Source organism: Sapajus apella, unplaced genomic scaffold (assembly GCF_009761245.1).
Source record: "Sapajus apella isolate SASKATOON/1434 unplaced genomic scaffold, GSC_monkey_1.0 scaffold59, whole genome shotgun sequence".
Classification (NCBI taxonomy): Eukaryota; Metazoa; Chordata; class Mammalia; order Primates; family Cebidae; genus Sapajus; species Sapajus apella.
The window spans coordinates 13,949,564-14,020,114 of NW_022436999.1; the positions used below are offsets into that span (position 1 = coordinate 13,949,564).

General features: G+C 42.1%; 4 protein-coding genes, 1 long non-coding RNA gene and 1 pseudogene across 10 annotated transcripts; 4 read left to right on the forward strand and 2 right to left on the reverse strand.

Moving 5' to 3' along the window:
- Window positions 1–4,893: 4,893 nt before the first annotated feature.
- On the forward strand, window positions 4,894–7,848 carry EDDM3A (epididymal protein 3A). Of its 2 annotated transcripts, XM_032245956.1 has the most exons (2): window positions 4,894–5,369; window positions 7,035–7,848. In XM_032245956.1, the coding sequence occupies exon 2, from the start codon at window positions 7,061–7,063 to the stop codon at window positions 7,490–7,492; it is 432 nt and encodes a 143-aa protein (XP_032101847.1). In that variant the 5' UTR covers window positions 4,894–5,369; window positions 7,035–7,060; the 3' UTR covers window positions 7,493–7,848. The 2 variants fall into 2 exon arrangements, with proteins under 2 accessions (XP_032101847.1, XP_032101846.1); XM_032245955.1 differs by lacking the exon at window positions 4,894–5,369 and having other exon boundaries at window positions 6,809–7,848.
- A 1,407-nt stretch (window positions 7,849–9,255) lies between these two features.
- LOC116528623 lies at window positions 9,256–12,443 on the reverse strand (annotated as a pseudogene).
- Window positions 12,444–15,381: 2,938 nt separating this feature from the next.
- Window positions 15,382–16,590, forward strand: EDDM3B (epididymal protein 3B). The gene is made up of 2 exons (XM_032245957.1): window positions 15,382–15,463; window positions 15,774–16,590. Exon 2 carries the CDS (start codon window positions 15,792–15,794, stop codon window positions 16,233–16,235), a length of 444 nt encoding a protein of 147 aa, XP_032101848.1. The 5' UTR covers window positions 15,382–15,463; window positions 15,774–15,791; the 3' UTR covers window positions 16,236–16,590.
- Window positions 16,591–22,925: 6,335 nt separating this feature from the next.
- RNASE6 (ribonuclease A family member k6) lies at window positions 22,926–24,338 on the forward strand. The gene is made up of 2 exons (XM_032245958.1): window positions 22,926–23,207; window positions 23,570–24,338. The coding sequence occupies exon 2, from the start codon at window positions 23,575–23,577 to the stop codon at window positions 24,025–24,027; it is 453 nt and encodes a 150-aa protein (XP_032101849.1). The 5' UTR covers window positions 22,926–23,207; window positions 23,570–23,574; the 3' UTR covers window positions 24,028–24,338.
- Window positions 24,339–30,903: 6,565 nt separating this feature from the next.
- On the reverse strand, window positions 30,904–32,455 carry RNASE1 (ribonuclease A family member 1, pancreatic). Of its 5 annotated transcripts, none has more exons than XM_032245961.1 (2): window positions 32,352–32,455; window positions 30,904–31,649 (listed from the first exon to the last, which is right to left on the reverse strand). In XM_032245961.1, exon 2 carries the CDS (start codon window positions 31,614–31,616, stop codon window positions 31,146–31,148), a length of 471 nt encoding a protein of 156 aa, XP_032101852.1. In that variant the 5' UTR covers window positions 31,617–31,649; window positions 32,352–32,455; the 3' UTR covers window positions 30,904–31,145. The 5 variants fall into 5 exon arrangements, with proteins under 5 accessions (XP_032101852.1, XP_032101856.1, XP_032101855.1 ...); XM_032245965.1 differs by having other exon boundaries at window positions 30,904–31,641; window positions 32,348–32,455; XM_032245964.1 differs by lacking the exon at window positions 32,352–32,455 and adding an exon at window positions 31,795–32,235 and having other exon boundaries at window positions 30,904–31,641.
- Window positions 32,456–34,262: 1,807 nt separating this feature from the next.
- LOC116528628 lies at window positions 34,263–35,103 on the forward strand. Its single transcript, XR_004259119.1, has 2 exons — window positions 34,263–34,536; window positions 34,876–35,103. It is a non-coding gene; the product is annotated as an uncharacterized LOC116528628 (long non-coding RNA).
- Window positions 35,104–70,551: the final 35,448 nt, after the last annotated feature.

Below are 70,551 nucleotides of genomic sequence, written 5' to 3' on the forward strand. Positions count from 1 at the left end.
ATAGCCACATAGCATGCTGACCACCTGCTCCCCCATCGTTCCTATAGGTAGAAACTCGCAAACAAGAATCGTGGCTCCTTTTTGCTCAAGAATTGTTTCAGGTGTTTCAGATTCTGAATTCTAGTGGAAAGGCTGATGCCAAGCATTCTGAAGAGCCCCACCATGCAACTGGCTCAGAAGAATGCACCTTCAGCATCTCCCTGTCCCAATTTCACTCCTCACTTCTGGATGAATCAAAAATCCCCACACTTCAGTTGCTGTCCAGACCCCTCACAAACCCTACCCTAAACCTTTTGGGGAGGTGGATTTGACTTTTCATCCCATCTCTTTGTTTGACTGCCTTGAAAATATTACACCATTTATCTACTGCTATCACTGTTATCTCAGGATGTTGACTTGCTGGGCATGAGGCAATGAATCTACTATGGTTAAAGTTTAGTGGAGAGCTAGCCTGGAGGCTCCTCATGGACATTTGTCCCTGGTTCAATGCTCTCTCACTGCTGCGGCAAACTTGGAGATCCACTGAAGTCTCTGGAGTCTTTCTTGCCAGCATTGCATTGCCAACCTTCAGCTCAGGCTCACTTGCAGGGGAGAAATGGTTTCTAGAATGGGAAAACATCTCTGGTGAGGGTTCCCAAACACAACCAACATCCTCTTTTCCTTCTCCTGATCTGCTGGCCCTCTTAGAGGTCCTGTCACCTCTTTGGAGGTCCTGTTGTCCCTCCTTCACAAAAGGCCCTGCTCAAGGACATTTTTATCAAGTGGAAGGAGCATACAGGGCACTGTATAGGGGAACGACTACTGGGCTCTTTGGATGTCAGTTCTAAAATCTGTTTTTTGTTTGTTTGTTTGGTTGGTTGGTTTTTTTTGAAACAGAGTCTCGCTCTGTCACTCAGGCTGGAATGCAGTGGTGCAATCTCAGCTCACTGCGACCTTTGACTCCCAGGTTCAAGCAATTATCCTGCATGAGCCTCCCAAGTAGCTGGGACTACAGGCTTGTACCACTATGCCCCACTAATTTTTATATTTTTCCTAGAGACGGTTTCACCATGTTGGTTAGGCTGGTCTCAAACTCCTGACCTCAGGTGATCCACCTGCCTCACCCTCTCAAAAGGCTGGGATTACAGGTGTGAGCCACTGCGCCCAGCCTGAAATCTGGTTTCTGACTTGTGAGGCTCAATTACTGTTCTTGTTTTTTGTTTTTTTGTTTTGTTTTGTTTTTTTGAGACAGTGTCTCTCTCTGTTGTCCAGGCTGGAGTGTAATGGCACGATCTCAGCTCCCTGCAACTTCCACCTCTTTAGTTCTAACAATTCTCCTGCCTCAGCCTCCTGAGTAGCTGGGATTACAGGCATGCACCACCATGCCTGGCTATTCTTTGTCTTTTTAGTAGAGACAGGGTTTCATCATGTTGGCCAGGCTGGTCTCAAACTCCTGACCTCAGGTGATCCACCATTTCAGCCTCTCAAAGTGCTGGGATTAAAGGTGTGAGCCACCGCGCCTGTCCTGTCCCATGTATATGCGTGTTTGGGGGGCATCCTAAAGGAAGCACTAGCTGAAGCTCAGTAGACTTGATTCTGGGAAACTATTCTCTCTGCCTCGCAGTTGCTTTTGGTGAGCACCAACAGAACAACCAGCAGCAGCTTAGAAGCCTCCCTCAGGGTGGCCGTCTGCCCTCTATCACAACGAGTGACCATTCACTAGATTGCCGGCTGGAAGTCATCCCTTCCCATATGGAGTGGATCTAAGGCACTCAGACACTGAGTGGTGCAACCAGTGTTTTTGTCTTTGCTATATGTATATTGTAAATTTGTCTCAGCAGATATGGGAAATGCTAATCCTATCCCTTCAAACAGTCTGTTGAGCTGCATCGTACAAAGTTGGGTATCCATCACCTGGAAACCTACGGGGAAAAAATGAGCCAGGCATACTAGCTCACGCCTGTAACTGCAACGCTTTGGGAGCTCGAGGCAGGCAGACTACTTGAGCTCAGGAGTTCGAGACCAGCCTGGGCAACATGGTGAAACTGCATCTCTACAAAAAATATGAAGGTCAGCCAGCAATGGTCATATGCACCTGTAGTCGTAGCTACTCAGGAGGCTGAGGTTGGAGGATTGCTTGAGCCCATGAAGTTGAGGCTGCTATTAGCTGTGATCACACCACTGCACTCTAGCCTAAGCAACCAGAGGGAGATCCTATATTTTTAAAAAGTATTTATTTTTGCAATATAGCCATCCCCCTTTACCCATTAGAATACGGGGAAAGTATCCAAAAAATAGATTTTGGTTGTTTTTCTTTTGAGATGGAGCCTTGCTCTGTCACCCAGACTGCAGCGCAGTGGTGCAATCTTGGCTCGCTGCATACTCTGCCTCCTGGGTTCAAGCGACTCTCCTGCCTCAGCCTCCTGAGTAGCTGGGGCTACAGGCGCACACCACCATGCCTGGCAAATTTTTGTATTTTTAGTAGAGATGGGGTTTCACCATATTGTTCAGGCTGGTCTCAAACTCCTGACCTTGTGATCCACCCACCTTAGCCTCCCAAAGTGCTGGGATTGCAGGGGTGAGCCACTGCACCTGGCCAAAAATGTGCAGCTAGACCTCTTCTGTAACAGGGAAAAAAAGTGGAAAGAAATCCCTTATGGACAGTGTTTTGTGTTGCTTTGGCAATTAAAGCTGATATAGAAAAATGTAATTTTCTGCACTGCACTACTGCATTGAACCTATGAATTCCATCCTTGGAGCCCTTGGAAGCCCGTGGATTACAGTTTAAGACACCTGTAGACATTGTCATTCCCTAAATGAGGAAACCTAAGTCATTATGTTTTGTAAAACAGTAGTTCACAAACATTTAAGAATTGAATAGTGGCTAAGAAAAGAACCACCAGCTGGGTGCAGTGGCTCACGCCTTTCATCTCGGCACTTTGAGAGGCCAAGGCAGGTGGATCACCTGAGGTCAGGTGTTTGAGACCAGCCTGGCCAACATGGGGAAACCCTGTCTCTACTAAAAATACAACAATTACCCTGATGTGTTTGCTGGCACCTGTAACCTCTGCTACTCAGGAGGCTGAGGCAAGAGAATTGCTTGAACCCAGGAGACAGAGGTTGCAGTGAGCTGAGATTATGCCTGGGTGACAAGAGTGAAACTCCATTCCAAAACAGAAAAATGAAAGGACATATCAAAGAATTAACAGAAAATAGTTAAAGGAATGTTTAAAGAATGAATATAATTTTCAAGTGATTTAAAATTTATATTTAAAAGGGAATACCTCCTTAAGAACTAAAACCAAAAGTCACTGTCCAAGAAGCTTCTGTTACAGAAACTGGTAGACAACTCTAGGAAGTAGACCCATTAAGTGGTTTCCAGAAATACTGGTTGGCTTACCTTCCTGGGCTGCGTTGGTAGTGGCTAATTTCTATAAATATAACAATACTCTTTTCCCCAGTTTAGTTTAGATTGCTTTCTAATTGGCTTTATATCCGAAAAGCTTCAGGACTTTCGGCTTAGCTCATAGAAAAGTTCATGGATGTATGCTTAGAGTCCATGTTAAATATTTTTCCATATTAAAAGTGGAATATCAATTATTTGAGAAACACTGGCTCATACGTTGGCTCAGGTGGCTTCTCTCTCCCACCTCTCTCTACATTCATTAAGTCGCTGCTTGAATTTAAGTCTTCAATAGAGAATGCTCTGGATGTGTGGGCCCATGACCTTCCCTCAGAATCGCCTCTCAAGTCATCCAAATCCAGATGCATGGAAGTGTTCCCTTTATGCTCTCCCTTGTTCCCCAAAAACTCAGAGAGTAGGAAGATGTACAGAGCCTGCTCTGAGACTATCTCTCTTCCATCCAGTCCATCAGCACATGGTTTCCTATTACTCAAGGACTGCTTGGCGGGAGCTGGGGTTTGAAGATAAGTTCTGGATATGAACTGAACCTTCTGACATTCCAACAAGGTGGCCCAGTGAGAAAATCAACCAAGGTGGTTTGGCTAAGAGCAGCCCTTGGAGGTATTGATAGAAAAGGTTTGCAAGTATCTTACTTTATTCATAAATCATAACTTTGCCTAGTGTTGATGAACCAGTATTGGCCACATTTGCCAATTCGCAAGGAGTTGGCATGAAAAATGTGGTGGAAAATTAAGGCTGTGATATCAAAAGTAACCCGTTGAACACTTGGACAAACTCAGTTGAAGAGTTTGTGGTCTTGTCCATTTGAGCTGAGTTCAGGATTGAATCTTGAGTTCCTGAAAAACAATTTAGCTAGCACTTTGTGACCTATACTTCATGGTCAGATGTTATATATAGCAGCATTGTGGAAACTATGGCTGGGCTATGTGACATTTCAATAGTAAGCAGTAGAATGTCAGCAAACAGCTAAAGGGTATAATTTAAAAAGTGAGTAGAGAAATTTCAGATACTGGCTACCTAATCATTCATAGCTATTTGGCCACTGTTTTCACTAGATATGTTCCAGTGTAACATAGCATAATCACGGAGTCTGAGTAGGGTAAGACGGGGTCTGCTGAGGATGCTCGGGGGATGACCAGGAGCACTGGAAGGAGACTGACTGAACTTTTTCACCTCTCAATGAAGATCCCACAGTTCACATTAAATGTGGTTTTCCGGCTCAACCAGTAAAAGTGGCTCATGCCTATAATCCCAGCACTTTTGGAGGCTGATGTTGGTTGAACTCAGGAGTTCAAGACCAGCCTGGGCAACATGGTAAAACCCTGTCTCTACAAAAATTAATACAAAAAACTAGCCAGGCATGGTGTTGCATGCCTGTAGTCCCAGCTACTCAAGAGGCTGAGGTGGGAGGATTGCTTGAGCCTGGCAGGTTGAGACTGCAGGAAGTAGTGTTTGTGTGACTGCACTCCAGCCTGGGTGACAAAGCAAGACATTTTTCAAAAAAAAAAGTGGTTTTCCTCAGTGAAGTTCCAATGTAACATAGCATAACCCTCCTGAGACTTCCTCAGAAGTTTTTCAGAATTGAAAAGCTGGCAGAAGCCAGGTCTCTGGTTGTTGCCTGATAGCACCAGATAACGCCTTTCTGGGGTCACCCAGGGTCTTGCCCTTATTTTGTGCCCTGGACTCAGCCTTTGATGTTTGTAGCCTTTGCTCGAGGCTACCGTCTAAGTGAACCCAAATGTTCCAGATGAGATGATTCAGGAACAGGTTCACCTAATAAAGCTGTTCCCCATCACCACCTCTGCTGCCAATCAGCTGGAGCGCTGCGTCTCCCCCTGCTATTCCTTTCTCCACTGCTGCAGACTTCCTGGGCTCTGAAAAAAGGAGGAGGACACAGACTCTGCTCTTCAGATCCACACACTGATCCCCACTACAACCACTGACCTGAACTCGGAGTCTGCTTAGGGTAAGAAGGGGTCTGCTGAGGATGCTCGGGGGATGGCCAGGAGCACTGGAAGGAGACTGATTGAACTTTTAAATAGCAAAGAATGGAGAAGAATCCAAATCATGGAAAACAAAGGCCTGAATTCCAGTCAGCCTCAGTCCCACTGATACAGGCTTTTCCCTGCCCCTCCCTCCCTTTAGCACCACTCTTCCTAAGCACAATGCATTAACACTGCTTGCATCCTGCTCTTCTAGCCTGTGTAGGTCTTTATCACCAGGACAGTGTTCCACAGATGAGGAACCCTGTGTCTGATGTGCGCATTTGACATTGTAAGAAGCGCTCTCACATATATGCATCTCATTAGACTCTCCCAGGTCTGTGGGGAGCTGTTGTTAGGCCCATCTGAGGACACCGATACTCAGAGTTGTCAATCAGGCTAAAGGTTCGGTAGGGCCAAGAGCACTCCTCCTGGCAAATGAGAACAGAGAGCTGGTAAAGGGTAACTTTTTCAAACAACCATACAGTCTATGCTGTGACCACAGTAGCTCCGGCGGGGGGTGGAACTGTTTTAGTCTTGGTGCCTGATTGATTACAGCAACAGTTCTACGCTGATATCCTTTTATGATGGCATTGCCAATAAGCTCTAACAAATGAAGATCATTTGTAATAGCAATAATTAGGGAAATGGCCCCTGAGAAGGGATGTGGATAGTTAGTAATAATCACCTTTCACCCAGGCTTTAGGGGAAGTGGTATAAGGAAGTCAAGGTTGGGAAAGCATCATCTTTCAGAGTAGTGCAATTGCAGCCTGGGCTGTGGTTTCCAGAATCAATGCCTTCTGCCTAGGAACCACCTCCCAAGTAGCTACTCATCTTCTACATTTCCTTAAAATGCAACAACCCTTTCCACTTTGCAGACAAGAAGCTTAAAATGTTATTTTCTATTGGACACATGATCTCCTGAGAATGTATTTGGTAAAAGGGAGCTGGATAGTGATTGGCTCCTCAAATTAGGTAGAAGACAGGGTAGACAGGAGATATTTGACATTCTCAAAAGGTACTTCATCTATATTTTCCAAATTTGTGTTTGGCTCCCACAGGCTAAAGCATATTTTTAGTTCTTAAAAACTGTGTGTGTGTGTATATATATATATATATATATATATATATATATATATATGTATATATATATGTGTGTATATATATATATATACATATACATATATATATATATGGTTTTTTTTTTTTGACGGAATTTTGCTCTTGTCGCCGGAGCTGGAGTGCAATGGCATGAACTCAGCTCACTGCAACCTCTGCCTCCCAGGTTCAAGTGATTCTCCTGCCTCAGCCTCCCCAGTAGCTGAGATTACAGGCATGCACCACCACATCCAACTAATTTTTGTATTTTTAGTAGAGATGGGGTTTCACCATGTTGGTCAGTGTTGTCTCAAACTCCTGACCTCAGGTGATCCACCCACCTTGGCCTCTGAAAGTGCTGGGATTACAGGCATGAGCCACTGCACCTGGCCCAGAAACTATATTCTTTAATGAGACTCATCATCTTCTAATCAGGGAACCAAATAGCAATATAGTGCCCAAGTGCCTGCTTGGCATGGAAAGGAATTTTAAGGTGGAGCTCAGCTCTCTGAGCATTGTCTGGATAATGTTTTTCTTTCTCTTCCCTGTAGACACGCAGGTGGCCCTTGTGACTGAGATGACATCCTCTCTAAAGATCTGGGGCCTGCTTTGCATCCTTTGCAGGCTGTGTGTACATTGCAACGACATTTATTGGAGAGAATTCATAAAGCTTCATTACTTAAGTCCAAGTCGAGAATTCAAAGATTACAAATGTGATGTCCTCATGAGAGAAAAAGAAGCTCTGAAAGGCAAGAGCTCTCACTTGTTCATCTACAGCTTATGGTTCAAGATTCAACGTATATGCATTAATGAGAAGGGGAGTGACCGATACAGAAATGCATATGTATGGGCCCCAGGTGTCCTCAAATTACTCGAGTGTCACTGGGAGATGTACAACAATAGGTACACAGAGAGCAGAAGCTTCAGCTACATTGAATTCCATTGTGGCATAGATGGGTATGTTGATAGCATAGAAGACTTGAGGATTATAGAGCCTATCAGCAACTAGAAAGTCTATGCACATCCTCAGGTATTGATAGAGTATTCAGTGCTTCCCAAGTAGTGGGCCCTGCTTCCATCAATATCCCCTGCCACTCCCCACTTGCATTTATGTGTCAGTGTTTTCCAGCTACTGAGAGTTATGTATCTTGTGATTTCTTGATACCAGATCTTTGTGTGGTTTCTGTATCTGTAATACAATTTTGTCCTCATTTGCCTAATTTACATCCACATTTTTTCCCGGATTCAATTCATATGGCATCTGTCCTTGACTACCCTAAGACTTTTCCTGATATTGACTCTCTTTATACCTACCCAAGCTGAACGACCTTCCTTCTCTTAAATAAATTATATTGTTCTAATGTATGTGACACTTATATATGTTATGTATGCAGAGTATGTATTGTGTGACTGGTATGGGGATGGGTGATCTAGGCTATTTTTCCTATGGCTATGCAAGGGGTTTAGGGTGCATTTTATGTATCTGTGTCTAATGTATGTGATATGTTTATGTATATCATGCGGATATAAATGATTGTGTGCTGAACTGGAGGCAAGTAATGATGTAGGCATTCATTGTGGTATCAATTTGAAACCATCAAAATGGTCAAAATCCAGTTTTAAAGAGTGGGCTGGGCACTGGTGCCTGTAATCCCAGCACTTTGGGAGGCTGATACAAGTGGATCACTTGAGGTCAGGAGTTTGGGTCCAGCCTGGCCAACATGGTGAGACCCTGTCTCTACTAAAAATACAAAAATTAGCCAGGCTTGGTGGTACCTGCCTGTAGTCACAGCTACTTGGGAGGCTCAGGCAGGAGAATCGCAGAGGTTGCAGTGAGCTGAGATTGTGCTACAACACTCCAGCCTGGGAGACAGAGCAGGACTCTGTCTCAAAAAAAAAAAAAGTTTATTAAAGTGAAAGGCTGGGAACGGACATTCTGTGGTACACAGACTCCAGAGAAATGGGGTCAGTACTCCAAAGTTGAAAATTAAATTCTTTTTTATGTAGGAAAAAGAGAAAGAAGTGAGAGAGGATTACATTTTCTATACCAGACTGGTTCAAGAGTTACAACAAATTAATTGGTTCCAGTTTTGTCCCCCCACTACATGACTTGTTCTATTTATAGTTATTTTCAATTATTCCCAACTCAAAAGAATGTATTTAACATTCCTTCTTAGGACAATGTGAAAGCTGGGAGGCCAAGGTGGTTGGATGAGTTGATCTCAGGAGTTTGAGACTAGCCTGGGCAACTTGGTGAAGCCCTGTCTCTACAAAAGAAAAGCAAAAATTAGTCAGGCATGGTGGCATGTGCCTATAGTCCCAGCTGTTAAGGAGTCTAAGGTTGAAGGATGGCTTGAGCCCAGGAGACAGGTTGCGATGAGCCAAGATTGTGTGCCACTGCACTCTAGCCTGTATGACAAAGCCAGACCCTGTCTCAAAAACAAACAAACAAAAACAAAACAACAACAGCAAAACAAAAAAGACAAAGTGAAAGTGATGAAGTCTTTGCATGAGAAAGGGAAGAGGGGAGTTAATTCATAATGAACATCAGCAGTTGAGAGAGGATGAGTCTTCCCTGGCCCCCTTCAGTCATTTATAACATTTCACAAATGCAGGTAAGAAAGAGACTTAATCTCTAATCAGAGAAACCAAGGTACACTTGCCTTGGTTATAGCTGCCTGGTACGTGACTCAAGCACCATAATCACATTCTTTTAAGGTTCCAAATAATTTAGAGTTCCAATAACTTAGATTTGAAATTATAGATTTTTTAAGGAAAATTTGTATTATTTTAATTATTTTTATGCACAGAAAACTCAACAGTGTACTTTTAATCCAGTTTAGTGGCAAGTTCTTTAGCCTTTGTCATTGTGAGCTTGGCGATGTGAGCCACAGACTTGGGACGCAGGACATTGCCTCCCCAGTGACGGCAGATCTCATCGCATCTGTCATTGTAATTGGTCCTGATAGCTTCCATCAGCTTAGCCAAAGTTCCTTTGTCTTCTGAATTAATCTGTGTGAAGGCGACAGTGGTTCACGTTTTCCTGTGGACTAGACGTCCCAATCTTGCCTTCCCCTTGACAATGCAGTAAGGAACCCCCATTCTACGACACAGGGCAGGCAAGAAGACAACCAGCTCAATGGGGTCCACGTTGTGTGCCATCACCACCAGCCAAACTTCCTTGTTCTCCACCAAGGTGGTGACGGTATTAACTCATGCTCAAAGGACAGGTGGTCTCTTAGTGAGGACGTCCCCTTTGCCAGCAGCTTTCTTCTCCACCTGGGCCAACAGCCTCTGCTTCTTCTCTTGCTTTGTCTCTGATCTGTACTTGTGGGCCAGCTTAAACAGTTGAGTAGTTGTTTGGCAGTTCAGGGCCTGGGTGAACTGGTTAATCACAGGAGGTACTTTCAGCGGCTTATAGAGGATGGCTTGCTGCCACTGAAACCTGATAGAGTGGGGCCATTTCACAAAGAGGGTGAGGTCTCTTTTGGGGTGGATGTCCCGTCCAATGCCAAAATTCTTAGACTCTTTCTCAAACAGGGGATTCACCACTTGCTTGGCCTCTTGCTTCTTCATGATGGCAGGGGCCGGAGCCACCTTCTTCCCCTTGGCCTTCTTTCCTTTCAGCATCTTGGGGGAGGGAAGAGAGACGAAATTGTAGATTTTAACAGTGTGACACTTAGTTTCACTCAGATTTCTGGGTATAGTCAGAGCTGACGGTATAAGACGCATGGCATGGTTTCTGGCTTATAATAGGTACTCAGTGAAAATCATTTTCTTTCCCATCTCACCCACTGGTTTTGTACTTCAATTCTGATTTTGACAAACAATCGTTGTAAGTACCCGTCAATCATCTGCTGTCCCTGACCCTAGAGACAGGAATTTCTAAAACAAAAATACAGTAGGCTGTCATCTGTATAAAAGCCATACATACTCAGGATGAAAAAGAACAGTTACAGATGTCTCTACTAGATTCAATTCCTTAAGAATGTTTCTAAGAAGGTCAATGCATGTTAGACTGGCTAAGGCATCACATTTGTTAAGGATGACACACCAAGTAGAAAATACTAGCACAAATGATTTTATCTGATAATAAACACGTTCACTTCATAGAGACATAAGGAAAGTGTTGGAGGATGTTAAAATGCAATAGTCCTCAACAAGGGTGCCTAACACCTACATTGTGTTCACGGAATGAGGAAGGAAATAGGAGAAAGAAATTTGGGGTTCACAGGCTGGTAGGAAGCATTAGAAATTCTGTTTGCTAATTGTAGGGGAGAGATACAAAGTAAGAAATACTTGCTTTATATAATATTATCTAGGTTAAGTATGGGGAGGAAAAATGCTAAACATTAAGGTACCTTGTGTTCTTAACCCTCCTACAGTGTTGAAGGTTCTGGCCTTGAGACAATCAGGAAAAAGACCAAAGTATCAACATTATTCATGAGGTGACTGCACACCTGCCTACAACTCTGGCCTCAATGAGTAGCCAGTGTATCTAGATTGGTCATCATGTTTCAAAAGCAGTTCCTCAGCTTTGCAGTTTTTGAGTGCACCTGGGGAGGAGCAGACACCTGGGGATGACGATCTCTACCAACCAAGCTCAGAAGAGACTAGTATTAAATGAGCAGCTCTGCATCAATGATCAATTTACATTTGGGGGAAAAAAAAATACCGTTTTTCTCATTTGATAAATGCTCTTCAAATTACAATGTAGAAGAGGAAAAAATACTTTCCTTCTACCCTTTTAGGATCTTAACTGGGGACCCTATAAGAATAGTCAGATTAACAAGAGAAAAATAAACAGAAATGTAGTAACATGTGTATCTCATGTATATGTGGGAGAAACTCAGAGTAACTCAAAGAAGCGGCTAGAACTTGGGTTTAAATGCCATCTTCAGCTAAAGCAAAGGAAAAAGCAAGTGGGGAGCAAATTATAGGGAGATGACCAGGAAAAGTATAGTAAATGAGGGAAGGGTTTATCATGCAGACTTGAGTCAAATACCTTCTCCACTGATACGGGTCTCTTGTAATTTAGAGTCACCTCTCTCCTTCTGGCACAGGGAAGGAGATATCTGTAAGAATGGAGTGTTCCCTTGTGAATGCACATTTTCCTTACAAAAGGGTAATGTGTACTCTATTTTCAGAGCTTTCCTGTGTATCCTGTTTCTCAAAACAAGCAGTTCAAAGTAATTTTTGTGCTACAGAGCATACATACTTTGTGGTGGCATATTATTTTGTCAGAGATCTGGGAAATGGGAAGAAATACCTCATTCCAAGCTCTCATATTATTGCAAAATCAGGATTCAGGATGGGGCAGGGGGCTTCTGATGGCTGTACAAAGAGATGAGAAGGTCTTTCATAAGCCAGATATCCAGATGCAAGAACAAAGGGATGAAGATTTCTTTCAAATGGTTTAAACGCAGCTGCCCCAGCAGCTCCTGCTGCCATGGCTGCTGCACCACCTTCTCCACAACTACTCAGCTGCCTCAGCATCACCACATGAAGCTCTAAATTTGGAGGAAGGGGCTACGGCCCCACCTCAATATGATGAGGGAGTTGGAATGCTCTGTCCCTCTAAGACCCAACATGGCACTCAATTTGAACAGGGCAATACTGTGACTGGAGCAGGGCAATTCCCACTTAGGCAGATGCCTATGGGTGGCTCAGACATAGAAGTGCAATCTGTCACAATTTATAGGGTTAAATAAAACCCATCATCCTATAAATTGTGTTTTACTTTCCAACCTGACTTTGGCATAACATTACAAGACGAAGAAGAAAAAATATTTTCCTAAAACATGTTTTTTTGCCACATTTTGAAATTTCCCGGCAAAGCTATTCTTTGTAGGGGAAAATCTGCAACTGTGAAGAATCTCAGGCTGGGTGCAGTGGCTCACACCTGTAATCCCAGCACTTTGGGAGGCCAAGGTGGGCGGATTACCTGAGGTCAGGAGTTTGAGACCAGCCTGACCAACATGGAGAAATCTGGTCTCTACTAAAAATACAAAGTTAGCCAGATGTGGTGGCACATGCCTATAATTTCAGCTACTCGGGAGGCTGAGGCAGGAGAATTGCTTGAACCCGGGAGGCAGAGGTTGCAGTGAGCCGAGATCAAACCACTGCACTCCAGCCTGGGCAACAAGAGGGAAACTCTGTCTCACACACACACACACACACACACACACACATACACACACACACACAAAACTGTAATAGCATAGCTAGATCTTTTTCTTCCAGACCTTTCCAATCCTAAAGAGATTAAGATCAGAGAGGGAAAAAATTGTCATCTATTGTGTCAAAAGGAAGACTTCAAAACAGTTGGTCTCCACGATCTTTATTTTAACCTGAACATTCCCTTTCTACCAATCCCAGGTCTTTAGACAAAACCAGTTGTCGACCAGAAAGTGTTTAAATTTACCTATAGCCTGGAGGCCCCCTTGCTTCCCACCAGCTCTGCGTTGTCCTGCCTTTCTGGACCAAAGCAATATATTTCTTAAATGTATTTGATTGATGTTTCACGCCTCTCTAAAATGTATAAAACCAGCTGTTCTCTGACCACCTTGGGCACGCTTTTCTCAAGACCTCCTGAGGGCTGTGTCGTAGGCCATGGTCACTCATATTTGGCTCAGAATAAATCCCTTCAAATATTTTACAGAGTTTGACTTTTCTCATCGAAAATAATAAACTGCCTAGTGAAACTTCAGATACTGGCTACCTAATCATAACTATCTGGCCAACAGATTCACCAGATACTCTTTCACCTCTCAATGAAAGTCCCACAGTACACAGTGTTATAAGTCACTTTCCTCAGAGAAGTTTCCGTGTAACACAGCATAACAATCAGAGACTTCCCAGAACTTTGTCAGAAATTGAGTGGAGAAGCCAGGTCTCTTGTTGTCTACTGATAGCACCAGATAACCCCTTTCTGGGGTCACCTCACTTTAGGGTCTTGCACTTCTTTTGTGCCCCGGAGTCAGTCTTTGATGTTTGTAGCCTTTGCTTGAGGCCACTGTCTGAATAAACTCAAGTGTTCCAGATGAGAAGATCCAAGTACAGGTTCACATAATCAGGCTGTTCCCCATCACCACTGCTGCTGCCAATCAGCTGGAGCGCTGCATCTCCCCCTGCTATTCCTTTCTCCACTGCTGCAGACTTCCTGGGCTCTGAAAAAAGGAGGACACAGACTCTGCTCTTCAGATCCACACACTGATCCCCACTACAACCACTGACCTGAACTCGGAGTCTGCGTAGGGTAAGAAGGGGTCTGCTGAGGATGCTCGGGGGATGGCCAGGAGCACTGGAAGGAGACTGATTGAACTTTTAAATAGCAAAGAATGGAGAAGAATCCAAATCATGGAAAACAAAGGCCTGAATTCCGGTCAGCCTCAATCCCACTGATACAGGCTTTTCCCTGCCTCTCCCTTCCTTCACCCCCAGTCTCTTCAAGCACAATGCATTAAAGCTGCTTGCATCCTGCTCTTCTCTCCTCTGTAGGTCTTTATGACCAGGACAGGGTTCCACAGACAGGAAGTACTGACCCTTTGTTCTGTGTCTGATGTGGGCATTTGACATCGTGAGAAGTGCCCTCACATACATGCATCTCATTAGACTCTCTCAGGCCTGTAGGGAGCTATTGTTAGTTTCATCTGAGGACATCAGTGCTCAGAGTTGTAAATCAGGTTAGAGATTCAGTAAGGACAGGAACATTTCTCATGGTGGGGACAGAGCACTGGTTTAAAGGGCAGGCTCTTTCAAAAAAACCCACACTCCATGCTTTCAACAGAGAAGCCACTGTGGGGGCTCTTTTAGCCTTGGTACTTGATTGATTACAGGAATGTTTCAAATCTAGAATCCTGCCTGGGTGTGGTGGCTCACACCTGTAATCCCAGCACTTTGGGAAGCCAAGGTGGGTAGATCACTTGAGGCCAGGAGTTTGAGACTAGCCTGGCCAAACTTGGCCAGGTGAAACCTTGTCTCTACTACAAAAAAAAAAAAAAAAAAAAAACTTTTATAGATTTGTGGCATATATACATCATGGAATGCTATGCAGCCATAAAAAAGGATGAGTTTATGTCCTTTGTAGGGATATGGATGAATCTGGAAACCATCATTCTCAGCAAACTGACACAAGAACAGAAAACCAAATACTGCATGTTCTCACTCAAAGGCGGGTGTTGAACAATGAGAACACATGGGCACAGAGAGGGGAACATCACACACTGGAGTTTGTTGGGGGGTGAGGGGCTAGAGGAGGGACAGCAGGAGTTGGGGAGAGATAACACTGGGAGAAATGCCTGATGTAGTTGATGGGGGGATGGAGGCAGCAAACCACCATAGCATGTCTGTACCTATGCAAGAATCCTGCAAGATCTGCACATGTACCCCAGAACTTAAAGTACAATTTTTAAAAAATGAAAACAAAAACAAAAACAAAAATTAGCTGGGAGTGGTGACACACACCTGTAATCTTAGCTATGTGGGAGGCTGAGACTGAGAATCTGTTGAACCCTGGAGGCAGAGGTTGCAGTGAGCTGAGATTGTGCCACTGCACTCCGGCCTGGATGACACAGTGAGACTCTATCTCAAAAACAAATAAACAAACAAACAAAAACCTCAAAACTGGAGTTCTTTTATGATATTTTCAATAAGCACCTCTGACAAACCAAGCGATAATTAGGGGACTGGCCCCTGAGAAAGAATATGGGTAGTTAGTAATGAACATATGTTCCACGCAGGCTTTGGGGGAAGTGTTATAAGGAAGTCAAGATTGGAGAAGTGTCATTTTGCAAGTCAGTGTAATTGCAGGCTGGGCTGTCATCTTAGAGAATCGAAGCCTTCCTGCCTAGGAACCACCTCCCAAGTAGTTATTCATCTTCTACATTTCCTTAAAGTGTGACCACCATTTCCACTTCAAGGACATAAACCTTAAAATACCATTCTCCTTTGGACACATGATCTCCTGAGAATTGATCTGGTAAAAAGGAGCCAGCTGGGGGGTGACTGGCTGGCTCCTCAGGTTGGGTGAAAGAGAGGGAAGACAGGAGATGGTTAGAATTCTCAAAATGAAATTCATTTACTTTTTCTAACTTTGTGTTTGGCTCACACAGGCTGAAGCATGTATTTAATTCTTAGAAACTCTATCCTCTAATGAGAATTATTATCTTCTCATTGGGGAACTAAATAGTAAAACTGCATCCAAGTGAGGAAGGAATTTTAAGGTGGAGCTCAGCTCTCTGGGCATTGTCTGGATAATGCTTTTCTTTCTCTTCTCTGTGGACACACAGGTGGCCCTGGGGACTGAGATGGCATCGTCTCTAAAGATCTGGGGCACACTCTTGGCCCTGCTTTGCATCCTATGCACACTGCTGGTATACAGCAAGAATGTTTCTTGGAGAGAATTCATGAAACTGCACTACTTAAGTCCAAGTCGAGAATTCAAAGAGTACAAATGTGATGTCCTCATGAGAGAAAATGAAGCTCTGAAAGGCAAGAACTCTCACTTATTCATCTATGTCTCATGGTATAAAATCGAGCATATATGCATTAGTGACATCTGGATGGATCGCTTCCGAAATGCATATGTCTGGGTCCAGAATCCCCTCAAAGTACTCAAGTGTCACCAGGAGAATTCCAAAAATAACTACACAGAGAGCAGGAGCTTCAACTACATTGAATTCCATTGTGGCATGGATGGGCATGTTGATAGCATAGAAGACTTAAAGATGGTGGAGCCTGTCAGCAACTAGAATGTCTATGTACAACCTTAGGTATTGGTAGAGTATCCAGTGCTTCCTAAGTGGTGGCCCCTGCCTCCATCAATAGCCCCTACCACTCCCCACTTGCATTTATTTGTTAATGTTTTCCAAATACGTAAGAGTTATGAATCACATGATTTCTTGATACGGTAAATTTGCCTGTGTTGTTTCTCTGCCTGGAATACACTTTTGTCTTCATTTACTTAATTTACTCCTACACTTTTGTCAACATTCAGCTCATATGGCATCTGTTCTTGACTAACCCAAGACTTTCCTGATACTGGCTCTCTTGAAAGTTACCCAAGCAGAACAATGTTCCCTTTGCTAAATAAAATTACGATTCCAATGTGTGTGGCATTTATATATGTTATGTCCACAGAGCAAGCACTGTGTGACTGGTATGGATGTGTGTGATCTAGACTATGCATGTGATTGATGCTGTGAAAGGGATTTAAGGTGTATTTCATGGGTGTATGTCTAATGTATGTAATATGTTTGTGTATATGACGATGGTGTAAATGACTGTGTGCTTAGTTCGAGACAAGTTGTGAGGTGGGCATTGATTGCAGCATCAATTTGAAATAATTGAAAGAGTCAGAATCCAGTTTTAAAGAGTTGATTTAAGCAAAAGGCTGGTAATGGGCATTCTGTGACACACAGACTCCAGAGAAATGGGGTCAGTGCTCTAAAGATGAAAGTTAAGTTCTTATTTATATAGTAAAAAGACACAAGAATTTAATAGGATTACAGGGGAATTGCTTGAACCCAGAAGCAGAGGTTGCAGTGAGCTGAAATTGCACCACTGCACTCTAGTCTGGTGACAGAGCGAGACTCCGTTTCAAAACGCCAAAAAAAAAAAAAAAAAATGTGTTGAGTTTGTGGAGTTCACAAGCAGGTTGAGTTCATGAGACATTTTGTTTGCTAATTGCAGAAGTAAGACGCAAAGTAAGAAATGTTTACATCATGCAATTTTGCCTAGAGCAGTATGGGCAGGGAAAATGCTAAACATTGAAGTACCTTGTGTTCTTCAGACTCCTGCAATGTGAAATGACTCTGGCCTTGAAATAATTAAAGAAAAGACCAAAGTGTCAACATTATTTATTAAGTGACTGCACACTTTCCTAGAACTCTGGCCTCAATGAGTAGCTAGTATATCTAGATTGGTCATCATGTTCCAAAGGCAGTTCCTCAGCTTTGCAATTTTTGAGTGCACCTAGGAACGAGCAGACACTTGGGGGTGATGATCTCTACCAACCAAACTCAGAAGACACTAGTATTAAACCAGCAGCTCTGCATGTAGGATCGATATGCATATGAGAAGAAACAATACTGATTGTTTCTCTCAGTTAACAAATGCTCTTCAAAATGTATGTAGGGGAGGAAAAATATTTTCCTTCTACCCTTTTGGTTCTTGGGGCCACTGTAACAAAAGTCAGATTAACAAGAGAAAATCGGAAGTTTAGTAACGTGCATCTCATGTATACATGGGAGAAACTCAGAAAGCAACTCAAAGAGGAGGCCAGCACTTGGGCTTAAATGCCTTCAGCTAAAGCAACGGAAGAAGCATGTGGGTGAGTGACTTACAGGAAGATGACCAGGAAAAGTATAGTAAACAAGGGAAAGATTCCTCATGCAGATTTAAGTCAGTACCTTCTCCACTGATGAGGGTTTCCTGTGATTTAGAGTCAGCTTTCTCTTTCTGGTACAGAGAGAGAGAGAGAGACATCCTTAAAAATGAAGGTTTCCCTTATAAACACAAATTTATCTTACAAAAGGGTAAAGTGCACTCTTTTTTCAGGGCTTGTCTTGTGTATACTGTTTCTCAAAATAAGCAGTTCAAAATAATGTTTATACTACAGAAGCATATTTTGGGGTGGCATATTCTGGTCTCCTATACTAGGTTCTCACAAATACCTCATTTAAGTAACTCTTTAAAGCTTGCTTTTATTAAAGAGTTAGCAGATGGTTAATCAAAACAGTATAGGAGGAAAGTAGATTTAAGTGCAATTAGTATAATAACTTTGTGTTGTTTCTCTGGTTTTCCTGGTATCCACTCCTTATTTGAATAGCTGCATATTGACTCCTCTTAGGTATCTACCCTTCCTCTTTTGTGTGCAGTATTGGTGAGGCTGTTCACTAAGGTCTGCAGTCCTGTCTACTGAGCCAAGCGAAGGTTATAAGATCTAAGCTAACCTAGCTGAACTCTCATAGGAAACAAAAATATGTTACCCAAAATATGCCTCCAGATTCAAAGTCCTGTCAATTAGCATTTTTGCTGCTCTGCATCCTTACCAGCTTTGATGATGTCAGTTTTCACTGCATTTTAGTCATTCAAGTAGATGTGTACTATTATCTCATTGTTTTAATTTTTAATTTTCTAATGGCCGATTGAAGGGATTTACAGCCCACCAATATGACAAAACTGCCCTTGCAGGATTATGAAGTGTTGCAAGCCAGGCTCTAGGCAGAATTACACATTAATCATAGTATGCTGGAACACTTTAACCCACTTCCATGTAGCTGCTAACTTCCCAAGTAGCATGCTGATCACCTGCTCCCCAATTGTTCCTATAGGTAGAATCTCTGATACTAGAATCATGAAACCTTTTTGCTTTAAGAATTGCTTAAGGTGGCCAGGCACAGTGGCTCATGTCTATAATCCCAGCACTTTGGGAGGCAGAGGCGGGAAGACCACGAGGTCAAGAGGAGACCAGCCTGGACAACACAGTGGTGAAACACCATCTCTCCTAAAAATACAAAAATTAGCCAGGCATGGTGGTCTGTACCTGTAGTCCCAGCTACTCGGGAGGCTGAGGCAGGAGAATCGCTTGAGCCCGGGAGGCGGAGGTTGTGGTGAGCCAAGATCGTGCCATTGCATTCCAGCCTGGGTGACAGAGGGAGACTTGGTCTCAAAAAAAAAAAATTGCTGAAGGTGTTTCTCTGATTCTGAATTCCAGTGCAACAGCTAATGTGAACTGGTCTGAAGACCCCTACCAAGGAACTGGCTTGGCACAAGAATGCTGAGTTTCTTCATTTCCCTGTCCCACTTCACCCCCTCACTTATTGATGAATCAGAAATCTTCACACTTTAGCCCTTGTCCAGACTCCTCAAAAACCCTATCCCCAAACCTTTGAGGGAGGTAAATTTTAGCTTACCGCCCATTTACTCATTTGGCTGCCCCATGAATATTAAATTCTTCTCTGTTTCAATCCCTGTTGTCTTAGTATATCCATTTGCTGTGCATCAAGTAACAAATGTGTTATGATTATAGTAGCATAAAAATTATTTTAAACTGAAAATTTCTGAACAGACAGAAGATGCAGAAAGAAACACCATCTAAACTTAACCAAGTCCTCCTAAAAATTCAGCTGCCAATGATCCCCTTCCATGGTATTTTCTTGTTTGAAAGCAGACAGCCCCTTAGCACTGGGAAGTATAAATTTAGCTGCCATAAACCTCCATACAGGGAATCTTCCAGCCAGGATAATCAATTTAACTATTTCTACTACCATCAAAAACTGATTAGATCCTTACATATTTTCCTTTTGAAGCCCCACCAAAAATCTTATTTTATTTTATTTTATTTTGAGACAGAGTTTCGCTCTTGTTGCCCAGGCTGGAGTGTGGTGGCGCGATCTTGTCTCACTGCAACCTCCACCTTCTGGGTTCAAGTGATTCTTCTACCTCAGCCTCCCGAGTAGTTGGGATTACACCCTGCTAAATTTTGTATTTCTAGTAGAGATGGGGTTTTTACCATGTTGGCCAGGTTGGTCTCAAACTCCTGACCTCAGGTGATCTGCCCACCTCGGCTTCCTAAAGGGCTGGGGTTACAGGTATGAGCCACCGCACCTGGCCAAAAATACTTTTTTTTTTAAAGTTGGTATATAAACTTTACCTCTGGTTATTCAGCAAGTTACTCATTATGTAATACTCCTGTGTGCATGTGTACATAAACTTTGAATTTTCTCCTGTTAATCTTTTTCTATTTTACAAGCTCCTTTACCACCACATTTAAAACCTAAAATGAGAGAGGAAAAGTTTTTCTCCAAACAATCAGATGCTGAGCATCTCTTTATTGCCCATCTGCCATCTGTATATCTTCTTTGGTGAAGTGTTGGGGTGCAGAGAATCATGCTACAAACTATGATGCATTGGTATTCTGAGCACTTTTGAATTAAAGAAAACTAGAAGTTCTTAGAAGCTGCCTTGAAACCAAACATTTTCTAATCTCTCATTCCTCCCCGTCAAATGCAGAGAGGAGCGCTCTCTGGGAGTTCCCTTGTCTGGGTGAGGAAAACTTCTTCCCAGAAAAGCAATTGTCTTAAGACCCCCCTTTCTAGGAATCTTATCAGATAAACAGGAAATATGAGTCACCAGAAAAGAGACTAAAAGTCCACACCACACTCAGATAGACTTTCATCTGTTCTTCCAGGAATAGCTCTAAAGGAGTACCTAAGAGACTTTATCTGTTTAATAAGACAATCTTTGTTCATAGTGGAGTTCTACCCTTCAATTTCCCGTAACTTATCACCCTTCTATTCAGCTTTCAAAGAGACTCATTTATGAACTATTGTCTACTCTTTGGGGCCAATTCCCTAAAAAAAATTTAAAACTCCAAAATTGCCTACATTTTCCCCATGTCCCTCTCCCCTATGAAGAAGGCATATGAATTTTAACTATTCAGTCTTTCTTCGAGTCTCATAATTTGTGTGGTTCCCATGATTACGCACAATAATAAATTTGTATGACTTTTTGTCCTGTTAATCTCTCTATTGTCAGTTCCTTTCAGAAGATTTGAACCTTCAGAGGGAGAGGAAAAATTGTCTGCTCCATACCAATTCAGATGTTTTGACTATTTTTCAACTAGGTTGTTGGTTTTCTTACGGTTGAGGTTTTTTCAGTTCTTTGTATATTTTGGATAATGTTCCTTTAACAGATATATCTTTTGCAAATAACTTCTCTCAGTCTCTGGCTTGTCTTTTTATTCTCTTAATAGCATCTGTTGCAGAGCAGAAGTTTTTAATTTTAATGAAGTTCCACTTATCAATATTTTTCTTTCATTGATTGTGCTTTTGGTATTATATCTAAAAAATCATTGCCAAACTCAAGGTTGCCTAGATATTATCCTGTGTTATTTTCTAGAATTTTTATAGTTTTGCATTTTGCATTAGGTCTATGGTCCATTTTGAATTAATATTTGTGAAAGGTGGAAAGTCTAGGTCTATGAAAAGGTATGAAGTCTAGATCTATGGAAACATTTATTGTTTTTTTGCATGTGGACATGCAGTTCTACTACTATTTGTTGAAAAGACTACCTTTTCTCAAAAATTGATCTTTTGTCAAAGGTCAATTCACTATATTTGTGTGGGTCTATCTCTGGGCTTTCTACTCAGTTCTGTTGATGTATTTGTCTATTTTTCACCAATACCACACTGTCTTAATTACTGTAGTTTTATAGTAAGCTTTGAAGTTGGGTCATGTCAGTCTTCTTACTTTGCTCTTCTTTTTTAACATTGTGTTGACTATTCCAGATCTTTTACCTTTATATAAACTTCAGAGTCAGTTTGTCACTACCACAAAATAATGTGCTGGAATATTGATTGGGATTGTGCTGAATCTATAGATCAAGTTGAAAGGAACTGACATCTTAACATATTGAGTCTTCCTACTCATGTATATGGAATATCTATGCTTCTTCAATTTCTTTCATTAGAGTTTTAAATGTTTCTTCATACCAATTTTATATAATGTATTCGATTTATACCTGAGTATTTCACTTTCTCTGGTGCAATTTATAAATGATATTGTGTTTTAAATATCAAATTGCAATTGTTCATTGCTGGTATATAAGAAAGGAACTGATTTTTGTATATTAATCTTGTATCCTGCAACCTTGCTATAAACAGACCTCATGTTTATTCTGAAGACATTTGGAACCATAAAAGCATGCAACAAGAGTGTCATACTATTATATCTTGCTCAAGAAAGAGTAATCTGGAAGTTATGTGTAGAGTGGATTGGAAGGAGAAAAAAAACAAGAAAAGAAGTCCATGGGGGAGGCTTTTATGTGAGCCCTCCATGAGACAATGAATTTCTGAATAAGGGTGTTGCAGTACCAGTGAAAAGGTAAGAACAGATTTAACAGGCAAATACCTTAAATTTGTCTTTCTCCTTCAGTCTTACAGATCTTTTGATACACAGTTACCTCTTTGGGAGGCCCTTAACACTCTCTTTATCTAACTTCTAATTATTCCTCAAAATTAAGTTCAGGTATTGTGCCTTCCAGTGATCCTTCCCCTCTACTATCTTCCCATAGTCTCTTATAGTGTCCTCTATCACACAGTAAGTGCTATTTATATTAATATAATCTACTTGTCTATATACTTACCTGCCTATCTCTAGTCTCTTTCACTAAATCATGAGCTCCTGAATTTTTGTAGCCCAGTACCTGGCCCAATAAGTATATGCATAAATGAATAATTCATTCACATCTGTTGTAAGAACTCACAACATTACTAAGTATGTGGCAGGTATTGTATCAGACTTATGTGATATATTTTCTCTTATGAAACAGAAAATCATAAAGCTTCAAAAAAAAAAAAAAAACTGAAGCCTCAGATAGGGCAGGAAGCACTCAACCCATATCAGGAAGTGATCAATTCCTCAAAACTGTGAGTTTTCAGTCATGTTGTTTCTTTAAGCGGGCTTACCCTTCCTGTATACACATTATAATGACACTGTTTTAAAGAACAGTATGAAAGTCTAAGAGTTTAATCCAAACTCTGCACAAGAAGTTAATCTGCCAAGCCTTAGGATTCTCTTTCTGAAAACTCAGAATATTTCTTCCCCTTCCCTACACACACAGTGCTGGAAGGGTTAGAGAAGAAAGGCAGACAACAGCCTCTGAGCTTCGGACTAGTCACAGACTCTGTTCTCAGCAGGAGCCCCAACACTGAGACCAGGTAAGAAAGGAGGCCTCAGGGCTGGAGTGAGTAGAGCAATAAAGATGGCTTGGGGGTAGTGGTCAGATAGAGCGTAAATATTTCAGGAGGGAAAAGGGAAGAAACTGTTTCTGGTATGAGAGCCATCAAATGCATGAGTACAGGTGAAAGAAAATGGGATATGCCAATCAAAGGAGAAGGTCATATTTCTCTTTCCTGGGCTTCAGGTTCTTCATAGAATTATGAGACTCTGAAAAAGAAGATGGTTTTTAAAAGGGAGCTATAAAATCTTAAAAGATAAAAGAAAAATCTAAATAGTTATGATTAAGAAGTTTATTCTTACTGTTTTTTCTACTATAATTATCTTCTCTCTTTCTACACAGAAAAGATGGCACTACACTTTCCTCTTCTTTTATTGCTGCTGGTTCTATGGGGACAAGTGTGTCCACTTCATGCTATACCTAAGCATCTCACCAAGGCTCATTGGTTTGAAATTCAGCATATACGGCCAAGTCCTCTCCAATGCAACAGGGCAATGGGCGGCATCAACAATTATACCCAGCACTGTAAGCCTCAAAATACCTTTCTGCATGACTCTTTCCAGAATGTGGCTGCTGTCTGTGATTTGCTCAGCATCACCTGCAAAAATGGTTGCCACAACTGCCACCAGAGCTTAAAGCCTGTCAACATGACTGACTGCAGACTCACTTCAGGAAAGTATCCCCAGTGCCGCTATAGTGCTGCTGCCCTATACAAACTCTTCATCGTTGCCTGTGACCCCCCTCAGAAAAGCGATCCCCCCTACAACTTGGTTCCTGTACACTTAGATAGTATTGTCTAGGGCATCCATTGCTTTTCCTTTCATTTGACATAACTTCTGTTACAATTGCATCCACTTTTTCCTTTCTTTTGTTGATTTCCTTGTTCCTGCAGAAGAAAGAAGAAAGGTGTTGGGAGAATGAGAGTGCCTAGGATACCAGACCAGAGTTGAGACAAAAAGAAATAAGACTATTTTGTGCTTTATAGCTCTGTATGTTTTGAGAAAAGGGAAGAGGGAAGAGAGCAAAGAAAGATTCAGATTTCTAACCCTGCAACTTTTGCCAAGCTTTATTGCCCTGTGTTCACAGCAATAAAACCACTTCCTGCTGCATTGTAAAGAGTGTGTGTGTTTGAGATCCCCTTTCAAAGCATTGTCTACTGTATTCAAAGGAATACTGTTTTTTGTCACTAGAAAACTTTTGAGGCCTCCCTGGGGCCTCTACCATTTCCTTCCCCACAAGAAAGGAGAGTGTTTGGGATTTTGTAGCATTTCTTCAATTCAGCATATATGGCATATACTGCTCATGACTTTATATATATATTTTGGAAACCATTGTCTGTATTTAATTGGAGGTAGTACTGATATCTCAACGATAGTTGATGATACTTTCACACATAGATTCAAACACTGGCAACTGAAGGATCCCATATCTTTTTTATTTGTTTCTATTTTTAATCAGATAATGTTTTAAATGTAAGATAATAGTAGTAGTAGTAGTAGTAGTAGTAGGGATAATAATCCACTGTAGTAGTCTTAGAGTCAATCCTCCTATTATCTATTGGAATGGACAAATAGAAAACATTGATCAAGAAAAAAGCAGTAGGCCTTGGTGCCTCACACCTGTAATCCTAGCGCTATGAGAGGCTGAGGTGGGCAGCTCACCTGAGGTCAGGAGTTCAAGACCAGCCTGGCCAACACGGTTAAACTCCATCTCTACTAAAGATACAAAAAAATTAGTCAGGCATGGTGGCAGTGCCTGTAGCTGGCACAGAATGGATTGGAAGGAGAAAAAAAAGGCTGAGGGAGGAGAATTGCTTGAATCCAGGAGGCAGAGGTTGCACTGAGCCAAGATTATGCCACTGTACTCCAGCCTGGGCAACACAGCAAGACTCCAGTCTCTAAAACAAAAAGAGAGAGAGAGAGAGAAATGCACTAGGATAGGAAGCTGGACATGGTGGCTCACACCTGTAATCCCAGCACATTGGGAGGCCGAGGCAGGTGATGACTTGAGGCCAGGAGTTTGAGACCAGCCTGGCCAATGTGGTGAAATCCCATCTCTACTAAAAAATACAAAAAATTAGCTGCAGGTAGTGGAAGGAGCCTGTAATCCCAGCTAATCAGGAGCCTGAGGCAAGAGAATTGCTTGAACCTGGGAGGCAGAGGCTGCAGTGAGCCGAGATTGCACCACTGCATTCCAGCCTGGGCGACAGAGTTAAACTCTGTCTCAAAAAAAAAAAAAAAAGAAAGAAAAGAAAAATAAAGAAAAAAGCACTAGAAAACTAAAAACATTCTAGTCCTATGTCAATACTGAACTATCACAGAAATATTGGGGTTTCGGAACAGAACCTGAACTAAGTCACCTTCACAGAGGGAACTTCAGTTTCCTTGTCAACCTCTAGAGTTATTGGGCTAGCGGCCAGGTGTAAATCCTAAGTGCAAGTGCTTTGTAGAGTGATGAGTCTTTAAGTAGCTGCCAAAGACAATGACGTTTGGAAAAGCTACATATTGAAGTGTATTAATTACCTGTGCTGCAAAATGATTCCTTCCAAACCAGACTATTAGTTTAATAGATGTGCTAACTCAGCTCACCTTCCCTTATGCCACACATTTATATCATATCTTAGGAACCAAGAATGGAACATAAGGTTTCAGGAGCCTGGAATCCAGGGTGATGACTGATCAAGGGCCCTCCCATTGAGAAGAGATTAGCAGGCCAGGGCAATATGACACCTAGGAAGGTGGGTAACATATAGAGGGAATCCTATAGTAGTATTTGAGTGCTCTAACTCAAAGCAGCTTTCAATTGTATTCAGCTCTAAGCTGTGCTGCATTTACATTTTATTGTCTCAGAGTCTTCAAGTTTAAAGTGTGGTGGGATGGCGGGGAGAATCAGTGCTCATGTTTGGTATGAACAAGTATAGGAAAGTATACTTTCTGAAAGGAAAGGGGTTGAATGAATTTATATACCGTATGAACATTACCTGGAAATTGTCAGAGATTCTTAAAGTTAACCTAGTAAAGCCAAACAACCCAATTGCTTATGCATTGTTATTTATTATTAAAAAAAAAAAAAAGTTTTTTGACAAAGAGTCTCGTTGTTGCCAGGGTGGAGTGCAATGGCACAATCTCAGCTCGCTGCAACCTCTGCCTCCTGGGTTCAAGCGATTCTCCTGCCTCAGCCTCCTGAGTAGCTGGGATTACAGGCACCCACCACCACACCCAGCTAATTTTTGTATTTTTAGTAGAGATGGGGTTTCACCATTTTGGTCAGGCTGGTCTCAAACTCCTGACCTCAGGTGATTGACCCCACTCGGCCTCCCAAAGTGCTGGGATTACAGGCATGAGCCTCTATGCCTGGCAAGTTTTTATTTTTTTAGGGGGAGAATACGAATGAGGAAGAAGAGGAGGGGAAAGAACAGAGGAAGGAAAGGGGAGAGAGGGTGAGGTAAGAGAAGAAAGGGGAAGAAGAAGAGGAAGTGACAAAGAACTATGTGGCGCAATCTCGGTCACATATTTTTATTTACAATAACAAAGTAAATACTTTTGTGGATGAATCCTTTATAGGAAAAAATGTGTTGACTTGTGGTCTTCTAGACTATTAAATGGATCTTGTCCTTTGGCTGTGTCTGAGGCAGGTGGCTAGAATTCAGTAGGAGGGAAGACATCTGGCAGGCTGAGAATTTTGAACTGGGGCCTCAGGAAAGTAACGGAATCAGGACTAAAAAACATATATATTTGGCCCTCCCCTGTCTTCTATTAATATTCCTTTTTGTACACTGTTTCAGTCTTGTTCTACAGAACAATACTCATTTCTTCTGCTTTTCTTTTTCACACAGTAAGTAGACATCTATTTTTATCTTACTTTCTAATTTTCTCTTAAATATTATTTATTTTTTTAGGGATTCTGGCTGATCATATAGATTAGACATGACCAATCGAACAGAGCCACATTGCAAAAAATAGCTTCCAGGGGCCTTTCTTGTGGATCATGCAGAAGAGCGGGTTAGAGAGAATTGCCCTTAGGACTGGGCAAATGGGGTCTCTGGCCTCGCCTGTTCCTTAGGCACCCCCTTGCATCTTGAAATACCCTTCTCAACATTTTCTAAGTCTCCCATGAGTAGCTGCAGTCAGTCCAGGCTGGCAGTGCCTGGACTGAGATCCTCATGAGCTCCGTTCTGTTTCTCTCCTTTGGGACTTTCTCCTACCCTCAACCCTTCCTCCCACACACGAAGCCCTGAGGAGCTTCAGGACTCATGTCTGTAGTGTTGTCTTGGGGCCAGGACTGATTCCAGGAGCGTTAGCCCCGGTTAGAGATCTCATGGTTCCCAGAGAAGATGGGCTAGATAGACAATTCAATACTCTTCTTTTTTTTTTTTTTTTTTTTTTTTGGGACAGAGTCTTGCTCTGTCACCAGGCTGGAGTGCAGTGGCGCGATCTCGGCTCACTGCAACCTCCACCTCCCGAGTTCAAGCAATTCTCTTGCCTCAGCATCCCAAGTAGCTGGGACTACAGGCACGCGCCACCACGCCCAGCTAATTTTTATATTTTAGTAGAGACGGGGTTTCCCTATGTTCGCCAGGATGCTCTCGATCTCTTGACCTCGTGATCCACCGCCTCGGCCTCCCAAGGTGCTGAGATTACAGGCGTGAGCCACGGTGCCCAGCCAATACTTTTTTTTTTTTTAACCACACAGTGTGGAAACAGGATTTGAATAACAATGTACTCTTGAGGAATAGAGGAAAGTTTAAGACTGGAGGATGTGGGACCAGTAAAAATATTAAAACCACTTTTATAGCTTTCTTAGTGAGTTAGGTATACTACTAAATGTAGTATAGAAAGACAAGGACAGACCTAGTCATGTTGGTTAAAACTAATATTTTAATTAATTCCATCTGAAAAGAAATAACACAATCTCAAACTGATTTTATTGATTTTTTGATACTGTAAATACTTCCTCATCTTTTTAATTTGTAAAGTTATTTTTGAAAATGCCATCTTATCTAGACAGTGCTAATACACACAAGAAAGTGTTTGTCCACCTTTGAGGCAAGATTGCAAAAAAACCCCACAAAAACCCAGGTGTGGGGATGGCAATGGCAGAGCCAAAGAGCCTCACAAGGAGGAGAAGCAGAAGCTCGTGGGGATTAGGATCCTTCGGGAGCTCTTCATACTTGACGGATTTTGTCAAGTTTTTCCCTTGCTGTCTCTCATGAGCTCACTTCATTTTTAACGAGATTAATTACTTTTAAAAATGCAGGTAAATACAATGCACTAGTGGCATGCAAAAGAAATAAATATTAAGTGTTTCACTTACTTAATATTTTCAAATAAATAAAATTTAAAAAACACTGGGGTCAGGTCGGGTGCAAGTGGCACGCCCCTGTAATCCCAGCACTTTGGGAGGCCGAGGCAAGCGGATCACCTGAGGTTGGGAGTTCAAGACCAGCCTGACCAACATGGAGAAACCCCGTCTCTACTAAAAATACAAAATTAGCCAGGCGTGGTGGTGCATGCCTGTAATCCCAGCTACTCGGGAGGCTGAGGCAAGAGAATCACTTGTACCTGGGAGGCAGACATTGTGGTGAGCTGAGATTGAGCCACACACTCCAGCCTGGGCAACAAGAGCAAAAACTCCATCTCCAAAAAAAAAAAAAAACAGATTCACCTGCTGGAGTTCATCTCCTAGAATCCTTTATTTATGGGGTAACAATGGCCTCTCCACAGGTCAGAGATGTCTTATGTGCCCCCAGGTGGCTGTGGTGCTTCCCTTCTTGATTGTGCCTGGTCCTCTCAAGGACCTAGAGTGGTTTCTTCTCCCTCTGCCCTCCTATTCAGGGCACTGTGCCTCCCTAGAGTTTCCCTGGCTATGCAGGGCTACACCTGGACACTTCATCTTCACTTCCTGCTTTATGCCCCAGATGAGGGGCCCCAGGAGTCCTGTGGCAGGGAAGGTGAGAGGAGCCGGAAGCCAGAGCTGGGGAATGTGCAGATATAGAGGAAGCAAAACTCCAAGTGAGTGTTTGTAAAAGCTTCACTGAATGTTCTCATAAGATTAGCAGGAGGAAAACTGGGAAGCTTTGGGGCTGAGAACAAAGGTGAGATAAAGTTAAGAAAAAAAATTGATTAAGGGAGACATATTTAGAAACTTGAAGTTTCCTCTTTTTTTTTGTCCTCCATTCTCACTACTAGTAAGGAGTGAGACCCTCATTGCCACAGAAGTGTGGGAATGGACCTTCTCGCCTGTAGGTTTTCTTCCTTATGCAGAGCCCCCAGGGCTGAGGAGTTACTCTACATTAGAAAATCGCAGCCTCTACCAACAACTATAAATGTAGTATATGAAGACAAGAACAGAACTAGACATGTTGGCCGAAAATAGGGCCTTTCTCTAGTTCTGTGACCTTATCTAGAGCCAGATACAACTGTAAACAGGGGATCAAATGTAATGATTAAGTGTTGACAGATGCCAAAGGTAGTCTTTCAGTGGCTGTCAGGAAGGATTGTCCAGAATGGAGTGGATTCACAGGCTAAGTACACTGGGAGCCAACTAGCAAGATCCAGGAGAGAGCTACTGCTCCACTGCACTTAGTGAAGGAGGGGAGCTTTCTTCCTGAGTTGCAACAATGACTAAGAAGTCAGGAAACCTGGGGTCTTGTCCCAGCTGTGCCGCTAACTAGCAACAGGCCATGCACAAGTCACTTGAAAAGCAAGAGTTACATTTGGTCAGGGATGGCAAATGTGTTACACATACACCCTTCCCCCTCTCATGCCTTCAATAGAGGCTATTATTCAACCACATCACTGACCAGAATCTTTTTCTACAGTGTTTTGGGTAGGCACTTCCTTTTTTTTTGAGATAGAATTTTGCTCTTGTTGCCGAGGCTGAAGTGAAGCAGCACCATCTCAGCTCACTGCAACCTCTGCCTCCCAGGTTCAAGTGATTTTCCTGCCTCAGCCTCCCTAGTAGTTGAAATTACAGGTGCCTGCCACCACGCCCTGCTAATTTTTGTATTTTGAGTATAAACGGGGTTTCATCATGCTGGCCAGGCTGGTCTCAAACTCCTGACCTCAGGTGAGCCACCTATCTCACCTAAAGTGCTAGGATTATATGTGTGAGCCATGCTGCCTGACCAGCACTTCCAATTAGAGTTGGTACGAAAACTGAAATCTACTTGCTATCCCTCAATTCCATGTTCTCCAAAGTCACTTCCAGCTCTACAATGTAAAGTTCTGACTTTCCAACTAAGAGGTGCCCATTTTTCTGATTTAGTAATAGCTCACTCAAACAAAAAATGAAAATAGAAATTTAGGATCATAATTTCATTGATTCCTCTTCCCCACCCTGAGGCTAAGCAGGATCTTTCTTAGGTTGCACTCACCTTCCTTCTGTGCCAGAGAATCATCTTATTTGAGCTTCACCCCTCTGTCAGTTCACCCTTCATGGCAGTGACCCAGGCTTTAGCTCCCTTTTGTCTAAAAAAGCCCACGCTTAACAGTTTCGTGTTTGGTATCAAGGAATCTACAAGGAAAGGAGTTTTCTCAAGCCCCTAAAAGCTGAGTCAGAAGGGAAGGCATTTAATTACTCCATTCACCGTTCTCCAAAGCTAATCAGATTTACAGTTCTTACCCCTTGCTGAAAAGCGATGCCAGAAACAGTACCTGATGGAACCGCGTCACAAATCAGGTGTTTGCAACTATGTTTTATTAAAAGGAAGAGTGGAGGAATTAACACGGGGCCCACCTCACAACCCACTCTTCACCCCCAAAATCACGCGGGGGTGGGACCCAGGAGCGGGAAGCATGTGTGTGTTGAATAGGAGCCCTAACTGGAGTTACTTCTTTCACAGCAGGGAAGGAAGAGGAGAGAGGCAGCTGTGGAAATGAAGAGGTTGAGGGAGGCGGGGTATCTCACTGCTCTGACCTTAGGTGGAGTCCTCCACAGAAGCATCGAAGTGGACAGGCACATACGGGCTCCCTTCACAGGCCACAATGATGTGTCTCTCCTTCTGGCTGGTCCGGTATGCACAGTTGGGGTACCTGGATCCGTTCGTCAGGCGGCAGTCAGTGATGCGCATGCTGGAGCTGCTCTTGTAGCAGTTGGCCTGCCCGTTCTTGCAGGTGATCTTTTCCTGGAAGCAGACATCCTGGACATCTACCAGGGGCTCGTGCACAAAGGTGTTCACTGGTTTGCACCGTCCCTGTGTCATATTTCGGCGCCTCATCATGTCGTTGCAGTAGGTGGGGTTGCTGCTGGGGGAACCGTCTGAGTCCATGTGCTGCCGCTGGAACTTCTTGGCCCGGGATTCCTTGCCCAGGGAAGGCTGGACCCAGCCCAGCACCAGCAGCACCAGGATTAGCAGAGGGAGCAGGGCGAGGGACTTCTCCAGAGCCATGGTGGCCTCACTTTCCTGGAAAAGCCTAAGTGGGAAAAGGAGAAAGAAGGAAAAGAGGCATCTTAAAAAAAGAACTCCAGCTCCCACCTATGGCTTCCCTGGTTTAGTTTCTGTTTCAGGTCAGCCAGAAAGGCGTCTGTCCCTCTTCCTGAGGTTTTTCGTGTAATGAGACACTCAAGTGTACCCTTCTCCACGAGTGTTTTATTCCCACTCTCCAAAGCAAGGTCTTCCTCCCGTCTCGGTGGTGATCTATGAAGTGACCCAAAATTCTGTCAGTTACTATCTTTTAATACTGGATTTTCTTTGATCCAAAATACATTGTACCCTGTGCTCAAATGGCTCATCAAAACATCAGTTTGAATAAATCATGAGCAAAATTGTATCCCCGACATCCAGGACCTTGGGTGACAGAGCCTTGTTGTCTTACAGCATAAGGGAATTCAGACCAGTGCTTGACACTGGCATCATAAAGGATTCCATTGTATTCCAACAAGAAATGCTGGCGAGCCCCCAACTTGGGGGCTCCTTCTTCTCCAGTCCCATGGATGCTCTGCAGCCTGCACGTTCCACCCTGACCTGCCTGCCCCCAGCTGATTTTGCCTGGGCCACATTTTGTCAATGCTAGCACCATCCAAGCTTTCTCAGTGCTGTGGACTGGCCCTGGTTCCCTCCTCTCCAACCCTGAAGCTGAAGCAGAAGCATCACCTGAGACCACCTCTTGGGCTGCTTACCTTTATCTCCAGCTTGGTGATGGAAGGTAAGCTTCTGCAGTCACTCAGCTGCTGAAGTGTGGACCTTATACAGATTACAAAGGGGTTTGGCTTCCAAGAGGAAAAGGGTGGGAGGAGCATCTCGGGCTCTGTTCAAATAAAATGAAGGACGGTGTGAGGAAGGAGTGGTAAATCACCCAGGCCACCATCTTTCCGGAGCTGCTGGAGAAATAAATTTTTGCCTATATTCTTCCTATGTGAACCACGTCTGTCTGATGATTCACAAGGAGCAGCAGAGAAAGCCACTACAGCACTGATGCCCAAACCTGGCAAACTTGGGACAAAGTCCTTGTTACCTCTTTGTGGACCATGATAAATTTATACTAAATAAATGTATATGTCTTTCTCTTTTAAATCTGCCTTCTTTTATAGAGCCCCACCTTAGAACTTAAGACAGATAAGAAAGGTATTTCCTCTCCTACGTTATCTAGATTTCTCCATGAAACACCCATCATGGCATAGACAAATCAGTTACTATCTTAAGTCAACATTGGTAGGAAAACTTTGAAAAGACAACTGAGCTTGCTTTTGGGGTCATGTATCACCTGTCAAAAATATAACTCTGGAAAAACTGTAAAGTTGGGACATGGCTGGAAACCAAAGCCTCTTTGGACACCTTCAGACTGTTACATGAAATAAAATCTTAGACAAGTGTACATTTTAGCTGAGTTTATTTGAGCAAAGAAGAACAGAACAAAACAGAGCAAACAAAACAAAAACAGTTCAAAAATCAGGCAGACCTTGGAACCAGAGCAAGGTTAGAAACTCCAACCAATGACATAATCTGATAGCATCTATAGGAGACAAAAGAAGCATGGTACAGAGGCAGCGTCATTGGTTACAGCTTAATTGGTTACAGAGTCTCCTGCAGTTAAGCAAAGCTCAGCTACAACGTATCATTAAACGACCCTATTGGTTTAATCTGCTAGGCTTAGTGCAGGAGCCTAGTCCAAATCAATGGCTTTCCATAAATTTTATTTCACAAGACATTTAACTGGCTTTCGCCCTCCATGGGATTTGACCATGTTTTAGATATTGCATGTCTGTTTTCAGGATGAGTTGAAGAATTTCCTTGCCAAAAAGCTACAGCCCTTATAGCCATGAACAAGCAGCTTGATTTTGTGTTTTCAACCTGAGGCATCCTACCTTTTATATCAAGTGACTGAGGCACACACTTTAAGGCAACCTTTATAAAAGAACTCTTACTCAAAAACTACACCATCCTTACCAACCACAAGTTCCTGGAAAAGTTAAAAGGACCCATGACATCCTTAAATTAAAATAAGCAAAAATTTCAGAAATCCTTGAGCTCCCTTGCCCAAAAGTATACCCACTATCCTTTGTGGATATACAGGCCACTCCCTTGGGGACACATAGGTTATCACCCTATGAATTGATACCTGGAAGGTCCAAGCATTTAGAGATTTCACTTCTAATACTAGAGTCTGTCCTACTCCATGCAGACATGACAAAATACTGCAAGGGGCTCATCTATTGTACCCGGTCCTATCACCAACAGGTGAAGGCCCACTTCCTACAAAATCTTCCTAAACAACCTCTCCATGATCCTCACCTAGGGGATTTGTCTACTGGAAGAAAAATCAGAGAAAAACTGCTTTTGAACTTCATTTATAAGGAAGAGACTTTGTCAGAATCTGTTAACAATAGATACAGCAGTGAGACTCCAAGGAACCAATCTTTGAGTTCATGTTTCACAACCAAAAAAGAGATTCAAAATTCCACACAATTAGAAGAGACCACTCCAATTGTGTCTACACCATTGCCAATGCTTCTTATGATACTTAGGTCAAGGACACAGGCAAGGTTAAAAAAGAAAGCCACACATTGCTTCAAAAAAAAAAAGGCTATTAATATTGGATCTCTAAGGTCCTCATGGCCTATGGGATTCGTCTTCTTGGCCTAGGTTAAGCAATTGGAGTTACTGGTTCCAAAGCATCTCAGAGAGACTATCAGTTGTTCTTGTTTTTGTGATAGTGGTCATGATGCTAGTCTGTTCCATTTTATCCAGAGTTTTAAATGTTTCTATGCAGCCACTCTCTCATCAGATGATTGCCATAATGACACAATAGAAGATCAAGAATATCATGCAATACAGTTCACTATGAAGATGACCGAACAATTTAGGAGTGGTGAATATCTGAAATTCTAGCTTTCCCTGAGTTGATAAACTTCTCAGAAGTCAGAGAATGACCAAAAGCAGGGACTGAAAGACTGATCACACAAACGAACAATGGCCAGACCACGTATAAAGCTGGAACTCTGACCTGTAGTCTCCAGCCATAAGTATGAAAAGCCAACCTACCATATACAGCAAACAATCCAGGAAGCCAGACAACTCCTGTAGCAATTGCCCCCAGACAACTAGGGACTTGATTATTCCTATTTATTTTTTCCTTGCTTGAAAGTCTCTCTTATGGAGTTAATAACGGAAAAGTTCCCTAATATTTATTTCCACTTCTCCAAATTAGGACCAATCAGAAAAAAGCCAATATACATCCTTAATCCATCGCATAGGATGCCCACCCACAGCTTCCCCATGCTGCTGTCTGCAACCAGAGCATCCCTGAAGCCTTCCGTGTTTTCCATTGTAAAGATTCTCACTCTCCTGCCTGCTGTGAGTGTCTCCCAAATGCAAGTGATGGTAGTTGCCTGCCATCTTTGGCCAACTCTGAATAAACAGCCTTTGCTTATTCTCATTTGGGTGGCTGTGTTCATTTCCACAAGATCTTGAGAAGAATAAGGAATTGGGTATGTACAGGGTAAGGGTGTTTTTACAAGAAAAGCTCAGGTAATCTGAATGATGTCCTGTCATTAGGCTGGCTCCAAAATCTCAGCACAGCCCCCCAAATACACATGTACAAGCACACACACACCCTATATGCACAAATGTACAATATGCACACACACACACACACACACACACACACACACACACACAAATAGATGGTATTCTGGGATTCCTTCTGAAGCCCAGAAAGTGAGAAAGCAAAGGAAAATTAGAACAGGAAGAGATGGAAAAGTAGGGGCAGACAAAGGGAAGCAAGTGGTGTTTGAAAGTGGAAGGAAGTGAGGGAAAAGGATGGAAGAATTAACCTAAAGAGATCCAAAGCCCATGCTGTCCCATGCCTCCCACCTATTCCCTGCAACCTGGATGCCCATGAAGATAAAGTAGGATAAAGATATAAAGATAACAGCCAAGATGACATCCCTCAACTCATTCCTTTTTTTTTTTTTTTTTTTTTTCAAGACAGCTGTTGCCCATCTCAGCTCACTGCAACCTCTACCTCCTGGGTTCAAGCGATTCTCCTGCCTCAGCCTCTTGAGTAACTGAGATTACAGGTGCCTGCTACCACACCTGGCTACTTTTTGTATTTTTAGTAGAAACGGGGTTTCGCCATGTTGGCCAGGCTCATCTTGAACTCCTGACCTCAAGCAATCCACTCGCCTCAGGCTACCAAAGTGTTGAGATTCCAGGCGTGAGCCACTGTTCCTAGCCAACTCTTCCTCTTGTAGAAAGCTCGGTTCTGGCCTGCAGGGTCCTCTTCCCTTGCGTGCTTAGGCCACTTACTGGCTAATGCTGACCTATGACAGATCAAGGAGCAGAACTGAGCAAGAAGCTACAGTGGCAGAGTCAGAGCCTTTATTTTAAGTTCCCTCCAGCTGGGCACTCTTCCTCTCTTCTTTCTCTCAGTGGCCTCAGACATTAAAGAATTTGGGACAGATACAGTTAAGAGTTCTCAGCCATTTCTGAGGAAGTATGTCTGAGTCTGAGGGTGTTTGAAGGCATGTGAGGGGCAGGAATGCAGCTTCAGCAAAGCTGTGCTTCATCTTCAGGTCTCAGCCTCTCCCTCCTGAGTTCCTTCCCTGTCTCTCTTCTTCCACACATCTACACAGAAACTCCTTGACCAACCCCCAACCCTACCTCTCTGTCTGTCTCTCTCTCTTTTCTTCTTAAGAATCTAGAATTGGCCAGGTGTGGTGGCTCACTCCTGTAATCCCAGTACTTTGGGAAGCCGAGGCAGGCAGATCACAAGGTCAAGCGTTTGAGACCAGCCTGGCCAACATGGTGAAATCCCATCCCTACTAAGAATATGAAAATAAGCCAGGTGTGGTGGCGGGCACCTGTAATGCGAGCCACTCTTGAGGCTAAGGCAGGAGAATCTCTTGAACCCAGGAGGCTGTGGTTGTGGTGAGCCGAAATTGCACCACTGCACTCCAGCCTGGGCAACAGAGCAAGACTCCATTAAAAAAAAAAAAAAAAGAAAAAGAAAAAGAATCTGGAATCATTTAGAGCATAGTGAGACTGAATATACATATTTAAGCCTTATTTCCAAATATAGAATAAAATGTTTTAGCTCCAGGCTGGGCGCAGTGGCTCACACCTGTAATCCCTGCACTTTGAGAGGCCTACGTGGGAGGATCACAAGGTCAGGAGTTCAAGACCAGCCTGGACAACATGGTGAAACCCCATCTCTACCAAGAATACAAAAATTAGCCAGGCGTAATGGCATACTCCTGTAATCCCAGCTACTCAGGAGGCTGAGGTAGGAGAATCCCTTGAACCCAGGAGGCGGAGCTTGCAGTGAGGCAAGATTGTGCCATTGCACTCCAGCTTGGGTGACAGAGTGACAGTCTTTCTCAAAAAAAAAAAAAAAAAATTTAGTTCCTTTTAAAAGGACTTCACTCAATGAGAGTGGATATAACTGAATCATTTTCTTGGGGAGAGCATCTCCTGTCTCCCCAAAATCTCTGTGCAGAAACATGTACTAAGCTGAGTGTGAAGGAATTGGTGTGAGGGGGAAATATCCAATTGCATGAAGACGAAAAACAAGGTTGTGGAGCCTGGTGGGCTCCAGAAAGTATGCGTGCAACTGGCGTACCTCAAGTCCTTGGGAGCCTGAACCTGTCCTCCTTAGAAAGTGACTCTGCAGTGAAGACATCAGATTTCTTAACACTTTTCCCAAAATGCCAACTTCTCTGTCACTGAGCATGGCTGGGCTACCCAGGTTCTAAGTTTGACTTTCTTATAGGAGGACAAACTTGAGAGTTCAAGGCCACCAGTGACAGTCACGTCAGGAAACCACACCAGTAACCGGCCGGCTCCCAGGCTTCAGTGGGGACATAAGGGGAAGTAAATTTTTGCCCTTTTCACAGAGTGCCTGGAATTAATCCCTGAAATCCTCCTAAAGCCAGAGGCAGCCTTAGAAGGTTAGAACTACATCACGCCCAAAAACTCAGGGCCCCAAGGAGCCTCCTTAGAGACAGGTTGTGGGAAGGCCCACCCCTCCCATGTTCTTCTCTCAGGTAACACATATGCCCCTGTCCAAGTCTACACAGTTTTCCTGGCTGGAACAAAGGTCAATTTGAATTGCAGGAACTTGGGAGACTTTATGATCCTATGGGCTAAAGAATCTCTTAGGGGACAGTACAGGCCCTCAAGCCCGCTCTAAAACTAAGCATTAATAGGCCTCAACTGAGAAACCTCCTCCCCGGTGAAATATTATGCAATCTTTTCCCAGATTCTGTCTCCTGTCCACAGTGCAACGTTTTGCCTCATGTGACAAACCAACTACTGAAGGGGAAAATGCATCCATGGCTGTGCTGGCTATCAGTCCTGTTGTTTATTCCCCTTTTATAAGACTTTCCACCTCTCTGCCGATTAGCCTCTCACCCCCCCCCCCCCCCCCCCCCCCCCCCCCGCCCACAGCATGAACTGGGAGAGGAAGAGGTTCTGATGCCAAGCCCTTGGCTGAGGCCCAGCAGGCACAGGTTCTACCTTCCCAGACAGTGGCCCTGACTGGCCTGTGAGTTCACCAGGTGCAGTCAACAGTCTGGTCTCCAGAACACACAGGAGGCCTCCACCTGCCCTGGCACCACCATCCCATCCTCCTGACACTATCGGTTTTCCTCAGCCCCAAGGACAGGGTTCACGCTCCATATGTCCCTTCCCACCCCACAGACCAGCCCAGGTCTTTTATAATGGAAATCAGATGTTGCCAGGTGTCTAAAGAAAGATAGGGACTTCATTGTCTGTGGTTGCTGATTACAGAAGACCTGATTCCCTTTCAGCCTGGGCTGTTCAGTGGTCTCTTGACTTCATCCATTTTATGAGAATTTTTCCTATCCCTGACTCAACCCACCAACACCACCGTTCCCCAAGGTGCTGTCAGACAGCACCTTGGCAGCAGAGGTGGAAAGCAGCCTCCGTCCCCAGCTTCCCCACTCTCTGTGTGGCAGCGTTCTCACTATATCATGCTGCTGGGTGTGCTGAGTGGAGAGGCTGCCTCCAGGATGTGCACTCAAAGCGCTACACTTATGGTGAAACTGATCTCTTCTTGTAGGTCTAGATTTCCCCCAGAGTCCTCCCACAGCTCTTCCTGCTGGGAGTTGTGGGAGAAAACAGAGATGCCTGTGCTGCTGATCCCTTCTGAGGAGTTGGGGGACTGGGGACTCCTACTGAGGTCTCATTAGGGGCCCTTCCCTGGGGCAGCTGGAGTGTGGGTGAGCAGGTCAGGACCCCTGCTCTTTAGTCCATGGAAGCATTTGTTGATTCCACAGAGACACTGAAGGAAGGGAAGCCCTCTTTGGAGGATGAGGTCTCTAGGAGGACAGCTGCTCCAAGCAGTAGCCTCCCTCTTTGAAGAGGCCTCACACGCTGGTTTCATCAAGGAAACAAGGTCTAGAGGAAAATCATTAGCTTAGAAATGTTTCCACTTGAGCATGGTGGTGCACGCCTGTAATCCCAGTACTTTGGGAGGCCGAGGTGGGTGGATCATTTAAGGTCAGGAGTTCAAGAACAGCCTGGCCAACATGGTGAAACCTGTCTCTACTAAAAATACAAAAATTAGCCAGATGTGGTAGTACATGCCTTTAATCCCAGCTACTAGGGAGGCTGAAGCAGGAGAATTGCTTGAACCCAGGGGGCAGAGGTTATAGTGAGCTGAGATTGCATCACTGCACTCCAGCCTGGGCGACAGAGCAAGACTCACTCTAAAAAAAAAAAGGCAATGTTTCTTATCACATCTTCCATCTTCTGCCTCCTCCTTCTGTTAATCTTGAGGATTGTCATAATGACCTGGCAGTGCTTCTTTTCATGTAGGAGGACATATTGCCAAGGGACAAAGCACATGGATAGGGGAGTCTATCAGGCCTATCAAGGTGAAGAGAGGCCAGTCTTATCTCATTTAGAGAGCAAGTTTCACATATTCTCCAATGGACCCTGTTATCTTTCACTAAATTCAGTCTTCTGACCCATTATCTGACTTGCTTCCCTCACTCCAATCCGATCTGGCTGAGTTCCTACCCCCTGAACATGGTTCTTACTTCTCCAGAAAAGCCAGTCTTTAACCTCTCTCTGCCTTTCTGGTTCTGCCCCAAACTCAGCTCTACTTCCTCTTTTTTCTTGTTCTTTTAGCTATTTATATCTCTCATATAGAAGCTAAAAAGCAAACCTCAGCAGAGCTATAGTTGTTTTATGTGAGCAGAAGAGGGTATCTTACTCAGCACATACACATGTGAGGAAAAGTGTGGGTGTCTGTTACTGCACTAAGGTGTAGGGTTTGTTTTTTGAAGTTCTCACCTATACTTCTTCCCCCATCCTCCTAAATTCCTGTGAAAGACCAGCAAAAAAAGGGATTTTAACCCCAATGTGGATTTTGTGTATGTTCACACTAAATAAAATTCACAAAGTCCTATCTTTCTATGAAAAAATTAAATGCCACAGTGTATTCACACTTACAGGAATTTAAAGCTTTCATTGTAAAGCTAAGGCAACATAAAGAGTAAATGATGTAATTTAATGTATACATTTATTATATGTTGATTTCTATAGTAGTAAAAAAGAATTTTGGTCTGTCTGTGGTTTCATCATTAATTCACTAGGTTAAATAGAAAGCTTCAAGACTATAGTATTAACAAATACCCAAAAATTACAGATAAATCTAGTAATGGAGCTTATAATACAGAATTAGGAGGTACTCATTAATGAATTTTGGATACAAGTCAACAGTCAGTCAGTAAATATTCATTAGGAAGTTGCAGTATATATTTTTCTAAGTTATGAAGTGACCTAGATATGGAATATTGAAAAAGATGCAAAATATTTAAATTCTTGCTAAATTAATAGAATATACTGCTTGTATTTTCATCACTTACAATAACGTTATTAACATTTTACAGTGTAATTCTCCACACTTTTTTCTACATGTATGATTTTATAAAATATGAAGTACTATAACACTGCTTCAGATTCTGCTTTTTCTCTTCAAATGCATCTGGGGTCCCAGTAATATTTAATTTCTTAACCTGGGTAGTGGTGAACACAGATCTGTTTGCTTTGAGTTAACTTACTGAGCTATGTAATTATGATTTTTCTGTGTGTAAGTTTCAATTTTTTTAAGTTTATTTAAAAATGTGTCCTAGGCTGGGTGTGGTGGCTCATGCCTGTAATCCCAACATTTTGGGAGACTGAAGCAGGTGGATTGCTGGTGCCGAGGAGTTCAAGACCAGCCTGGCCAACACAGGGAGACCTTGTCCCTACTAAAAATTTAAAAAATTAGCCAGGCGTGGTGGCTTGCACGTGGACCATCCTGCGCAGTGTAGGAGAAACCTTGTCTATCCCAAAAAACAAAACAAAACAAAAAACAAAAAAAAATTAAATTACCTGGGTGCGATGGTACATGCCTGTAGTCCCAACTGCTCAGGAGTCTGAGGTGGGAGGATGGCTTGAGCCCAAGAGGGTGAAACTGCAGTGAGCCATGATCAAACCACTGCATTCCAGCCTGGGCGACAGAGTGAGACCTTGTCTCAAAAACAAAAACAAACAAACAAAAATCCATCCTATTCCAAGTCAACATGTATCTATATTACTCTGAATGGCTCTACAGTATTTCATGTTATGGATATATAATAATTCATTAAACAAATTCTGTATTGGGGGACATTTATAAGATTTGCAAATTTTTACATGTACACTGTCTTCAATAAAAGCTCTTATATGTTTGCATTTATACTCTTGTGTCATAGGGCAGATTTCCTACGAAAATAAACCCTGAGATTAAAATGTGCATTTAAGATGTTTACTGGGGAGAAATCTTGGAGCAATACCTGCAGAGGGAATGAAGGAAGCATAATTGGGTAGGGGAGGTAGAATTTTCATGCAGTCACAACAAAGGTCTTGGCCAATCCCATAGGAATGCTAGCTTTCTCTAGAACTAGATTGACCTTCAGAGTTGTCCTGAATTAAGGTAAAGGGACCAAGCCTTTACATCCCCTCACCATTTATTAGATGTGGACTGCCCCTGGGGAGGAGGCTTTACTTTTAGCAGGATGGTTCTCTGCCACTGTTACAGTCTCACCAATGCACCACAATATAGGAGTCTCTTGCTGCCCAAGGTAAAAACACTAAAATCTTTCTCACTAAAACCTTTCCCAATTCTCCCCCACCCCATTCAGACAAACTTTTCCTTCTAGGTAATCAAAAAGAACAACAAATTCAAGCCACATTAAATACATTTGAAGAAGAAAGTGTATACATTCAAGAGGGGGAAAATTGTTAAAACAAGTAGTTTGGACAGTTCCTCTTCAAAGAGTTTCACTTTGTTACAAACAAGGTGTTCTTCTCCAAGAGGTTTTTACTTCCTTGTTCTATCTGTCCTGAAGTCTTATTTCCCTGTTCTTTGTCTAAATTAATCTTGCCTGCCAATCTATCAGCCTCTCCCACCCTGCTGTGCTCAGGCATGCCCACCAAGAAATCACCCCCTCTCAGCTATAAGGGCTTTTCCCTGCTGTAACAGCTTTTTCCAGCCAAAACTGATCTTCCCAGCTTCCCACGGATATAACCTGCATTCCTGCACTTTTCAAGTTAGCCAATCGGGTTCAGCTTAGATTGTGCAGTCCAACTCCTGCCCTGGAGGCAGGACACAGTAACAGGGACAAGCTGTGTTAAGAGATACTAAAAACCCCTGCTCTCCTCTGTTCTATGTGTGCTCGCCATCACTCCATCTGTGAGTAGCACCCTTTCTGCAGAAAGTAAATTTGCCTTGCTGAGAGATCTTTTGTCTCAGTGCTGATTCTTCTTTGTGGCACTGAGCATTTGTTCCCAACAGAGACCAAATGTATACATTGCACAAAATCAGGAGATGTAAGTGTGAATAAAACACACTTTCTGTTCTTGAAAACAGTGTAATTTAGGAGACTGAGAAGAAAGAATTCCCACTGAATATGAGAAGTGGTATAATAGAGAATGTGTGAAATGCTGTGGAATCACAGGTAAAAGAGCAGGCAAGGGCATTCTATTGTTTGACAGAGGAGAAAAAAATGGTCTCTTGCTCTCCTATTAGAAGTGAAATATCACTTTTATAGAGGGCAGTTGATAATATCTAAAGCCTTATCAAAAGTCCATGTTCTCTAAACACAGCTAGGAATGTATTCCAAGGAAGTAATTGGGCAAGTTTTAGTGGATGCAGGAGGATGATCTAGCGGATCCCATGTATTGGTGAGTTGTTTAGGAATTGAGGCTCTCTTTTTTGGAAGAGTCCGTTTCTGACTTGCTCACTCCAGTTTTTAAAGAGTAAAGGAGGACAGGTCCTTGCCTCCAACAGAGAGCATAGTCTATCTCCTCTTGGGAGACCGGACTCTTGTCATTAACACATTCTATTAAAAGCTGACAAATCCACTCCTCATTGGACCCGAATTTTGGCCAGAAAATTGAGGGTTTGAGGATAGGCTCTCAAGTCCAAATAAAACAACAATATTTTATCATTTGCTGATTTCTTTTATATTTATTATCTTTCCAATATTTTAACATAAGTTCCAGAAGATTAACAGGAGGAATTTCATCATCTGTTTGGCTCTTTATCTTCCCCGTCTTACTTGAAATATTTCCCATCTTGAAGGTTTGGAGTGGTGCCTAACTAGGGTAGGCCTTTTCCGTGGAGTTTTCAAGCCTCCTTACTGGAGGTGTCAAACACTCCTGGTTGCAGGGTTGGGGAGGGAGCTCAACTTCTCCTATTAGAAGTTTCTTGCCCTGCCTTCCCTTGGAGGCTTGCCTAGGCTCAGCCCCTCCTATCAGAAGTTTCTTGCCTTCCCTTTCCCTGGAGGTTTTGTTAAAGCTCAACCTCACCTATTAGGTCTCTTGCCTTTCCTTCTCTGGAGGTTTAACCCCACCTAATGGAGGCTTCTTGCACAGCTCTCTCTTCACTTCCTCTGTTCTGGCCACTTCCCTCGAGGGACTGCTTCGGACTGCTTCGAGGAGCCATGTGAGGTGACCACAGAACCACAAATTGGACTCACTCACTTACTCCACATGCACTTTCAACCTCCAGAATCCTCCCCACTCAATCTCCCGACCACCAAGGAAATACTTTGTCACTCCTGTGACACTTCTTACCTTGGTCTGTGCACAGAGTTACCTGGTCACTGTGGTGTTGCAAGCCTTTTCTCCCCTGTTGCTGAGAGTCCAGGTTTATTCATCACACAGGGTGAGTCCCGGTTCCTTTCCCCTGAGGCCACCACAACAAGGCAGCAGGATGTATCTCCTCATGAGAGGTGATCAGAGACCCTTTTCCCAGGGGGAGAATGAAGTCCCCATACGGGCCACCAAATTTGTTGGGAACAAATGCTTGGTGCTGCAAAGAAGAATCAGCAGTGAGACAAAGGATCTCTCAGCAAGTCAAATTTACTTTCTGCAGAAAGAGTGCTACTCGCAGATGGCATGATGGCGAGCACACATAGAACAAAGGAGAGCAAGAGTTTTTATTATCTCTTAACGCAGCTTGACCCTGTTACTGTGTCCTGCCTCCTTTGGCTGGAGTTGGACTGCACAATCTAAGCTCAACCCAGTTGGCTAACTTGCAAAGTGTGGGAATGCGATTACATCACTGGGAAGCTGCGAAGATCAGTTTCGGCAGGGAAAAGCTGTTACAGCAGGGAGGGGGTGATTTCTTGCTGGGCATGCCTGAGCACAGCAGGGTGGGAGAGGCTGATAGATTGGCAAGCAAGATTAATTTAGACAAAGAACAGGGAAATAAGACTTCAGGACAGATAGAACAAGGAAGTAAAAACCTCTTGAAGAAGAACACCTTGTTTATAACAAAGTGAAACTCTTTGAAGAGAAACTGTCTTAAACTTTGTTTTTAACAGTTCCCAATTAATATGTGTTAAGTAAGTTAATGTCTTATTGTAGAAAACTAGGAAGTCAGAGAAGATTAACTGACTAGAAACATAGATAATACGACACAGAAAGTATTAGTCATGGTTAAGAATCAAAAGGTGATTGTGGAAGAAATGTAATGTGTTTTTCATGGAGGAGGAATGTAACCACCCAATTGGTTCACCTTGCCCACTGCCCAGACAGAGCCAATTTATCACACCAGGAGAATTGCAACGGAGAAAGAGTAATTCACACAGAGCTGGCTGTGCAGGAGACTGGAGTTTTATTATTACACAAATCAGTCTCCCCAAGCATTCAGGCAGCAGAGTTTTTACCAACAACATGGTGGGTCGGAGGAAGCCAGTGAGCCAGAGTGCTGATTGGTCAGTTAGGACATGAAATCATAGAGAACTGAAGCTGTCCTCTTGCTCAGAGTCAGCTCCTGGGTCAGGGCCAAAAGATCAAATGAGCCGGTTTATCTGAATTGTTGCCTCTTTATTGGAGAGCTAAGCTTCTCATTTATTCCTGGAGGCTGAGGCAGGAGAATCACTTGAACCCAGGAGGCAGAGGTTGCAATGAGCTGAGATTGTGGCACTGCACTCCAGCCTGGGTGACAAGAACAAGACTTGTCTCAAACAAACAAACAAACAAACAAAAACAGCCTGAGGTCAGGAATTTGAGACCAGTGCAGGGTCTGCAAAATATCTCAAGCACTGATTCTAAAAGGAGTTTAGGGAGGCTCAGAATCTTGTAGCCTCCAGCTGCATGACTCCTAAAGCATAATTTCTAATCTTGTGGCTAAATTAGTCCTACAACGGCAATCTAGTCCCCAGGCAAGGAGGAGGTCTGCTTTGGGAAAAGGCTATTATTGTCTTTGTTTTAAATTATAAACTAGGTTTCTCCCAAAGTTATTTCAGCCTAGCCCAGGAATGAACAAGGACAGCTTAAAGCTTAAAAGCAAGATAGAATCAGTTAGGTTAGATCTCTTTCACTGTCTCAGTCATAATTTTGCAAAGGTGGTTTCAGGAAGGTGTCATGATGTGTATAATATTGTCTGAAAAAGGATAAATAAGAAACCTAGCTCTCCAATAAAGAGGCAAAAATTAATGACTGCTACTGTAGAAGGGGTAAATTATCAATAATAGAGAAGTGGTGTAGTGAATATAGCTCAGGTAATATAAAAGTTCAGGGAAAAAAGTGTGTTTTTTCTCCAGCTCTGCCACTTATAACTTGATGAGATTTTTTGATAAATTCCTTTGTAAGCTCTTAAAAACTACCAATGTCGGTTTAGCACAGTGGCTCACACCTGTAATCTCAGCACTTTGGGAGGTGGGGGTGGGCAGATCACCTGTGGTCAGGAGTTTGAGACCAGCGTGGTCAACATGGTAAACCCCTCTCTACTAAAAAACAAAAAATTAGCTGGGCACAGTGGCGGGCGCCTGTAATAGCAGCTACTCGGGAGGCTGAGGCTGGAGAATCACTTGAAACCTGGGAGGCAGAGATTACAGTGAGCTAAGATTACAGTGGCATTGCACTCCAGCCTGGGCGACAAGCACAAGACTCTATCTCAAAAAAACCAAAAAACAAACAAAAAAAAAACAGCCAAACAAACTACCTAGCCTGGATCCCACCACCAGAGATTCCTGAGATAGTCAGGGGTGGACCTGCTAATCATTATGTTTAGATCTCTCCTAGTAATTTAGATGTTCAGCCAGAGTTGAAATTTACTTTCACAGGCTGGGCATGGTGGCTTATGCCTGTAATCCCAGCACTTTGGGAGGAAGGCAAGTGGATCACCTGAGATCAGGAGTTCAAGACCAGCCTGGCCAACATGGTAAAGCCTGGTCTTGAGGGAGAAGCACGTGACTTGTTGCAATCTGAACGAACAATGAGTGCTACATACACAGTTGTCTAGTTTTTCTTTTCCTCGATGGAAATTGTTTCATGTTGTAGCCCATTTAACACTTCCCCCTTCCCCCACTCTAGTCTCCTAAAGAGCTGGAACAGCTGAGGAAGCTCTTCATTGGAGAGTTGAGCTTTGAAACAACTAATGAGAGCCTGAGGAGCCATTTTGAGCAATAGGGAAAGCTCACAGACTGTGTGGTAATGAGATATCCAAACACCAAGCACTCCAGGGGCTTTAGGTTGTTGATCTTTTAATGGAATAGAAAAAAAAAAAAAAAGTTTTCTTACTATAATAAGGATACTTAGATCTACTAGAGTAGTGGGTTTCATTTTATGAGCCAAATCTAATCAGTCAGGCAGTTACCCATAGGGTTCTGCAATCAATTAGCCAAGCTGATCATGAAAAAGTCAGAAAGAGTATCTAGGACTTACCAACATCTATCTACCTAGACATATCCTCATAAAATTAGAATCAGAAAATGATAACAGTAATATTTATTATTATTTGATATTGTTTTGGAAATCCTGGCCAAATCAATAAGATGTGAGAGAAAATGGTGGTTAGGGAATTTGAAACAAAAGAAACTACTGTAGCATTTTCTGTAAGTAATTAAGTAGGAGAAAAAAAACATAGATCACTTTTAAACTTCTAGAATTATAGCAAGAGTATAGAAATGACCAGATATAAAGGTACATATATGATTATCTTTTTGAAAATAGTTCTATCTTTGAAGTATTTATCAATTTGTGGGAACTAAATAAAATGATCCAGGTAAAGCATTTAGAAGAGTTCAGCCAGCTCATATGACCAGAGTTGCAGCCTTATTTGCCTGTCAGGAGCACGTCTGCCAGGAGCTCTCGGGGGGTGCGCGGAAGACAAAGAATGATAGGCAGATGGGGTCTGGAGGGTTGAAAAACATATGCTTTACCAACAACTTTATTCGTGCTCAGAGTCAGTATATGTATCTTTTTTAGGTATGTGTCTACGTGAGACAAAGGGGTACAGAAAGTCTTAAAGTAGAAAAACCAACATCATAGGGTAAGAACAATGGAAAGGTCAGATACACAATTAACCGGAACAGGTAGTCACACTGTCTCATCTAGGGGCAAGTCATTTAATTAACCAGAACAGGTGGTCACACTATCTCACCTAAGGGTAAGTTATTTATCTTCTAGAGAAAATCAGCAAAGTCATAAAACATGTCTTAGTAGAAAACTCAATTATCGTACACAATGCATCTCATGACTGCATGGCCATCTGGTGATTGCCCACAAGTTTAACTTTAACCTAAGTCTCTCTCTGTTCCTGCTTTCCAATAGCTCGACTCCCTCAACTGGAGACACTCTATCTGGGCTCGAGCCCTCCATATTGTGAGGCCCATTTTCGGGGGGCCTCACACGGGAGTGTTCCCCACATGCCTGAATAATGAAATCATTATTAAGTTCTCAGTTATGAAACCATATGTCGGAGTTACCCAGGACCTATGTATGCTGCTGTCCTGGCTTAATTACTAATAACATTCCTTTTTGCTCTCAAAAGTATCACAATTCAGATAGCAAATTAGATGGGCACTCTATTCAGAGCACAAAGTAAGCCCTCCATAGAGATCGTTATATTGTTATCATTACCAGTTTAATATGGCTTCTGAAAAGGTCACAATGAACAGTTAAGTTTACATTCTGAATTAGTAGGAGTGAAAATGATTGACATTTTTGTTTGGGCAGGAAGGATAACCTGATTGTTCCCTCATTCTGTCTTTACATAGAACTGGAAAGCAGCACAAAAGGAGGGGGATGTGTCAAGGAATAACAGGTGGGCAGAGGCTGCTTTGAGGCATCTGCCAAAGGTTATGAGTCACTGCAGACACACTGAGAGTCACACTGGGGGAAGGCGCAGCAGACAATGGAGAAGCTCAAAGTGGTGCTTCTGAGAGAGACTGGGGACACTGTGTACAATTAATCATCTCTCCCCAGGGGTGACTGTGGGAGCCACAGCAGCGCCTGAAACTTCCAGGGGAAACACTGAACACGGAAATTTGTGGAAAGGAAACAAAGGAGGTGAATGAAAGCTGGAGGAACAAGTGTTTAAACAATGCAGCTTTTCTTGCACTGGAAGGTTGTCTTTGGGTACTAACCTTCTGTGTGGTAGACAGAGGGTGGCCAGGAAGAGGAAGGAAACCACTGAGAGAGGCAGTAGCAGTCTTGCCTGTGGTCCCCTGTGGTGCCCTTTCTTTTGAGCTCTTTCTCGAACCCTTAATCCCTGTCAGGCTCCTGGAGGAGCTTCACTGGGCAGCTTCAAATCTCCCCAGTTTGCCCTGTCCCCAGAAAAACAGACCATTGAAATTGCTATTTCAGAGCTGGAAGCTAGTCAGCCAGCTCAGATGACCGGAGTTGCAGCTCTTATTTGCCTGAATAATAAAATCAGTATTGACTTAAGTTCTCAGCAAACAGTGGGGTATTTGTTTAACATTTCTGAGCTGCTGCTCAAGTTCCAAAAAATGTCCCCTTCTAAAGAAAAGTATTTAAAATTGGATTGGAAGTAAGGAGTAGGTGAAATAATGCTATTGGGGGAAGGGGGGAGTTCTGGGTTTGCAGTGAACTTTCACTGAACTTCCAGCTCCTTAGGGCATGCTCCTTGTCATCTGTCCATCATGCCCAATGGCCAGCCTCAAGGGAGAAAAGAGAGCGCTCTCTTCATGATGGCCAAAACTACCTGCCTGTCTGTCTGTCTGTCTGTTATCATCTCAGTCTCTCTCTCTTTTTTTTTTTTTTTTTTTTTTGTTTTTGAGACAGAGTTTTGTTCTTGTTGTCCAGGCTGGAGTGCAATGGCACAATCTCAGCTCACTGCAACCTCCACCTCCTGGGTTCAAGTGATTCTCCTGCCTCAGCCTCCCGAGTAGCTGGGATTATAGGCATGCACCACCATACCCAGCTAATTTTGTATTTTTAGTAGAGATGGGGTTTCTCCCTGTTGGTCAGGCTGGTCTTAATTTTGTATTTTTAGTAGAGATGGGGTTTCTCCCTGTTGGTCAGGCTGGTCTTGAACTCCCGACCCCAGGTGATTCACCCTCCTCGGCCTTCCAAAGTGCTAGGATTACAGGCATGAGCTACTGCACCCAGCCTATCATCTCAGTCTCTAAACCACTTCTTCGCTCCTGATTCTCTGCCCACTTAACTTGTCAACTGTGACTTTGTGGAACATAATGTAATGAAAAAAGGCATGGGCTTTAGGGAAATTGGCCCCAATTTAGGCATGAATTTGAGCCCCAATGCCACTGCATAACCTAAAGCTAATAACATCATTTTGGTTGTCTATTATTGCATAACACACTTACTAAACAATACTTTTTTTGTTTGTTTTGTTTTTTAGATGGCGTCACCCTCTGTTGCCCAGGCTAGAGTACAGTGGCATGATCTTGGCTCACTGCAATCTCTGCCTCTTGGGTTCAAGCTATTCTCCTGCCTCAGTCTCCCGAGTAGCTGGGACTACAGGCACACACCATTATGCCCAGTTAATTTTTGTATTTTTAGTAGAGGTGGCATTTTGCTATGTTGGCCAGGCTGGTCTCGAACTCCTGACCTCAAGTGATCTACTCACCTCGGCCTCCCAAAGTGCTCGGATTTCAGGCGAGAGCCACCTTGCCTGGCCTTACTACACAATATTTTTATTGGTTCTCCTGATTTTATTATTTAAGTATAAACCTTCAGTCTTAACCAGGGTGAGTGGGGGTGGGGAAATACTTCATATCCTGAACCTTTTTTTAGCAATCTTGTTTATTATAGTGGTGTGAGCAAAGCAATTCTCAAACTACGATTGATTTATTATAAGAGTGAGCAAATAAGTACAAGGGTTAATGTTGTTAATCACACTGTGGAAGAAAGGACATACAATTATGGAAGGGAGGAAGGCAAAGAAGAACTCTGTGGGGATGGACTGAATTAAAGGTAAACTAATAATTTTTAAAATGTGTATATTTACATATGAATGTGTATTTATGTATGTTACATTCATTTGTGCATATGTGCATATATGGAGGCATATATTTATTAACTATTTTCACTAGAAAAGCCTAGAAAGGAAGACACTTTGCAGTAAAGAGTACAGCTGCCCAGATCTTGGTCTCTAACACCATCCTTCACTTAAAAGTCAGGGCACCTTAGGAAAACGACTGAGGTGGAGCAGGTGCAAGATGAGGCTGGAACATATTGTTACGCCAAAAAATAATGAAGTGCTGAGAAAGCAGAAAAGAAAGCATATCACAGAGATATGGAAAGCAGCTTGAAAGGGATTTCAGGGGCCAATGCTGGGACTATTTGGGCACCAAAATATTAACTACAATAATGAATTCTAAGCCATTGAAAAAATAGAAATTTATGAGTCCATACTGGTAATAAATATAAACACAAATAAACCAATGTAAAGAAGGGAGGGTATTGCTTACAGTAGAATGCCGAAATCCAACTGTTAGATGTGGTATGCAGAAACTTTAAAATTATCATTTTGTCACTACCATAACAAAAAGTGGATTAAGCAAGAATTATCAGTGGATGCTGAATCTCGGGATTTTTTTTTTTTTTTTTTTGAGATGGAGTCTTACTCTGTCACCCAGGCTGGAGTGCAGTGGCACAATCTCAGCTCACTGCAACCTCTACCTCATGGGTTCAAGCAATTCTTCCTCAAGCCTCCTGAGTAGCTGGGACTTCAGACATGCACCTTCAAATCCAGGTAATTTTTGCATGTTTTAGTAGAGATGGGGTTTTTACTACGTTAGCCAGGCTGGTCTCAAACTCCTGACCTGAAGGGATCTGCCTCCCAAAATGCTGGGATTACAGGCATGATTCACTGCACCCAGCCAATCTAGGGAAAATTTTGAAAAGAAACAGGATGTTTACAAAACCTGAATGTATTCCCTTCCACAAACTGTTTATTAGTAGAAATGGAGGAAAAAAATAGCAAGTATATCATGAAGATAACTGACAGCATCTTCCATGAGTGAGCACAATTGACATGACCATTGCAGGACAGATGGATGTTTCATGTCCCCAGAAGACTTGCTGCCCTGATAACACAACATCACCTATGCAGTATTCTGAAATAGAATGCATAACCTGAATTTAATTATAAGGAAACATTGGACAAACCCAAAATGAAGAATATTAAAAAGGGAGGTGTCTTATAAAACTAAACACACTCAGGCCAGGGAGGCCAGGTGAGATGGCTCACACCTGTAATCCCAGTACTTTGGGAGGCCAGGGCAGGTGGATCACCTGAAGTCAGACGTTCAAGAGCAGCCCGACCAACATGGTGAAACCCTGCTACTAAATAAAAAAAAAAAAATTAGTCTGGCATGGTGGCACATGCCTGTAATCCCAGCTACTTGGAAGGCTGAGGCAGGAGAATCACTTGAACCCAGGAGGCAGAGGTTTCAGTGAGCCATGATTGTGCCACTGTACTCCAGCCTGGGCAACAAGAGCAAAACTCCATCTCAAAAAAATTTTAAAAATAACTAAACACAGTCTTAACACATAATCCAGCTGTCATTCTCCTTGGTGTTTACACAAATGAGTTGAAAACTTACGTCCACACTAAAACCTGCACGTGAATGTTCATAACAGCTTTATGCATAATTGTCAAGGTTTGGAAACAATCAAGATGTCCCTCAGTGGCTGAATAGATAAATCAACTGTGGTACATCCAAATAATGGAATATTATTCAGCATTCAAATGAAATGAGCTATTAAGTCATGACAAGACATAGAGGAAACTTAAACAAATATTACTAAGTAATAGAAGCCATTCTGAAAAGACTACTACTGTAAGTAGCTAATACTACACACTGTATGTAGCTACTACTATACACTATATGTACTGTATGATTCCAACTATACAACATTCTGGGAAAGACAAAACTATGGAAACAGTAAATAGATCAGTGGTTGCCAGGGGTTGGGGGGAAGGGAGAGACAAACAGGCAAAGCACAGAAAAAAATTTTTTTATTGCATTTTAGGTTTTGGGGTACATGTGAAGAACATGCAAGATTGTTGCATAGGTACACACGTGGCAGTGTGATTTGCTGCCTTCCTCCCCATCACCTACATCTGGCATTTCTCCCCTTGCTATCTCTCCCCAGCTTCCCACCCCCCACCCTCCCTCCCCTATTTCCCCCCAACTGACCCCAGTGTGTAGTGCTCCCCTCCCTGTGTCCATGTGTTCTCATTGTTCAACACCCACCTATGAGTGAGAACATGCGGTGTTTGATTTTCTCCTCTTGTGTCAGTTGACTGAGAATGATGGTTTCCAGGTTCATCCATGTCCCTAGAAAGGATATGAACTCATCGTTTTTTATGGCTGCATAATATTCCATGGTGTATATGTGCCACATTTTCCCTGTCCAGTCTGTCATCGATGGGCATTTGGGTTGGTTCCAGGTCTTAAGCACAGAAAATTTTTGAGCAATGAAACTGTTCTGCATGATATTATAATGGTGAATGCATATCATTATACATTTGCCACAGAATGTGCATCACCAAGAGTGAAGCCTAATGTACACTACAGACTTTGAGTGATAATACTGTATCAACATAGGCTTCTCAGTTGTAACAACTGTATCACTCTGGTTGGGGGGATGTTGGTAATGGGGGAGGCTGTGCTTGTGCGGGTGCTGTGAACCTAAAACTACTCTAAAAGATAAAATCTATCAAAAAGTCCGGGGGAGGGAAAGGTCTTGTTTTGTGATTTCTTCAAAAATGTCAAAGACCAAAAAGACACAGAAAGGCTGTGGAAATGATTCAGGTTAAAGGTGGCTAAAGAGACATGGCAGCAAACTGCATCCTGACGCTCACCTGGAGCCTGCACTGGAGGGAGAAGGTATACTCCATAAAAAGATTAGTGCATCAACTGACAAATTTGAACACAAACAGTACATTTGATACAATTATGGCATCAGTGTTAAATGTAATGCTCTAGCCAAATTTGTCTATTTACCATTGTCTGAATTTTCTTTTTGAATCACATTTGCCATTTCCACGGCCTGGAGTGCCTTTTCCCACCTATGCAAGTCCTATCCACCTCCAAATTTCACCTAACCACTCATGACCACCCAGAAGACTTCCCCAAACATTTCAGCCCCAAGTGATCCAGTCCTTCTCTGAACTCACAGAACCTGTTTCTACACGGTTGACTTTGTGCTTTTACAGTCTTATACCCTCAATTGTCTCTCTCTATAAATATATCAAACTGATAAAGGAAATGTTGCTTTATGCTTCCTTTTACCTCATAGACCTTGCTATGATAGATGTCCACTATATTTCATTTATTTGACAATTATTTATTAAGCACCTACAACGCACTGTCAGTATACAAAGATAAATAAGACATGGTCCCTGTCCTCAAGGAACTTACAGTTCTATGTGGGGAGCCAAACTATAAATAACACGTTTTAAATGTGCAAGGAATATAAAATAAATAACAGGGATTATTCCAAGGTAGGCTCCATGGAGTACTTCATACTTAAATTCAGGCTTGACATATAAGCAGGCATTCACCAGGTGACAGGGAACTGTTAGCAAGGTCCTAATATGGCACATGACTGAGAGAATGCAGGCGTCACAAGAAAGACTTCTGCAGGTCTGTCCTTGTCTGTACTTGTGGCTTTTGGCATGAGAGCCACATGCCTCATCCTATCCTATATTTGTGGCTGGAATGTAATTAAAGGGAGGTAGTGATGGGTGACCTCAGGAGATTAAAGCCATTGCTGTAGACAAGAGGAGTGGAGTGGGGTTAGTTCCAGGGTTTGCCAAGGGTGGAGAACTGAGAAGAAAGCCTTACCACTAATTAGGGACATGTGCACAGTCTGTGAAATTGAGAAGGTTCAGTTAACCCATCCTGAGAACAAGCTATCATGTGGTGCCCACACACCCCAAGAGGACAGACTGGCTCTCAATGTGAACAGACTGCGCAGGTCATGATCAATGACAGAAAGACTCAATTCAAACTCTTCCCATTGTTCTGACAATCTCCATCTCGGAGGAAACATAGAGGCCTTTATCAGGAGAAGAGAAGTAATCAGCTTTCATGCTTATCTGAGGGAAAGAGAACTAGAAGAATTTTTCATGTTATTTTTGGCCAGATGCAGTGGCTCACGCTTATAATCTCAGCACTTAGGGAGGCTGAGGCGGGAGGATCACTTGAGTCCAGGAGTTCCAGATCAGCCTGGGCAACACAGCGAAACCGTCGCCACTAAAAATAAAAAAAAATAGCAGGTGTGGTGGCATACACCTATAGTCTCGGCTACTTGAGATGCTGAAGTGGGAGGATCCCTTGGGCCCAGGAGGTGGTGGTTGCAGTGAGCCAAGATCATATCTCCTTTATTTGCCTCTATTTAGAGGCCAGATGCTAACACAGTATGATTTTCACCTTTTTTCCCTTCTCTTAACTCTCCTATTTTGCTACAAATGTTTGAGATTAAGCCTAGGATATAGTTGTATACATTAATTATTATTTTACTTGATATCAAGTAGACTTCTCTGGATATCATTTTGAACTGCTTTATTGGGATGTTTACTGTGACTCAGAGATGAAAGGTCGTCAGTGGCAAGGTCCACCTTCCACCACCAAGGGATACAAAGAATCAGAAGAGTAAAGAGAGAGATGTTTTTTGCCCCTTTGCCAATTGTCTAGAGAGAGCAGATTCCCTGGAAACTTCCTACGTTTGTCTAAGTCTCCCTAGTTTGCAGTCATCTCTTCTCCTTTTGTCTGTAATGAAGATGCAGATCTCTTCACCTAAATAACATGTTCAGACACTATCTGTCCCTGTCTCAAAGATTTATTCTTGTTCATTATATTAAATCCTACAATCACAATTGTAAGCATGGTAAGTATGATTTAAAGTCTCCACTTATTTTCTGTGCTTCAGACCTAATAATTTGATTTCTTTCCTCATTTTTCCATTAGCATGGATTTATAAAAAATTCAATTCACTTTCTCCATCATCATGAACTTACTTAAATCCAGGTGTCCAGTGTCCTGAGTAAGGATGACTGGCCAATAAGCATCTTTCCTATGGGCGTTCAGTTCAGTGTGTGTGTGTGTGTGTGTGTGTGTGTGTGTGTGTGTGTACATGTGGTTTGCGGTGTGATAGATCTTGTTTTACACACAGAGGTAAGACCCACTTTCTAGCCGGATAGAAAGATGGGGAATAATAAGCACAGAATCCCACCTCATGTCAAATGCTGATCCAGGTGCTAGGGAGACATGGATGAATATGTGTGGATCTTTCTCCTGATGATCTCTTAATTAAATTAAAGCTAAGACTCTGGACACAGCAGACCTAAAGAGGTCTATTGAATATGCCCTATAGAATAATGGGCATATTCTGTAGCTACCTCTCTCTATCTCCTAATCCTGTAGAAAAGAAGGTTTATATTTTTTATATGTATCAAAGGTTGAAAACGCATCAGGTCTGGCAATAAGCTTAGCCTTGTATTGCTCCCTAGTGGCTCAGATGAGACAAGCACCTTGTTTAGGTCCCACAGAACATTTAATGATATCTGTATCTGCTTTCAAAAACACCCAAGCTTTCCTCCTAAAACCTAGCTTTGCCTTCTTAAGAAAGAATGGCAGAGGGCAAAGGGAAGAGTCAATGATAATAATTCTTGGAGAAAAATATTGTTTCAAAAGCAGTGGTTTCCTGGCTAGTGTGTGTTACCAAGCAGCCTTTTGAAAGACAACAAAGAGGAAATTCTATTTATCCAGTGGGTGAAGCATTTTTCTTTAGAAGTGTGCTCTGGGAGAAAGAAGTAGATTCACCCTGTAAAAATTAGCCAAGAGTTCTCTGAGCAAATCTGGGAATTCCAAGTATTCCTCTATCAGTATCACCTACTCAGAAGAAGAGCCCAAAATTCTAGGTGAATGTGCCACCTCCACTGTAGTAAGAAGAGAATATTTGCAGGGCTGGAGAGGACCTCAGAATGTCTGATTTAAGAAGTCAATATTTTAAATAACACTTTAAACTTTTTTTCTGATTAGAGAAGTAACACATTTAAAATGCAGAAATGTTAGGAAATTTGGAAAAATCACAAATCTAAAAACAAAATTTAAAAACACTAGTTAGCCATAATCTCACCAACCAAAATCACTCTTCATAGCTACAGGTTTCCAGCCAGGTTTTTTGCTGATTATATTAAAAACTAAACCTAAGAAGATTGATTACCACATGTATCACAGCTTGTACCTGAAGGTGAAGGAGAATGTGTTCAAAAACAAGCGGATGCTCACAGAACACATCCACAAGCTGAAGGCAGACAAGGCCTGCAAGAAGTTCCTGGTTGACCAGGCTGAGGCCCGCAGGTCTAAGACCAAGGAAGCACTCAAGCGCTGTGAAGAGCACCTCCAGGCCAAGTAGGAGGAGATCATTAAGACTTTTTCCAAGGAGGAAGAAACCAAGAAATAAAAGCTCCCCCTTTGTACATACTGGCCTCCGTGATTACATAGATCAGCCATTTAAATAAAACAAGCCTTTATCTGCAAAAAAAGAGAGAGAGAGAGAAGAAAGAAAGAAAAACATAAAAGAGGTGACCCATTCCAAAAGAGTTTCTACATGAGCGAGTAAGTAGTTGCTTCTACATGTCTGAAAAAAATTCTGTCTAATAAGAGAGACCTATCTCAAAAGTTCTATCTATAAAAAGGGTACCAAAAAAGTCAGAATAAAAATAGGACATTAAATTAATGCTATAAATATTAAACAGATTATGAATAACTTTGTGCTAATATATTTTGAAACTTTAGATGAAATGGATAAATTTCTAGGTGGGAAAAAACAATCTGCCAAAGCTTTCTTAAGAAGAGATTGAAAAGTTAGCATCTCTGTAACCATTAAGGAAATTAAAACAGAAGTTTAAAATAGTTTGAAGTTGAGCCTGGTGGTGTACACCTGTAGACCCAGCTACACTGGAAGCTGAGGCAGGAGGATTATTTGAGATCAGAAGTTCGAGACCAGGAGTTTGAGGCACTTGAGACCAAATATTCAAGGATCACTTAGACCAGTAGTTCGAGGTATGCTCTGCGATTATACCTGTGAATAGCCACTGCACCCCAGCCTGGGCAATGTAGAAAGACCCATCTCCAAAAAAAAAAGCAGTCTCAAAAAAGAAGAAAATATCAGGACTTCACACGTGAGTTCTATTCCAGTTACAAAATAAAGAAGGAATACGCCCCAATTCCTTTCTGGAGGCTAACGTATAACCTAGATACAAAAATTCAACAAGGCAGTACAAAAAAATTACACACCAATGTCATTCATAAACATAAATGCAAAAAAAAAAAAAAACCTTAACAAAATATTAACAAATTAAATTTAGTCTTCTATAAAAAATATTATACCATATAACCAAAATGGTTTCATCCCAGGAATACAAGGTTGGCTTAGTATTCTAAAATCAACTAATCTAATTCACCCCATTAACTGATTAAAGAAAAATACCATATAATCCCATCATTCAATGAAATTCCCAATCCATTCAAGAGAGACTTGTCATGAAAGCAGGAATAAGACTCTATAGAGCAGTTTCACAGTATTTGTCCAACACTATCTGAAAGAGAGAGACCTTGTATCTCACAGCCTTCAGCTTTCTGGTCACTGTGGCATGGATTAGTTCATAAAGCTTTTCCAGGACATTGATGAAACATCCCTCAAGGCCACATGCTTCTCTTTACTCTGATTAAATAATTTTTATACAGCATTTTGATAACTGGCTTATCCTTACCATTATTACTGTGTATTACTAGCACAGAAGACAAAATATTGAAATAGAGGGTCTTTAGAAGTAAACTATGAACAATGGTGATTGAGTAAATCTCATAATGGTGGCATTTCTAACTGGAAAGAAAATAATTAATTGTTCAATCAATAGCACTTAGAATATTGGTGATCCATTTAAAAGTAAATAAGACTATATCCCTCTCTGATAACATAGAGTTGAGGTTTTTTTGTTTGTTTGTTTGTTTTTGAGATAAACTCACTCTGTTGTCCAGGCAGTGATCTTGGTTCACTGCAACCTCTGCCTCCCAAGTTCAAGAGCTTCTCATGCCTCAGCCTCCCTAGTAGCTGGGCCTACAGGCATGAGCCACCATGCCTGGCTAATTTTTGTATTTTCAGTAGAGACAGGGTTTCACCCTGTCTGTCAGGCTGGTCTTGAATTCCTGATGTCAGGTGATCCACCCGCCTCGGCCTCCCGAAGTACTGGGATTACAGGCATGAACCACCACGCCCAGCCATCATAGAGTTTTAAAATTGGAAAAGAAGGAACAAAACTGTCACTATTTACAGATATAATAATGTATGTTGAAAAATCTGAAAGCACATGTGTCGGAACTCAGAAACAATACCCCAAAGTTGGTGCTTTGGCATGCTGAGCACTCTGGGCTTTTTCTGTTACTTGTTTTTAAATTTTTTTAAAAAAATTCATGTGGTTACATAGTAGGTATATGTATCTATGGGGTACATGAGATTTTGATACAGGCATACAATGCCTAATGATCACATCAGGATAAATGGGGTACCCATCCCCTCAAGCATTTATCCTTTATGTTACAAACAAGCCAATTATACTCTTTTAGTTGTTTTTAATTGTACAATAAAATTATTATACCCTATAGTCACCCTATATTTGTGCTATGAAATACTAAATCTTATTCATTATTATTACTATTTTTTTTTTGAGATGGAGTCTTGCTCTGTTGTCCAGGCTGGAGTGTAGTGGCAGGATCTCGGCTCACTGCAACTTCTGCCTCCTGGATTCAAGTGATTCTCCTGCCTCAGCCTCACAAGTAGCTGGGATTACAGGTGTGCACCACCACACCCAGCCAATTTTTGTATTTTTAGTAGAGATGGGGTTTCACCATGTTGGCCAGGCTGGTTTCGAACTCCTGACCTCAGATGATCTGCTTGCCTCAACCTCCCAAAGTGCTAGGATTACAGGTGTGAGCCACTGTGCCCAGCCTATTCATTCTATTTTTTTACCCATTAACCATTCACTTCTTTCTCACCTTTCAATGCTAAGCGCTTTGAACTAAAGAAAATTAAAGGGTGTTAGAAGCAGCCTCAGAACCAAGGACTTTCTTAACTCTCCTGTTTTGTCCCCACGTGCAGGATGAAACTCCTCTCTGAAGTTACCTTATTTGAAGCTCCTCCAGAAAGAACCCAGTAGTCTTTGATCACCTTCCTGAGGTTTTCTTAACCAAGGAAGATTAAACTCATGGCAGAAAGTAAGTCTAAGGGATGTCGCCACATCTAGGCAGACTTTGTCAGAAGCTGTTGTCTATTCCTTGGTCATATTCCAAAGAGTTTTCAAAGAGTATAATTTATAAACTATGGTCTGTTCTTTGGGCCCATTCAACTCTCCTAAAAATAATTTCCTACTCCTCAAATTGCCTACATTCTCCCATCTCTCTCTCTCCTATGAAGCAGGGTATATAAGTTTCTGAACCTCACTGGGTTATTGGGTAGTTACTCTCTCATGATTCCCCCATGAATACAATAAACTTGCCTTTTTCTTTTCCTTCTTTCTTTCCTTCGTTCCCTTCTTTCCTTGCTTCCTTCCTTCCTTCCTTCATTTCTTTCTCTTTTTTTGATGGAGTTTCACTCTTTTTTTTTTTTTTTTTTGAGACAGAGTCTTGCTCCATTGCCAGACACCAGGCTGGCGTGCTGTGGCACGATCTTGGCTCACCGCAACCTCCGCCTCCAGGGATCAACCGATTCTCCTGCCTTCCGAGTAGCTGGGATTACAGGCATGCACCACCACGCCTGGCTAATTTTGTATTTTTAGCAGAGACAGTGTTACTCCATGTTGGTCAGGCTAATCTCCAACTCCTGATCTTGTGATCCGCTGGCCCAGGCCTCCCAAAGTGCTGGAATTACAGGCATGAGCCACCGCACCTGGGCAAACCTCCCTTTTTCCCCAGTTAATCTACCATCGGTTTATTTCAGCAGACCCAAACCTTCAAAGGGAAAGGGAAATTCCCCTTTGCCCCTATGCGTGCAAACTACTTATTTAGATTAAGAACTGCTAGATATAAAATTGGCATATAGTTCATTTTTGTATTTCAGCACATGGGACGACAAAATGACTTCCTTCCACCCTTTTAGGTGTATTTTGGCTGGGCTACAAGTTAATTTGACATAAGACAGATTAACGGGAGAAGAACTATATTTAATTATGTATATATACATAGGAGTCCCAAAAAGATATAAGACTCAAAGAAGGGCCAGATGAACAAAGCTTATAAAGCATCTTAAGCTACAGAAAGAAACAGAAGCTTGGGGCTTCTGGAGGGTGGTGGTGCAAGTTATGGGAGTGTGAGAGGAGGAAATATGTAGTAAATACATGGTAAACAAAGGTTGCTCTTGTTATGCAGATAAGAGTCTCTCAGGTGATAAAAATTGTCTTGGAGCATCTCTCCTCCTGATCAGAAACATCTTTACCAATGAAAATTTCTTTTATAGGTCTAAGTTTCTTTTACAAAAGGGAAGCTTTTCAGAGTTAATTTCTGTGCTGGCAGTTTCTCTAAATAAATAGTCATCAATATGCTAGAGAGGAATATTTTGGAGTGGTGCCTTCTGAGCCCCACACCAGCAACAGGCAGAAACTGAAATGTTAAAATGATACAATTTGCAATACTATTAAAAATATTAAGTTCATAAGGAGAAAAACTAGGAAAAGATAAACAAGAACTTTATAGACAAAAGTAGAAAACCATTTCTCCACCTTGCTCCAGTTTGTGGCTTGGACGAACTGGCTCCGCCCTAGCTCTAGTAATGAGCTACTCTGTGTTTGTATTTCTTTAGATGAGATCGGCACTTGACCCAGTCAGAGACATTTGCTAGGAATACTGTGAGATGGAGGCAGGACTTCATCTTGAGAGAATGTCAGGTGTGGAGTTGCTTCTGCCATCTTAAGAATATATGAGGAACATCTGCCTGATAGTGGGACTATGATAAAGGAGAAAGAAACAGGAAAATACAGAGAAACCCACTTCTGTTTTCGTCATCTGAGTTCTGATAAGCTGCTTACTGATCCATAACAATTTGTTATTGCTTACAATAGTTTAACTGTAAATTCAAGTTCTTAGGCCATCAGAAAAGATAAGTACTCGGGGTAAGGGGTTCCAGTTGTGCTACGTGGCCAAAAGAAGATTATAGTAAATTTTGGATTAGAAATCCATAAGTGTCATTTATTTATTTCCACATGGGTAGCCTTTATTTTATTTATTTATTTATTTATTTATTTAAATTTTATTTTTATTTTTTGGTAGAGGCAAGGTCTTGCTATACTGCCCAGACTGGTCTTGAACTCCTGGGCTCAAGTGATCCTTCTGCCTTGGTCTTGCAAAGTTCTGGGGTTACAGGCATGAGCCACCATACCTGGCCATGGGTAGCATTTTAAAATAAAGTATTCAAAATAGATCTCCTTGAGAAAGTTATTTTTAAGTAGACTGAGAGAGACACAGATGAGGTTAGCTACGCACATTGAGGGTGCGATGTGGCTAGGGTGGCCCTAAGGTAGGGATATTCCTGGTGTCTTCAGGGAACAGCCAAGAGGTCAGGGAACTAGAGGAAACTGAGTGGGAAGGAGAAGAGTAAGGGATTAGTTCTGAAAAGCAAATGAGTTGGGAATATGGATCATGTAAGAGTGCATGAGATTTTATAAGGATTTAGCTTTTACTCAAGGCAAAATGAAGAGCACTAAAAGATTTTGAGAAGAGTTTCATGATCTGATTTATGTTTTAAAAGGACTCTCTAGCTGCTTGGGCTATCAATGATGAAGCAGGAAGGCCAATGAGAATGCTTTTCCAGTAATTCTAGTGAAAGGTGATGATGACTCAGAATGGTGATAGCCATGAAAGCAATGAGAAGTGGTCAGATTCTGTGTGTGGTTTGAAGGCAGAAACAGACTTCCCTGACAGGTTGGATGTGGGATATGAGAGAAAGGAAGACTCTTCAAGAATTAGAGACAATGGACTTACCTTCTCCTGAGATGAGGAATACTGAGGGAGGAACAATTTCAGGCGAAGAGTAGGAAAGATGATCAGTGTTTACTGAGGAATGCTAGATTTGATATGCTTATTAGACATTTAAGAAGAAATGTCAAATAGGAAGTTGCTATACAAGTATAGGGTTCAGGAGAGAGAAGTGAGTGAAGATCTGGGCATTGTCAGAAAATTGATGATATTGAAAGTGTAAAGGTAGAAGAAGTATGATATCTCTCCTTTCCACCATAAGGGTCTGACGCTCCTATAGCAAAAGACAAGTTAACAAGAGAAAAGCATAACAAAACTTAAAGTTTTATGTGACTCAGAAGGCTTCAGAAATGAAGACCCAAAGATCCAGGGAAAACTGTCCATTTTTATGCTCAGTTTCAATCTAGGATAGACAGCCATGTAGCAACATAATTGGACAAAAAGGGTATGATTTGATAGTAATAGACTGAGGGAGGAACCTAGCATGGACTGTCTGTTTAGATTTTTCTTGGCCTCCCTGAATAGCAATTCTTCTTCCCAGCTATAGGACAAGACCCCCCCTGGAATCAGTCTTGTGACCTACTATCAGATAAAGTAGGTCAGATAATTTCTTTATGGCCAGCTCCTACATAGAACAGCAGAGGGAAAACTGGAGTAATATTTCTAGGTTTTATGACCGATTTAGGGGAGAGGGGAACAAGAGACAGGAAGCCAGGAGAAGGTCAGAGAGACGATTCTGGAGGCTGTATCTGAGCCCTTCCAGTCTCCTTTATTTCAAAGCGTTCAGCATGCCAAAGTGCCATACTTTGGAATATAGTGTGCTGAAGCCCAGCAAAAGCTGTGAGATTAGATATGATCATGAAGACAGTGCACGTGTCCATAGAAAAGAAAGAATAGTTAACCCCTGGGAATCTCCAACATCAAGAGCCTGGAGAGAAAGGGGAAGAACTAATGAAGAAGACTGAGAACATGAGTCCAGGGACATAGGAGAAGTAATCAGAAAGGGTGGGATGCTTTAACTCAGCAGACATCTTTGACGAGACTGTTGCCTTGAGGGCACCAGGCCTGAGCTCACCAGAATTTTCCTCCTGTTTCTGTCACAAGAAGCTCATTCTCAGGTCAGCTTTATCAAGGTGCAGGGAGCAGTCAACTCTGTCAAATGCTGCTGAGCATGGAAAGTTAAATCTGTCAGGGGAGAAATGTCTTATTCCAAGTGCAAAGGCTTCCCTCATGACGACGGTTGATGGGGTGGAAGAGTCTGGGGAATTCATTGAAGAGATATCCAAATTTCTGGGTCTAGAGAAAGACAATCTTGTCCAGGAGGTGAACAAGAAGAGGGTCCACATCTGAGTCACGTTTTCATCATGAAAGGAATAATGAGAAGAGTAGGGCATCTGTGTCTCACCGCCCTAAGATACTGTCCTCCTCTTAACCACACCCCAGGCCTCAGTACTTTTCGCATTTGTCTCCATCTCTCTTCGCTTCTGCAAGGACCCATCTGAGTAACTCACTTCACCACATCCTCCTTCCCTCTTACATATTCATCTCTCTCTCTCTCTCTCTCTCTTTCTCTCTCTCTCTCTCTCTCTGAGAAGGAGTCTCACCCTCTCACCCAGGCTGGAGTGCACTGGCGCAATCAGCTCACTGCAACTTCCACCTCCCAGGTTCAAGCAATTCTCCTGTTTCAGCCTCCTGAGTAGCTGGGATTACAGGTGCCCGCCACCACGCCCAACTAATTTATATATTTTTAGTAGAGATGGGGTTTCACTATGCTGGCCAGGGTGGTCTCAAACTCCTAACCTCAAGTGATCTGTCTACCTTGGCATCCCAAAGTGCTGGGATTACAGGGGTGAGCCACCACACTTGGCCTCTCTCTCTTTTCCTTCTTCCCATTTCACTACTCTGGCCCTGCAGGATTTCTTGGAAGTTTATACAGATTACAGATACACTAATCTCATTCTTTACAGCTTTAATTAAGATATAATTGACAAATAAAACTTGTATATATTTAAGAAATACAAGTCAATTTTTGATATACAAAAGCATTGTGAGATAATCATCACAATCAAGCTAATTAACATGTCTATCATCTCACATAGTTACCATTTTCCTTTTCATGGTGAGAAAACATGAGGTCTACCCTTTTAGTAGATTTCAAGTATGCAATACAGTATTGCTAACTATAGTCATCTTGCTAAACACTACATCTACATCTCCAAACCCTCCAGATGGTTTAAGGTCACCCATCTCAGTTTTGAATTGTACTAATAGAATACACATAGTACTAATATAATTCTCAAAGCAAAAAGATGTGTTTTTGTTTTTGAGACTGAGTCTCTCTCTCTCGCCCAGGCTGGAGTGCAGTGGCATGATCTCAGCTCATGCAACCTCCACCTCCTGGGTTCAAGTGATTCTCATGCCTCAGCCTCCCAAGTAGCTGGGATTGCAGGCACCCACCACCATGCCCGGCTAATTTTTGTATTTTTAGTAGAGCCAGGGTTTCACTATGTTGGCCAGGCTGGTCTCAAACTCCTGACCTCAAGTGATCTACCTACCTCTGCCTCCCAAAGTGTTAAGATTACAGGTGTGAGCCACCATGCCCAGCCGCAAAAAGATACCTTCTAATACTCAGTTCTATCATTAATTTTTTCAGTGTGCTTAACAGATCACTCTACCATTACTCTTCCTCAGCTGGAAAGTTAGGCGTTTGGTGTAAATGTCTTAGGAATTCCTTCCAGCTCAGACTATTTAGAAATCTGATACTCTGCAGCATAGGTATGTGTGTGTGCGTGTGTGAGTGCATGTGTAGGAAAAGGTGTAAAGGAAATTTGGTTGACATTTGTGCATTGTTTGTGTAAATCTGATTTTCCTAAATCATTATTAATTTAGGAAGAAAGAAGCACAATTGTCTGAAATAAAATTATTATATACAGATTACATCATTATTTTTAAACTGCAAAAAAAAATGCTTGTAACCAATTTTATTGTAGAGAAGATGTGAGGTCCCGACATTTAGAACTGTCATTTAATGGAGCAAGAGAAAACATTAGCACAAAGACTATGGGATAATTTCAAGCCTCTGAGGTCTAGATGAGAGGACTGGTTAATAACCTGGGAGATATCTCTCAGTCAACAAACAATAATGTAGTAGTTCCTCTTCTTGGCTATCTTCCTTCCCTTTGCCTACCTCTAGTCTAATACGTGATCAAAGGGCCCAAAACTCCTTAGACCCAAGAGGAATCTTCGTTTTACAGGTACTATCTAGCTGATAAAATCTCAGCATCACTCAACATTTACATACATTGTAATTTTTCATTGAGCTTCGGGAAAAAAAAAGGAACCCAACACCACATGGTGGTAGCTATTTCATTCAAGGCATTTTTATTAAGACTCACAGCAGGACTGTCTTGTAGGTAACCCTTGCCTCTACTTTTTCAGAGACACCATAGACTTTCACCTGTGCTCAGGATGCAGGGTGTCCCACCATCAGACTTATTAGGTCTGTGTATTTGTGATATAAGAGATAAAGAATTTTAACATTTTCCTGGTAGAAGAGAGAAGATAAGTGCCTTGTTTGAGGTCACATGTTGGTGAATAGCAGAGTTTGGAGTCAAACTCTAATCTTTTTTTTTTTAAGTCCATTACTTTAGATGGACAACCAAGCTTGCTCTTCTTAAGGGAAGGATGTGAGCCAAATAGGAGATTCAAATAGATGGAGTAAGGGATGATGCTCCGTGAAGGAAAATATCCTGGTTTCAAAGGAAGAGCATATCTTGACAGGGTAAGAGGCCAAGAATCCTTTTGAAGAAAAGGTACGATTTACTAAAAAATGTCAGTCATAGTGACTATTGTCGGGCAATAAATGAATTATCACAAATTGAGAAATTTAGGCAAGTAGGCTGTTGACTTAGGCAAGCCCGACTCTTGATCTCAGGGTTTTCCAGACATCAAGCATCTCTGGACCATGGCCCTTGTACTATTAACTAATATTATCAGTTTCACTAACTCTTGCATTTATATAACATGGCCCTAAGCAATAATATACATAACATTATGGACTAATGTGTTAATTATTCACTCCCATTAAAAGAAATGCATAATAAGGAACAATTTTAAATATTTATGTGTACTTTCTAATATCAGTCACCTCACTTTCCACCTGTTGTACATATTTCATAATTTGTGTGCAGTTTCATCTAGAGCTGTAAATTAATTCTACCTTGGAAAATATTTTTACAGATGAATAAAGGATCCAAGGACAGTAGGAAAAAAAAATGAAGCTCAAGGTCAAGGATTTGGCCAAATTCATCAAATTCTGTACAAAAAGAGACTAAATCATGCAGGTACTATATTTTGTTATCATGAAAAGTTGCTCTAATTATTTGCTAAGACAGTTCCTCAAATTTACCACTAAATTGATGGAAAATATAATTTTTATGATGATCTATTTCCCTTTTTTCTGACTTCACAAGTAAATGCAAGATGTTAAAAGGTGATTTTTTTCTATTTCAGTTTGGGTAAGGGTTCCTGAGAAACAGAGGCCCTATCAAAATGACTTGCTGTCCACCTAAGTCGCACTTAGTCAAAAAAAGATAAAACTCTGAGTTCTAGTTCCAGTGCCTTAACTTTGGGGAGTAAGGTAAAGAAGCAAGCATACTGTCTTATTGTAAACACCACAGAGGGAATAACACAATAACACATACTACACTAACACCTTGATGCATAAGATTGATCGTCCTTATCAAGATTTTTTTTCCTTTTGCAATGTTTTATGCTACATATTTCATTATTTCATACCCACATACACACACACACACACACACACACACACACAAATTACCACATTAAATTTCCCCTACAAACCAACGTATGTGTTGTTGTATTTTACAAATTATAAAACAGAGGCATAGAAAGGATGAATAACTGTCCAACTCTTTTTTTTAAGAGACAGAGTCTTGCCCTGTCTCCCAGGCTGGAGGGCAGTGGCACGATATCGACTTACTGCGGCCTCTGACTCCCGGATTCAAGCAATCCTGCTACCTCAGCCTCCTAAGTAGCTGGGATTACAGGTGCATGCCACCATGCCTGGCTAAATTTTATGTTTTTGATAGAGATGGGGTTTTACTATATTGGCCAGGCTGGTCTCAAACTCCTCACCTAAAGCAATCCCTCTGCCTCGGCCTCCCAAAGTGCTGAGATTACAGGCACGAGTCACTGCGCCTGACCCTGGGCAACTCTTATGGTGAGAATCTCAAATAGAAAAAGTCAGAGCTGGTATCTGGACAAGACTATGACAAATCTACACCCAACATCACTGTGACACAAAACTTATATAATAAATTCATTTACAGAAACACTAACCTATATAATAATTCATTTCCTGTGAGCCCTGAAATCTCAGCAAATGCATCTATGTGCTCAAAATGCAATGGTGATAAAGAGAGGTTGATTAATGGGTTTAAATATAAGAAATGATAAAAGAAATAGGCCTGGCGTTTGATAGATCAGGAAGATGACTATAGTTAATGATAATCTACTGAACACTTCAAAATAGAAGACAAGAATTTGAATTTTCTAAAATAAAGAAAAAGTAATGGATATCCCAATTTTCGTGATGTGATCTTTACATGTTATATGAATGTATTAAATGATCACACATACCCTGAAGATATGTACTTCCATTATGTATCAATGAAAAGAAATAAGGCTGGGCCTGGTGGCTCATGCCTTGTAATCCTAGTACCTTGGGAGGGCAAGGTGTGCAGATCACCTGAGGTTAAGGGTTCGAAACCAATGTAGCCAACATGATAAAACCCTGTCTCTACCAAAAATACAAAAATTAGCTGGGCATGCCTGTAATCCCAGATACTCGGGAGGCTGAGGGAGGAGAGTTGCTTGAACCCAGGAGGCAGACGTTACAGTGAGCCAAGATGTCAACACTGCATTCCAGCCTGGGTGACAGAGTGAGAGAAGAAAGAAAGAAAGAAAGCAAAAGAGAAAGAGAGAAAGAGGGAAAGAGGAAAAGAGGGAAAGAGGGAAAGAAAGGAAAGAAGGAAGGAAGGAAGGAAAGAAAGAAGAGAAAGAAAGAAGAAAGAAAGAAAGAAAGAAAGAAAGAAAGAAAGAAAGAAAGAAAGAAAGAAAGAAAAAGAAAAGAAAGAAAGAAAGAAAAAGAAAGAAAGAAAGAAAGACGGAAAGAGAGAAAGAAAGAAAGAGAGAAAGAAAGAAAGAAGAAAGGGGGGAAGGGAAGGAAGGAAGAGAAGAAAGACTTTTTAAATATGCAATGGGACATGAATGCAATTTTCCAGTTTCTTGGAAAACACACTTTATTTCATCCCTCCTAAGACATACCTCTCCATAATTCCATCTGAGCTCTATTTCCATTTCTTCCCTTTCCAGGGAGGGAAAGGACTTGTTATAGTTGAGGAAAAAGAAGAAAGGCTTAGTCTTTTCCTCTTTCGTGCCAGAAACTTGGTCAAAGGGATCAGATCTAGTTGTTCAATGGCTTTCAGAGGAGATAAGCAGGAGGCCCCACACAGGAAGGAAGGGTTAAGACTATCTTTCTGAGGTTCAAGAGACCAGGAATAGCTCAGTACACCAAATATCTTTAGAACTTAGGTAAGTTGAATATTACTCCATTTGTGCAATTTAATTAACCTGCACCATATTATTATGACAATCTTGTATTACTTTTAATGGAAAAAATCACAATTACTTTTGCACCAACCTAATAAATAGTGTGGATTGTCTTTCCCATAGATAGCCACTGCTGCATTAGGGAAATCTCTGTACAGGAAGGTATTGATGGTTTGATACCTCCCTGTCAGCAGGTTAAGAGCAAATACTGGCTGGGTACAGTGGCTCACACCTGTAATCCCAGCACTTTGGGAGGCCAAGGCGGGCATATCACCTGAGGTCAGGAGTTTAAGATCAGTCTGGCCAACATGGTGAAACTCCATCTCTACTAAAAATACAAAAAATTAGCCAGGCATGCTGGCACATGCCTGTAATCCCAGCTACTAGGAGGCTGAGGCAGGAGAATCGCTTGAACCTGGGAGGCGGAGGTTGCAGTGAGCCGAGATCACACGCCATTGCACTCCAGCATGGACAACAAGAGCAAAACTCTGTCTCAAAAAAAAAAAAAAAAAAAAGCAATATTGCAAGGGTAACCTGGGGCTGAAGAAATTGCAAGTATGGCCTCAACAGAGGTTTTTACCACAAATGCAAAGTCTTTTTCTGGGACAATATTTTACAATGTTCATCACTTTCCAAAAAAAAAAAAAATGACAATACTAGGGCACTTAATACTAGGGCACAATTCTGACTATTCCTCTCAGTGGAAGTATGGATCAGGTCTGAAAATGTGTCATTAAATTAGGCTGCAAGACAAGTTATGCTAATAAAATAAAGAACCTGGAAGAAGTGGCTTGTGTCTGTCAAAGACAAAATCATGCTGAAGTACAGAGAATTTTGCTTAACGTTGGCTTATACCTTATTCTTGCTTCATAAAAAACAATCTTCTCCCAAAGGTCACAAATATCAAAGTAGGTCATTTGTGTTAGTTCTGCAGGCAAATGAAGTAGTTGGAAGTGTACACAGGAAATCTATACAAGGAACAATCATAAAAATCTTATGAGCATGTTCTGAATACAATTTTAGTGGCCAGGAGCAGTGGCTCATGACTATAATCCCGGCACTTTGGGAGGCCAAGGGGGGCGGATCACCTGAGGTCAGGAGTTTGAGACCAGCTGGCCAACATGGTGAAATTCCATGTCTACTAAAAATACAAAAATTAGCCAGGCATTGTGGTGGGAGCCTGTAATCCCAGCTACTCGGGAGGCTGAGGCAAGAGAATCACTTGAACTTGGGACACTTCTATACTTTCAGAAATACAGTGCTCTGTCCTTAAATGTTCATTTTGTAAATACAGAACCAGTTTCTTGTTACTATCACAAAATGAAACTTACCAGGAAGATAAATGACAACCCCACAACACACTGTTTTGTAGAAAATACCATAGACTGAAAAGAACACAGGAATAGTGAGTGCTAGGTTGGAATCTTTCATGACACCAA

Excerpts from the sequence above, each read along its gene's own strand:
- EDDM3A (XM_032245955.1), top strand. The coding sequence starts at position 6,959 with ATGGAAAGGAATTTTAAGGTGGAGCTCAGCTCTCTGAGCATTGTCTGG.
- EDDM3B (XM_032245957.1), top strand. The coding sequence starts at position 15,792 with ATGGCATCGTCTCTAAAGATCTGGGGCACACTCTTGGCCCTGCTTTGC.
- RNASE6 (XM_032245958.1), top strand. The coding sequence starts at position 23,575 with ATGGCACTACACTTTCCTCTTCTTTTATTGCTGCTGGTTCTATGGGGA.
- RNASE1 (XM_032245961.1), bottom strand. The coding sequence starts at position 31,616 with ATGGCTCTGGAGAAGTCCCTCGCCCTGCTCCCTCTGCTAATCCTGGTG.